This window comes from Oncorhynchus tshawytscha, linkage group LG05, assembly GCF_018296145.1.
Source record: "Oncorhynchus tshawytscha isolate Ot180627B linkage group LG05, Otsh_v2.0, whole genome shotgun sequence".
Taxonomy (NCBI): domain Eukaryota; kingdom Metazoa; phylum Chordata; class Actinopteri; order Salmoniformes; family Salmonidae; genus Oncorhynchus; species Oncorhynchus tshawytscha.
The window spans coordinates 45,485,860-45,549,487 of NC_056433.1; the positions used below are offsets into that span (position 1 = coordinate 45,485,860).

Genomic DNA, 63,628 nt, shown 5'->3' on the forward strand with positions numbered 1-63,628 from the left:
TCTTAGCCACAGGATCAGCTGCAGCCCCTAATGAAACGTCAGTCAGGTAATTGAGGCTTCGGTGACCGCCGGGTGGCCAGGCAGACAGACAGAGCCAGTATCCCAAATAGCACCATATTCCATATGTAGTTCACTACCTTTGACCAGAGTCCATACGGTTCTGGTCAAAAGTACAGCACTATATAGGGAACAGGGTGCCATTTGGGATGCAACCTGGGTGATGGCACAGGAACGCTAGCAAGACTAGCGAGACGCTACCTTAACAGTAGCAACTCCCAGCATTACCACCAATTCACAGGCTACTGACTCGGTAGGGTGGAAAACATTGCATTTAGGTTGAGGGGTCGCCATTTTGATAACAGTTCCTTTGCCTGCGTTCGTTAGAAATGTGACGGACAGGCAATTCAGGTGAATTTTGTTGAATTGTCCACCGTTCTTAAGCCACAAAAGTACCTGACAGGTAAAATCCTGCTGAGGCTGTCCTATTATGGACACCATAAATAGGAAAGGATGAAACAGACGGGGTTAAAGGTTACCATCCTCGCCGTGACACTGTTATTGCACCCTAGAGTGATGTCACTACGCCTGCCATGGCTCTGCCAGAGACGCGACCCGAGGAGCGCCCGGAATGAATTATGGGTAATGTTTAATTCCCTTCCGTGACAGCCGCCGAGCCACATGGTAAATTGGATTTTGGGGAATTGCGCTGAAGCAGGTAAAGAAGACGTGCCGTGTTGCCTCCCCTTTGTCAGGTATTGTTGAGAGCCTTCTCTATCTCTCTCTGACAAATCAAATCAGCTCTCTCTCTCTCTCTCTCAGTGTGCGGGCAGTTGATGGGACAGGGCAGTGGAGGTCTAACCTAATCTCATCTATGGTCAGGCTCCAATCAGGGCACTGCCTTAACGGGTCAGACTGGGATGCCCCCCCGTGACACTCTTCTTCTCTCAGCCTCTGGCAAACACACACAAGGAAGCATGCACACACATGCATGCAAGCATTAACGCACGCACGCCTGCAAACACACACACCTTCCACATTCAACGAGTGTATCAACCAAGTTTGGCTTGGACTATATCTGGACTCCTGTGTGTGAAAGTCGATCTTTTCATGACACTCCAAAGGTGACCCTATCAAAATGTCCGACACTCTATTCAGTCACAGGCTCCCTAGAGATAGAGTTCCAGGGGATGAGAAGTCTACTTTTAGAGTCACACACTCCTTCCTCTCTCCACACCATTCTCTCCTACCATGTACTTAGGGCACAAATGCAGGGAGACTGTTGAAAGTGGACAGAGGGGTTAATGCTTAGCTGTCAGCACTGCTCTTGACTGGTGATTGGGAATGTTTTGTGTACTCTAGCTTGAGCCTTATCCATGGGCTAAAAGCAGTGGAAATGACCTCTCATTCCAACTGTACGCCTTTGGGCGATTCTTGCGATTATGCCCGTCTAAGAATTCAACTACATCGCTGTAAAGTAGCTCATGAAATTAGTTGAACTTCAAACATATAAAAGCACAATTAAAAGTTTTTTCTCCCAGGTGACTCAGCTAGGAAGGGGTGGAAGTCGGAATGACATTGGACAGAGACATGGAGAAATGGGGAACGGCTATAGGACAGGGTAATACAGTATATACACTATAAAGCACCCATTGATGTAGCTTGGATATCAAATAGGATGAAATTCAATGTGCTTATCACACGTGGCCAAAGAGTTCCATTTTCATGTTCTCCAACAGATGGAAACACCTGGAGTTTGCTAAACATCATTGGCATTTGGATAGAGTGGTGTTTGTTAGATCATGAGACTTCCCGAAAATCGGTCTTCTCATGAAAACGTCTGTAGCATCCAAACGGTTTGTAGCGTCCGAACACTAACGTGTCACCTTTGTGGAAAGCGAAGACTCTCATGAACACGATGGTGTTCTCTGTTTTGCTCTAGGACACACACAAGCCTCACACAACTTATCTGAAGGTTCCCAATACCTGTTTAAAAAAATGAATGGAAGTACGGTATGTATGGAGATAGTTTAGTGACTAAAATAAGGGTAAAAATACATGTGAAAAACAATAAAAATAGATATAGGACTGACAATTCAGAACAAACTTCCTTTTGATTTGTTTTTGGACTATCTGTTGTTCCATGTAGTGAATCTGTTATTCAATGCCTTTCTATTGGCTATTAGCAGTAATGTGAAATTCAATGTTTTGTCCAATAATTTGTTTCTATATGTTTGTGATAGCTAAATAATCCTTTGTATATCAGAACTCAGAATAAAACCCAAATGCAGACAGTTCGATTCACAGAAGTTTATTTCCAAAACAGGGGGCAGACAAACAACAGGTCAAGTGCAGGAAGAACAGACAGAGGGCTGTGAGGTTTAATCCTTGACACATGAAAAGTGGGATGTATACGGAGGGTGCAGGGCAACAGAAGATGAACAGCAGAGGGGCTAAGAATCTTAGAGATGGGGAAAGGGCCAATAAAACCGGGGAGCCGGGGTCCGGTGGCGGTCCGCCTGTTTCCGATACCTGGAGGTGGTCTTGAGAAGAGCAGAACGGGCTCTCTTTCGGGTACAGAGACAGTGGGCCGAGGGTAAGCTGACCTCTTCCTCTTTCTCAGGGAAGAGTGGGGGCTGGTAACCTATCGGACACTCGAAAAGTGAGAGACCAGTGGCTGAGCAGGGGAGGATGTTGCGGGCGTATTCCACCCCACCACCTGGGCTCCAGGTGGTGGGGTTGGCGAAGACGATGCAGCAAAGAGTTGTCTCCAGGACCTGATTGGCTTGCTCCAACTGGCAGTTAGACTGGGGGTGAAACCCGGAGGACCCAATGAGTGTGCAGAACGCCTTCCAGAACCGGGACAAGAACTGAGGACCATGGTTGGAGACCATGTCCAACAGAAGTCCATGGATCCGGAAGACATGCTGCACCATGAGCTGGGCCGTCTCCTTGGCTGAGGGTAGCTTGGGGAGGGGAATGAAATGGGTGCCTTTGGAAAACCTGTCCAGCACTGTAAGGATAGTGGTGTTGCCATCAGACGGAGCGAGACCAGTGATGAAGTCCAGAGATATATGTGACCAGGGATGGTGAAGGGCAGGAAGTGGTTGAAGGAGGCCAGCCAGAGCTTGTAGAGGAATCTTATTCTGAGCACAGACAGTGCAGGCAGCGATGAACGCGGAGACGTCAGGGACCATGGTGGGCCACCAAAAGCATTGTCAAACAAAGGCCAGGGTCCGATGGGAGCCAGGGTGACAGGCAAGCCTGGAGGAATGAGCCCATTCCAGGACCGGGGAGCGGGCAACGTCTGGGACAAACATCCAGTTAGTTGGGTCCGGCTAGGAACGCTGTGCCTCACAGACCTGGTTCTCTATTCCCCAGATGAGTACAGCTGCCAGACACGAGGTAGGAAGTATGGTCTCTGGGTCCAAGGGTGAAGCAGCGGGGCTGTTGCAGCGGGAAAGCGCATCTGGCTTACATTCTTGGACCCTGGGCGGTAGGAGATGGTAAAGTTGAACCAAGTGAAAAGCAGGACCCATCGAGCTTGCCTGGAGTTGAGACGGTGCCGAGATAATCCAGGTTATTGTGATCCGTCCACACAATGAATGGATGTTCCTCCCACTCTAACCAGTGCCTCCAGTTCTCCAACACCATCTTCACCGCAAGTAGTTCTCGATTTCCCACATGATAATTCTTCTCTGTGACATTAAGACGATGGGAGAAGAAGGCACAGATCACTGGGACAGGACAGTCCCGACTCCGACGTCCGAAGCGTCGACCTCCACGACAAACTGACGGGACAAGTCCGGATGAATTAATATGGGAGCTGTGGTGAAGGGGTGTTTAACTTCTCTGGCGCAGGCATTCCGCTAGCGACCCACCTCGACAACATCCAGTGAAATTGCAGAGCGCCAAATTCAAAATACAGAAATACACATAATAAACATTCATAAAAGATACAAGTGTTATACATCGGCTTAAAGATTAAATTCTTGTTAATCCAGCCGCTGTGTCAGATTTCAAAAAGGCTTTACGGCGAAAGCATACCATGCGATTATCTCAGGACAGCGCCCAGCTTAAAAAAGCATACAAACATTTTCAAGCCAAGTAGAGGAGTCACGAAAGTCAGAAATAGCAAAAAATGTATCACTTACCTTTGATGACTTCATCTGGCTGCAGTCACAAGAGTCCCTGTTCCCCAATAAATGTTTGTTTTGTTCGACAAAGTTCCTCTTTATGTCCCAAAAACTCAGTTTTGTTGGCGCGTTTTGTTCAGTAATCCACTGGCTCAATAGCGGTCATAACATGCAGACGAATACATCCTAATAGTACTGGTAAAGTTCGTTGAAACATGTCAAACGATGTTTATAAATAATCCTCAGGTTGTCTATTGTCTAAATAATTTATAATATTTCAACCGGACAATAGCGTATTCAATACAAAGGAAAAAGGGTGCGCAATCGGTCACGCGCGCAAACCAGCTCTGGTTTATTCTATAATCCACTTACAAAATGGTCTCATTCTTCCTCATTTTTCAGAAAACAAGCCTGAAACAATGTCTAAAGACTGTTGACATCTAGTGGAAGCCATAGGAACTGCAATCTGGGTCCTAACCCAATACATACTGTATTGGCATTCAATTCAAACTACACACATCAAAAATATCCCAATTCCTGGATGGATTTTTCTCAGGTTTTCACCTGCCATATAAGTTCTGTTATACTCACAGACATTATTTTAACAGTTTTGGAAACTTTAGAGTGATTTCTATCCACATCGACCTATTATAGGTATATCCTAGCTTCTGGGCCTGAGAAACAAGCAGTTTACTTTGGGCACACTTCTCATCCATATTTCGAAATACTGCCCCCAAGCCATAACAAGTTTTAAGGTCCAGAAACGCCCAGTCAGCAGCTGGGGACAATGTGAACGGAACCTTGGGAGAGGTGAGGGCTGAAATGGGGGAAGCCAGGGTGCTGTAACCCCGGATAAAATGTTGATAGAAATGGTAAAATCGCAAGAAGCATTGCAGCTGCACTATGGACGTGGTTTGGGGCCAATCCACCACCGCTCTCACCTTTCCGGGATCCATCTGCACATTACCAGCAGCGATGATGTATCCAAGGAAGGAAAAGCTGGAGGATTTGTCGGATTTGGAGAACGTGTTCTTGAGCTGAGAGGGAAAAGACGAGGATGTCGTTGAGGTAGACGAACATCAACCGGTTCAACATGTCGCTGAGAACATTGTTAACCAGTGCCTGGAACACAGCAGGAGCGTTGGTCAGACTGAATGGCAACACCAGGTATTCGTAGTGTCCGCTAGCCATGTTGAAGGCTGCATTCCACTCGTCATCTTCCCGTATCTGCACCAGATGGTAGGCATTCCGCAGGTCCAACTTAGAGAAAATGGTGGCACCCTGAGCGGCTCAAAAGTCGAGGCTATGAGTGGTAGCAGGTAGTGGTTCTTAACCGTGATGTCATTGAGGCCCCGGTATGCTGGCGGGGAAAGCAGAAAGACGAATACACCCTGCAGCTAGGGAGTCCTCAATGTACGTTTCCATAGCCTTGGTCTCTATACCCAACAGTGAAAACAGTTGTCCCCATGGTGGTGTAGCGCCGAGGAGAAGGTCTATCACGCAGTCATAGGGTCGATGCGGAGGAAGCGAAGTGGCCCGGGCCTTACTGAAAACCTCCCAGAGGTCCTGGTACTCCGTGGGAGGGTGTGAGGCTTCTTCCGAACCCATAAGAAGGTGTCCCGGAGCTGTGCCTACTTCAGGCATTGAGAGTGGCAAAATGGGTTTCAGCCCATGATAGCACCAGCAGTCCAGTCGATGAGGGGATTGTGACGCTGGAGTCAAGAAAACCCCAATACCACGGGTACCTGAGGAGACTTGATGAGCATGAACTGCATAGTCTCATTGTGGTTCCCTGACACTCGCAGGTTGATGGGAGTGGTCTTATGGGTGACTGGCTGTAGAGCACCCATCCAGCGCTCTAATGTCCATGGGAATGGAGAGGGGCTGAGTGGGGTTCCCCAGCTCTGACACCAGGTGTCCATGACATTCTAATTGGCCCCAGAGTCAATCAGTAACCAGAGAGATTTATACTGGTTGCCCCACCTCAGGATTGCATGGGGATGGGTACGAGTAAGGGGAGAAGGAAAATTCTCCATATGGCCTACCAGAGTACACATACCTACTGATGTATTCTAATGGACAGGTAGACATGTAATGACTGGTAGTGCCGCAATACAGACAACTCTTGATGTTAGCTCTGCTGAGTTGCATCGGCTCCGGAAGAGGCGAGTCGGCAGACCTCGGAGACTCTCAGGGGAACTCGGATAACCTCGGATTCTCTGAAACGTAGACACCGGGGACTTCCATTTTTCCTCAGAGGCGAAGTGGTATCCCTGGGCGAGCGAGTTGGACCGGAATTAGATCTCTACCTCCTATGTTCCCCTTAGCCGCCCATCGATCCGGATGGTCAAGGCGATGAGTGAGTCGAGATCCGTAGGCAGCTCCCAGGCTGCGAGCTCGTCTTTAACCTCCTCCGATAATCTGTGGAGGAACGTGTCGAACAGGGATTCTGGGTTCCAGGCACTCTCGGCAGCCAACATACGAAAATCAACAGCATAGTCTGCCACACTGCGGGAGTCTTGACAAAGCTGGAGTAACTTCTGGGCAGCCTCTCTCCCGGACAACGGGAGAGTCCTCCAGACTGAAGCATACGGCAGATTGTTGTCCCCACACCACCGTAGCCCAAGTAAGGGCCCTCCCAGGCATCAGCATTATGAGGTATGGGGCTGCAGCTCGAAGATGAGGGAACACAGAGAGAGAAACACCCAACAGGTTTCTGACTCTCCAGCAAAGCATTTAGGAGGAGTTAAGCGAGTTAAGCCGGGGTTACTGAGGGGTTACTGCTGACAGCGGGGTTACTGAGGGGCTGGGAGGTTACTGTCGTGGCTGGCCACCTAACAAACAATCCACGGACGTCTGCTGGGGCAGTCATGGCAAGTTCGTACTCTCAGAACTCAGGATAAGACGCAGATAGTTTATTTCCAAAACAGTAGGCAGGCAAATGACAGGGCAGGCAGAGGTCAGTAATCCAGGGCAGTGTCAAAAGGTACAAAACGGCAGGCAGGCTCAGGGTCAGGGCTGGCAGAATGGACAAAACCAGAAGAACTAGAAAACAGGGACTAAAACGAGCAGTTGTATGGGAAAACACGCTGCTAGTCTTGATGAGACAAGACGAACTGGCAACAGACAAACAGAAAATACAGGTATAAATACACAGGGGATGATGGGGAAAATGGGCAACACTTGGAGGGGGTGGAGACAAGCACAAGACAGGTGAAACAGATCAGGGTGTAACATGGTATTTTTATTCCATATATTAGCTTGGAACCCCCAACAGTCATTTTTGCTCATCTTCATAAAATATTTCACGAATTTCATACTGTACATGACCACATTGTATAGGTATTTATCATGGTAGGAGACATGAGGTCAATAAACACTTTTGTCCATTCGTAGGTTAATTGAAGGGAAATAGGATGGAACAGAGCTTGACCACAGAGTTTTGTGTTGGGAAAAATGAGATTGAGAAAATGTAACACACCACCTACAAAACCTAATGTAACCAGCAGAGGAATCCACCATCGTCAGACAAGAACAGCCCTTCTATATCACCTCCTGTAATACCTGTCTGCATCCCAAATGGGACTCTATTCCCTTTATGATGCACTACTTTTTACCAGAGGCCGTTGGTCAAAAAATGGTGCACTATATAAAGACCATAGGGTGCCATTTGGGATGCAACCCTCTTCTGTCTATTTCTTTTACCAGACGTCTCTCCTCTTAACTCTGTGTTCAATCATGCCTCCTCGCTTCCCAGTCATAGCTTGTTCAGCCGGCACAGCCATGCAACAGTGACATATAGCTACGATTATCCAGGATACAGTTCAATTATGATAAACCCCCCTCACACCTCTTAGGCCCTGATTAAAGGCGCAGTCCACGGGGTTGATAAAGAGATCCCATCTGCCTCCCATCACCTAACAGCCATTGCTGTTCGATTATAAACCACTCTGCCATAGTGTTCTGCCTCATGCTTTTCACATCACCACCACACACGTGGACACACACACACACATACTGGAGCAGGGGAGAGCGTGGTGTAGCTTACAGCTGTCCAGATGGATTTGGTTGGGAGTCTTTACCATTCATACATGAGTAGCGAGTCATCCCACCTACCCATCTTCGACCTGTTTTTATTAATATATATTTTTTATTAATATCATGTCTGTGTATTTACTCTACACTCGCATGCGGGTGCACGCACACACCACACATGCATACGCACGCACACACACCTTCTAGATCTCAGAAGCAACGTCACTCTCATCGGAGCAGGTTTGATAAATGGATGAGCGGTGATGAAAAGAAGGTATCAAAAGAGCATGAAAGGAGAGAGAGGAAAGGAGAGCATTAATCCAACATGAGCCTAGCGCTCCACTGAATGCAGGGGGATGGAAAGAGAGGAGAGAGAGAGAGAGGGAGAGAGAGAGAGAGAGAGAGAGAGAGAGAGAGAAAATAAGAAGGATCGCTTCTCGTCTGTGTTCCGTCAAGGGAGAAATTACACATTTACGGAGGTTTTTTCAAGCGGCGAAGGGTTCCATAGATCAAAACCAGTGGATTTACGAGCCAATTTTCAACATGAAATATAGACACCAGGAATCCATTTAGCCATGTTTACCAGCCTCTCACCACCTCCCACGCTCAGGGATGAAGTTTCCACTAGGTACAGATCAAGGATCACCCCCCCCCCCCCACCCCCCACCCCCCACCCTAACCGTAACCATTAGTGGAGAAGATGCATAACTGACCCCAGATCAGCATCTCGGGGCAAATGTACACCTCCTTCCACCGAAAACAGCTTGTGAGTCCCTCAGATATGCTCTCTCCTGTCCAACTCCAGCAGGTTTCTCCAAATGAAAAGCATATGGCATGATTACAAACACACGCAACCACAGTTAGAAATAAACCATTCAGATGGTATTTACAGAGCCTTCAGAAAGTATTCATACCCCTTGACTTATCCCACATTTTTATGTGTTACAGCCTGAATTAAAAATCTTGCCATAGATTTTCAAGTCGATTTAAGTCAAAACTGTAACTAGGCCAACCAGGAAAATTCAGTGTCGTCTTGGTAAACAACTCCTTGTGTTTTAGGTTATTGTCCTGCTGAATGGTGAATTTGTCTCCCAGTGTCTGTTGGAAAGTAGACTGAACAAGGTTTTCCTCTAGGATTTTGCCTGGACTTGGCTCTTTTCCGTTTATTTTGATCCTAAAAGGACTCCCTAGTCCTTGCCGATGACAAGCATATCCATAACATGATGCAGCCTCCAACATGCTTGAAAATATGAAGAGTGGTACTCAGTGATGCATTGTGTTGGATTTGCCCCAAACATAACGCTTTGTATTCAGGACATAAAGTTATTTTTTTGCAGTTTTACTTTGTATTTGTATTTATCAAGGATCCCCATTAGTTCCTGCCAAGGCAGCAACTACTCTTCCTGAGGTCCAAACAAATGATGGGAAAAAACAAAAATTAAATTAAACAGTACATATAACATTATTACACCACTACATATCTAAAATACAACATTTATAATAGCACCATACATACACGTGTAGAGTGCATGCTCTGGCGTGTGTGTGTGGGTGCATGTGTGTGGGTCTCCTCAAGTCCGCATTGTTCCATAAGGCGTCGTTTTTTAAAATATGATTGGACTGCTTGCATGAGTTAATTGATGTGCAATAGAATTCCCTGTAGTCATGGCCCTTTGTAGTACTGTACTTTTTCCAGTCTGTTCTGGACTTGGGGACTGTGAAGAGACCCCTAGTGGCATGTCTTGTGGGGTATGCATGGGGTGTCTGAGTTGTGTGCGAGTCGTTTGAACAGACAGCTCTGTGCTTTCAACATGTCAATACCTCACACAAAGACAAGTAGTGATGCAGTCAATCTCTCCACCACTGTGAGCAAGGACAGATTAACATGCATCTTGTTGTTCTCTCCGTGAACATTTAAGCCCAGCCGTGCTGCTCTTTTCTGGGCAAACTGTAATTTGCCTATGTCCCTCTTTGTGGCACTTGATCATATAACTGGGCAGTAGTCCAGGTGTGACAAAACTAGGGGTCTGTAGGACTTGTTTTGTTGATGGCAATGTCAAGAATGCAGAGCAACGCTTTATTGCGGAGAGAACTCTCCTCATCTTAGCTACCGTTGCGGAAACTGCTCAATTTCCACATGATTAATTACAAGATTTAGTTGAGATATAGGGTTAAGTGAATGATTTGTCCCAAATGCAATGCTTTTAGTTTTGGAAAAATGTAGGACTAGTTTATTACTTGCCACCAAATCTAAAACTGACTGCAGCTCTTAAGTGTTGAAGGGATTTCACTTGCTGTGGAGGGCTGACGTGTATAGTGTTGAGTCATCAGCATACATAGACACACAGGCTTTATTCAGTGGCAGTGGCAGGTCATTAGTAAAAAATAAATAAATAAGAGGCCTAGACAGTTGCCCTGGGAAATGCCTGACTCTACCTGGATGATGTTGGAGAGGCGTCCATTAAAAAACACCATCTGTGTTCGGATAACTTTCGATCCATGCTATTGCAGGGGATGTAAAGCCATAAAACGTACGTTTTTGCAGTAGCCGATTATGATCGATAACGTCAAAAGCTGCAGTGAAGTCTAACAAAACAGCTCCACCTATCTTATTATTTTCTTTCAGCCAATCATAAGAGCCCTACATGTTGAGCGCACTTTCCTATAAGGGTGCTGAAAGTTGATTCTTCGTTTACTGGGAAATAGCATGGTATCTGGTCAAACACCATTTTTTTCCCAAAAAGTTTACTAAGGGTTGGTAGCAGGCTGATTGGTGGGCTGTTTGAGCCAGTAAAGGGTGCTTTGCTATTCCTGGGTAGCGGAATGACTTCCGTCCAGGCCTGAGGGCACACACTTTCCTGTAGGCTTAGATTGAATAGATGGCAAATAGGAGTGGCAATACAGTTCGCTATCATCCTCAGTCATTTTCCATCCAAGTTGTCAGACTCAGCTTGTCATTGTTGATAGACAACACTTTTTTTTAAAAAACCTCTTTTACACTCACTTTACAGCGTTCAAAATTACATTTGTCTTTCAGAATATTCTCAGTTATTCATGGATGTGTAGGTTCAGAATTTGTTGTTTGCATGTCATGCCTAAACTTGCTAATGTTGCCAATGATTTATTTTATTTTAGTAGTTGTAATGAACGAACCATCTGATTCAATGAATGATGGAGCTTTTGCCCAAAAATTCATTTAAGGTACTCCAAATCTTTTTACTATCACTCTTTGTGTAATTTGTTTCATAATACAATTTCTTATTTTAGTCGCATGATTTCTCAATTTTACAGTACATTTGCCGATCAGCTGTTGTAACGATCTGCGCTGAGAGTCGGGAACAAATTCAGGGAGTGAGTGTTTTAATAAACACAACATAATACAAAATAAGAAGCACGGACAGACATGTCACAGGAACAGAAACAATAACGCTTGGGGAAGGAACCAAAGGGAGTGACATATAGGGAAAGTAATCAGAGAAGTGATGGAGTCCAGGTGAGTCTGCTGACGTGTAGGTGCGTAACGATGGTGACAGGTGTGCGCCATAACGAACAGCCTGGTGACCTAGAGGGAGCACAAGTGACAGTGCCCCCTCCGACGTTTGATCTCGTTACCTGTATAAAAGACACCTGTCCACACACTCAATCAAACAGACTCCAACCTCTCCACAATGGCCAAGACCAGAGAGCTGTGTAAGGACATCAGGGATAGAATTGTAGACATGCACAAGGCTGGGATGGGCTACAGGACAATAGGCAAGCAGCTTGGTGAGAAGGCAACAACTGTTGGCGCAATTATTAGAAAATGGAAGAAGTGCAATCACCCTCGGCCTGGGGCTCCATGCAAGATCTCACCTCGTGGGGCATCAATTATTATGAGGAAGGTGAGGTATCAGCCCAGAACTACACGGCAGGACCTGGTCAATGACCTGAAGAGAGCTGGGACCACAGTCTCAAAGAAAACCATTAGTAACACACTACACCGTCATGGATTAAAATCCTGCAGCACACGCAAGGTCCCCCTGCTCAAGCCAGCGCATGTCCAGGCCCGTCTGAAGTTTGCCAATGATCGTCTGGATGATCCAGAGGAGGAATGGGAGAAGGTAATGTGGTCTGATGAGACAAAAATAGCTTTTTGGTCTAAACTCCACTCGCCGTGTTTAGAGGAAGAAGGATGAGTACAACCCCAAGAACACCATCCCAACCGTGAAGCATGGAGGTGGAAACATAATTATTTGGGGATGCTTTTCTGCAAAGTGGACAGGACGACTGCACCATATTGAGGGGAGGATGGATGGGGCCATGTATCGCGAGATCTTGGCCAACAACCTCCTTCCCTCAGTAAGAGCATTGAAGATGGGTCGTGGCTGGGTCTTCCAGCATGACAACGACCCGAAACACACAGCCAAGGCAACTAAGTAGTGGCTCCGTATGAAGCATCTCAAGGTCCTGGAGTGGCCTAGCCAGCCTCCATACCTGAACCCAACAGAAAATCTTTGGAGGGAGCTGAAAGTCCGTATTGCCCAGCGACAGCCCCGAAACCTGAAGGATCTGGAGAAGGTCTGTATGGAGGAGTGGGCCAAAATCCCTGCTGCAGTGTGTGCAAATCTGGTCAAGAACTACAGGAAACGTATGATCTCTGTAATTGCAAACAAAGGTTTCTGTACCAAATATTAAGTTCTGCTTTTCTGATGTTTCAAATACTTATGTCATGCAATAAAATGCCAATGAATTACTTAAAAATCATACAATGTGATTTTCTGGATTTTTGTTTTAGATTCAGTCTCTCACAGTTGAAGTGTACCTATGATAAAAATTACAGACCTCTACATGCTTTGTAAGTATCAAATACTTGTTCTCCCCACTGTATAGGGAAGGTAATCAGGGAAGTGATGGAGTACAGGTGAGTCTGATGACCTGCAGGTGCGCCTAACAATGGTGACAGGTGTGCGCCATAACGAGCAGCCTGGTGACCTAGAGGACGGAGAGGGAGCACAAGTGACAGCTGTGCAGCCAAACTAATTTGCCATTCCTTATGCCTGGTCCCTCTCAACCATACAAGTTTTTAACACAATTTTTTAATTCCTCATCAATCCATGGGGATTTAACAGTTTTTAAAGTACTTTTCTTAAGGAGTGCATGCTTATTAATAACTGGAATAAGCAATTTTATAAATGCGGAGAGGAAGACTTTAGTGCCTTTTGCAAACAGGATGCATGTTTTGGTAAATTTTTATTCTGTACAGGCTTCCTTCTTTTCAATCTGTCATTAATATTAGTCTTGTGGAGTAACTACAATGTTGTTGATCCATCCTCAGTTTTCTCTTATCACGGCCATTAAACTCTGTAACTGTTTTAAAGTCACCATTGGCCTCATGGTGAAATCCTTGAGCGGTTTCCTTCCTCTCCGGCAACTGAGTTAGGAAGGATGCCTGTATCTTTGTAGTGACTGGGTGTATTGATACACCATCCAAAGTGTAGTTAATAACTTCACCATGCTCAAAGAGATATTCAGTGTCAGCTTTTTTTATATTTTTACCCATCTACCAATAATTGCCCTTCTTTGTCAGGCATTGGGAAACCTCCCTGGTCTTTGTGGTTGAATCTGTGTTTGAAATTCACTGCTCTACTAAGGGACCATACAGATAATGGTACAGTGCCTTGCGAAAGTATTCGGCCCCCTTGAACTTTGCGACCTTTTGCCACATTTCAGGCTTCAAACATAAAGATATAAAACTGCATTTTTTTGTGAAGAATCAACAACAAGTGGGACACAATCATGAAGTGGAACGACATTTATTGGATATTTCAAACTTTTTTACCAGTTCAAAAACTGAAAAATTGGGCGTGCAAAATTATTCAGCCCCCTTAAGTTAATACTTTGTAGTGCCACCTTTTGCTGCGATTACAGCTGTAAGTCGCTTGGGGTATGTCTCTATCAGTTTTGCACATCGAGAGACCGACATTTTTTCCCATTCCTCCTTGCAAAACAGCTCGAGCTCAGTGAGGTTGGATGGAGAGCATTTGTGAACAGCAGTTTTCAGTTCTTTCCACAGATTCTCAATTGGATTCAGGTCTGGACTTTGACTTGGCCATTCTAACACCTGGATATGTTTATTTTTGAACCATTCCATTGTAGATTTTGCTTTATGTTTTGGATCATTGTCTTGTTGGAAGACAAATCTCCGTCCCAGTCTCAGGTCTTTTGCAGACTCCATCAGGTTTTCTTCCAGAATGGTCCTGTATTTGGCTCCATCCATCTTCCCATCAATTTTAACCATCTTCCCTGTCCCTGCTGAAGAAAAGCAGGCCCAAACCATGATGCTGCCACCACCATGTTTGACAGTGGGGATGGTGTGTTCAGGGTGATGAGCTGTGTTGCTTTTACGCCAAACATAACGTTTTGCATTGTTGCCAAAAAGTTCAATTTTGGTTTCATCTGACCAGAGCACCTTCTTCCACATATTTGGTGTCTCCCAGGTGGCTTGTGGCAAACTTTAAACGACACCTTTTATGGATATCTTTAAGAAATGGCTTTCTTCTTGCCACTCTTCCATAAAGGCCAGATTTGTGCAATATACGACTGATTGTTGTCCTATGGACAGAGTCTCCCACCTCAGCTGTAGATCTCTGCAGTTCATCCAGAGTGATCATGGGACTCTTGGCTGCATCTCTGATCAGTCTTCTCCTTGTATGAGCTGAAAGTTTAGAGGGACGGCCAGGTCTTGGTAGATTTGCAGTGGTCTGATACTCCTTCCATTTCAATATTATCGCTTGCACAGTGCTCCTTGGGATGTTTAAAGCTTGGGAAATCTTTTTGTATCCAAATCCGGCTTTAAACTTCTTCACAAAAGTATCTCAGACCTGCCTGGTGTGTTCCTTGTTCTTCATGATGCTCTCTGCGCTTTTAACGGACCTCTGAGACTATCACAGTGCAGGTGCATTTATACGGAGACTTGATTACACACAGGTGGATTGCATTTATCATCATTAGTCATTTAGGTCAACATTGGATCATTCAGAGATCCTCACTGAACTTCTGGAGAGAGTTTGCTGCACTGAAAGTAAAGGGGCTGAATAATTTTGCACACCCAATTTTTCAGTTTTTGATTTGTTAAAGTTTGAAATATCCAATAAATGTCGTTCCACCTCATGATTGTGTCCCACTTGTTGATTCTTCACAAAAAAATACAGTTTTATATCTTTATGTTTGAAGCCTGAAATGTGTCAAAAGGTCGCAAAGTTCAAGGGGGCCGAATACTTTTGCAAGGCACTGTATGTGTGGGGTACAGAGATGAGGTAGTCATTCAAAAATCATGTTAACACTATTATTGCACACACGGAACTTAGCCATGGAACTTGTGACTTGTTAAGCACATTTTTATTCCTGAACTTATTTAGGCTTGTCATTACAAAGGGGTTGAATACTTACTGACTCAAGACATTTCAACTTTTCAATTTTAATTAATTTGTAAACATTTCTAAAAAACTAAATTCCACTCTGATATTATGGGGTATTGTTTGCAGGCCAGTGACAAAACACATTTCAATTGAATCCATTTTAAATTCAGGTTGTAACACAACAAAATGTGGAAAAAGTCAAGGCGTGTGAACACTTTCTGAAAGCACTGTAAATACCATCTGAATTAACCAAAACCCCAACGTAAATCAGTCATTTAAATAACACACTCTAGATGAATGAGTAAAAAAAGCACCAATTGACACTGAAACAAACTCACTTTTTCACAAGCTCAAAGATAACCATGCGCTGTAAAAAAGCGAATAAAATATAGAATCATTAACGTAAATCCATTTATTTCAGCAATCAAGTGCATTTTGGAAGCTAATTTATTTCATGCGTCTGGATGCTTGGGTGGACATATCATCCTCATATATCCCATCCTGGGGATCAACACATCTATATTCCTTTCGGGGAAGTAATATGACACATAAGTTATTAAATATGTTGTCTTACTATACCTGGTAGAGATTCATTCCTATAAGTGGCCCTTATGCCAGTGTAATTGAGGAATTATCTATTGGCCTAATTGTTAAGATGGTGGTTTCTCACGCAGTAGACCAGGGTTCAGATCCCACCTGTGACACCATCAGTTCATGATGTTTTAGACTAATCAAATGCACAGACACAGCAACCCTACAATGCTACACTTCTCTGGTTGTCATGATTTTAAAAATGAATAAAAACACAAGAATGACTGTATGTATGCTAATGAAAATATTAATTGTATATAAAAATGATAAGATACTGCAATCCTCAAGAGTCATCCTTTTTTTGTGTGTGCCTGTGAGCCTGTGTGTATTTGTTCCGGGGTTGGTGTCAATTCCTTTAAAATTCAGAAAGTAAACTGAACTTCCAATTGCAATTTCTATTTTCCTCAAAGCCTTTACTGATGTGTGCATATGAATGAGTGAATATCAGCAGATAAGCTCCCTCCTCTTTCCTACTGAGGAAGCGTTTGGGCGAGCTGAGGTCTCCAAATTACCAGTTGTCGTCTTTCTGGAGCCAGACTCCCTCCATCAGCACATTGCCGTGCTCCTCTGAGAATTGCCAGTTGGCTTTGTAGCGCTGGTCCCCTGTGCCCTCCCCGAGGTCCCAAAGCTCTATAGACAGTCTCTCCTCGGGCATGTCCAAGAAGTCCATTAGGTCAGAGGTCATGCCCATTATCTGGAGGTCAAAGGTCCTCGGTGTGACAGTGGAGGCTAAGTACTGGGCCAGGGAGGGGCTGAGACGGTTGGCTCGTGGAGTCGGCTGAGGCTGGCCTTGCCCAGTGCTGCCCCACAGACCTGTCAGGTTCTTCATAACCTCCAGACGACGAGGTTCTTCAGCTCTATAGGATACAAACACAGCCTCACATAACACCTTGTTCCTGGCCTGGTTCCATACTGTACTGGCATGTGTTGTCGCCAACTCTTCTATCATTGTACAGTATTGAACCTACCTTGTTTGTAGTCTTCGAGGGAAATCAGAGTTATTGAATTCTATTGGGTCATTAAATTAACAAAATCATACAAATTCCATAATACAGTATTAGCTGTAATGATATTTACCCAGTGTCTGTATTGTTCCAGGCGTCTCCTGTGGACTGACCAGGCTTGAGCTGGGCCAGATCTCCAGAGATGTCCTTCTTGGCTGCTCTCGTGCACCCCCTGCTGCCATACACCTTATCGGCTGACCTCTTCCTCTGTTGCTGCTGCTTCTGTCGTAGTGGGCTGGGGTCCTTGGGGGCCCTGATGCTGGGGACCAGTTTAGGCCTCTTGGGCTGGCTCACCTTCTTCTGTTTCGCAATAAAATCCTTCAGCCTCTTCCAAGAAAGGTACGAGGATACCTGACTGGCTTTGGCACCGGCCTCCACATGCTGCACAGCACCCTGGGACAGCTGGGTCAACTTGGGGCATGACAGTTTAGGTCTCTTGAGCTGGCTCACTTCCTGATTGACAGTAGGACTATCCTTCAACCAAGGAATGTAAAGATTTCTTGCCTTCAACAGCTCCACTGTCAGGGGGCAGGGAAGGTCATGACTGGCATTGGCCTCCACATGGTGTACAGCACTCTGGGACAGCTGGGTCAGCACAGGACTCCACACAGCCTTCTGAGATGAGCCTGGAAAACCAACCCTTCTCAGGATCATCCTGATTGCTGAGGGATTTGTGGGGTGGACACACAGGTTGGACTCCCAAATCTGAAAAGTGTGTTATGAGTTAACAATTGGAATTTCTAAATACATGGACATCATGATTTGAAAGGCTCTGGGAATCTTTTCTACACTAGTTAGGATGGCTTTTTTTAAGCTTACAGGCCAAACCTGTCGAATTGTTTATTAAAAAATGTATTATTAGGGTTACCTCAAAACAGTAAACCTGTCAACAACTGAAAAACGAGCAAGTACATTTGCCTACTCACGTTTCCCATTTTTGAATTCCTTTGTTGAGAAGTTTGGATAAATCTTAGTTTGCGCTGAATGGAAGTCTGCGATGAAAGATCTTGTTTGTAATGTCATCCAAGTGATAGCCTATCGAATTTATTTGTTGGAATTCATCTACCTACAGATTCTGGAATGAAACGTCATAAAAGAGCGCATGGAATAGTGGCGTTGCCTCCATTTCAATGCGCAACCTTATAAACGTTATCGGTCTCAGCTTTTGCACTGAGTTTTCTAATATGTCCAGCTATGCAGTTATCCCTGTGTGATATCGTTCAAATCTTCCCTAAGCAAATCATTCAAATCTTCCCCAAATATATATATATATATTAAATATCGATAATTCTCATTCAAAGAAACGTGCATACTTCACCAGCCAACCCCTTTTACGTGATGTTTGCATACAAATTCCTGCCCAAATGAGCTCAATAGCATCATTGACATGCAATTAGAAATATTATGAGAACTCTAATGCTGTTCCAGTGGCCAGCGTAGACAAAAAATTAACATGGTCTAATTAACATATTAATGAACTAATTTGTAATTTCACTGGAATGGCAGGCAAGGCCAACATGTCATGATCTTACAGCTATTTTCAACATTAATTGTTTCGGAATAAATCTTACATCACTGCTGCAGAGCATGATTTACATTTAGACCGATTAGCACTTTGGGATGCTCCCTGGTAAAGCGACGGGTCTATGAGCACAACACGTTGAAAATACGTCTTTTTTGTTGTTGTTGCTGTAAAGACATTGAAAAGCAGCTTTTCAACTCCTCTCCGTCACACTGTTCGGCGCTGTCTTCTCAATCTCGTTCCACGCCGGATCCATGCCGGATCTTCTGGTGTTAGCTTCAAGCTCGTGCCTTTAGATGTTTTATGTGCTGATTACAGACCGATTATACTACACCGATTCTAGCATGACTTCAATACGGGAACTATGCTACAAATGAGATATCAGAACACACCATATCAGAACACACCAAGACCATTTAAAAAAAAAAAAAGGTTTATTGATTTGGTCAATCTTGTAGGTTGCTTTCAACTCTTTTCGGATTCAGCGAGGACAGCAGCCCATTTGAGCTTGATCAAAAACTCTCCCACAAGCCAAGATAAGCAAAAACCTTTTGACTTATCTGAAATGGCACTTTCCATGGCTGTTGCTTTTAATGCAATGACAGGGGGTGCCTCCACTAAGAGGGAACACAAAACCACATAAACCAGGTAACAAAACAGCATGATGAAACAACTGTGGTCAGAGATTGCCCTTATTTATGGGCCTTGGCCCGGGTTTCCCAAAAGCATATTTAGGCTAAATTAAATTGTTAGAATTTAGCCTTAAAATGTTTTGGGAAACCAGGCCCAATCTCAAACAGACAGTAGGCTCATCTCTCCGCCATGGCTCTATTAGCTCGGTCTGGCTATTTACAGTTTATCTGGCCTCATATCAGCCTTCACAAAGGAGGGAGAGGAGGAGTAATGAAAAGGAATGTCAGGGGAGAATGCTGTAAAGGGGAGAGTGGATGTTGGGCCTGGGGTGGTGGTGGGGGGGGTTATTGTACAGGAGCATCAGTCACATTTAGGGGCGCTTGGTTATTTGTTATTTGTCTGGGGGGGGTGATGGATGACAAACCCTCCCCTTTCTCTTTCTCCAGCCCTCCGCTCTACAGGCCACTCCACTGAGGCCAGGGTGGGATGTGACCTCATCCTCTCTCCTCTCCTCCTCAGTCACATAAAACCCCAGGGCTCATTTTCCACGTCAAAGCTTCTTCACCTACTTGATGGACGAGGAACTGGAGGCGGACTCTCTGCGTTTATGCTGGAATGACAAAGAATGCACCGAACGCTGTCAGCCATTGGTCCAGAACATATCTGCATAATTTCACATGCAACTATGACAGTGCCCATTGGAACACTGCCTAAATGTATTCTCTTTGACAAGTTCTATTTAGCCAACTCCTGTTAGACAGCCAGGCTGTATTCATTAGGGTACACTATATCAAAACATATAGCGGCAGACAACGAAAACAGGCATTCCTCATAGGACAAGCTCCGGTCGTCCCTCGTTTTATATCCGTTTTATTCCATATGGTGCCTAATGAAAACAACCAAGGTTTGTGTGCGTGGGGTGGGTTAAAAGACTTGAGTTGGGGGTGAGTGGGGCTCCCACCACATCAATGATCTGCTCCTTGGCCTCCCCATTGATGTCATCGGGGCCGGGCACCTACAGACCACCCAGTCCTCCTCCCCCTGGGGGCCTGACAGGGCCCACCCCTCCTCCAGTCTTCAGCAGCAAGGCCTTGAAGAAGTGGCAGAGCATCTGTTGTTCGTACTCAGATACCTGAGCCTGCTTCAGCTCCTAGACCAGCACCATGCCAATGAGCAGCTCGTTGGACATCTGGACTATGTCCTCTGTGGGCATGGGGTTCAGGTCTACACAGAGAGAACAGAGTAGGGAAAGATGGAGTTAGAAACACGCAGGACGTATCCCGCGTACCACTTTGAGGCCCTGATTTAGGTTGTGTGAAACCGCAATGCATTGTCAGTAACCAAATTGTTTGCCTGGTTTTACTATTCCTACATGGATATGCAAACTCAATCAAGGCGTAGTCACTCCACTACCTGGTAAGAGTGCGTTGGTATTTTTGGGATGGTCTCTCTGACAGGTTGAGCCAATTTTTTTGTCAATACATTCTGAGGTCTGTTTTCTCTATTCAGGTTGGTGTGGTAGATGTGATTTCTATCACTTGTGTGAGATAGTGCCTTGGATTGCTTTCCGTATCATTTAGTCCTAGGATACGGTGGTGGTAGGTGGTATGGCTAGCTGCGCACTCACCCACTTCCCGCTCCGTCACAAACTCCTCAATGGCCTTGATCTTCTTCTGGCCTACCGAGCTCGGCAGTTTCATCTGTAACACACACACACACACACACACACACACACACAATAAGTCGGGGATGTCAGGAATATGGGGATAAACTGACAGATTATCCGAGGAGAACTCCACTCCTTTAGCCCTAATGCATTTTGCATAGAGAGTAACGTCTCCCCATCAGTCTTTCAGACGAATAAGCTCCCTCTGCTGCTATGTCTTACAGATATTAGTGCGCCACTAGCGGCATAAATCATGATTTTTGCTAATGAGAGCTAGGACTGTGTCCCGCCTCCCAAATGGCACCCTGTTCCCTATAAAGTGCACCGCTTTTGACCAGAATCCTATGGGCCCTGGTCAAACGTAGTGCACTACATAGGAAATAGGGTACCATTTGGGACTTAGAGCCAGGCCTAACATGCTCCAGCCACTCTCAGCATACATCACAAGCTATGAGACCACGCATGCTAGACCGGTGACTTAAAGTAAAATAAATGGATCTTTTGGACCCTTGTAAAAATGGAACGTTGGTGGAGAGTTTTCCAAAACCATCTCAAATTGATTGTTTCAGACGAGTGCTTTATATTGGCCTTTTGTAAAGTTGAGGTCCTAGGATTATATTTTTGGAGGGGAACAATCTAAGCAAAACCCATATGCTGTTCCTATATACAAATCATATGCAGCTGATCGTTTTAGTGAATGGCCATGCTTACCCTCTGACTGCGCAGTGAGACTCCAGCTGATTTGAAGTCGGGGAATATGATGCCTGCTATCTCAGGAACAGCTTGTTGTGGTCAGACGGAGACAGTAGAGAGGTGAGCAAGACAGACTTAGTCACTTTTTTTTAAAGCAGGGTGGCATCAGGGTCCTTTTAAATGCAAAACACACTTGAAATCGTAACCACACAAAAAAAATATTGATAGGAGTTGAGAATTGCACATGGCCTATTGGAGGGCAAGGCGGAGCCCTTCACCATATTTCTCACAACTATCAAGATACTCTCAGATCTCTACAAAACCATGGGGTGGGGGTGATGGTTGATTTACCAGTTTCTCTGTCTCTCGTTTCAGTGGGAGCTTCTTCTTGCTGGCCTTGCGCTATGCACGTCTCATCTGTGTTGGTGTCGGCGGCAGTGATGAGCTCCTGCAGGACCTGGGCTTTCTTCTCACGCTCCTTTTTCCTGCTCTCAATCATCCGCAGCTCCTGCATAAGATACTCCTCTTCTTCCACCTGCAGGGCAAAACGGGGAAGTGCAACGTGAGTGCTGGGTCATGTTCATCAGGACAAAAATGAACTGAAACAGGGAGGTACTATCTGAACTTGTCCACTCAGAAAGCTTATTTGGGTTTTCCGTTGCAAAACGTTTTGCCCTAATGAATACAACCCTGGACTATAACACAGCATGAAATGTTGGATCCAAACTGGGGAATAAGCTACGTTTTGCCCTAATGAATACAACCCTGGACTATAACACAGCATGAAATGTTGGATCCAAACTGGGGAATAAGCTGCCCCTTCAAAACACTAACAGTGGAATTGTCTTAATCATAATATATTTATTTTGAATAGCGCTTTTCATACAGAAACTCACAAAAAAATATCATTAAAAACAAAATCTGCCAGCCAGATGGCAGTTCATGGGATATGGTCCTCCACAGCTGGATGCTGATGCAGTTCATTAAAGGAGTAGATTAAGTGGAGGTGGTGTCGAGGGTCCAGCCAGGGAGGGAAAATATGTCAGACTTGAGCATATCCTTAGGCACCCCTGTCTCTAAAGTTGTATCAATCACATTGATTTATAAAGCCCTTTTTTACATCAGCCGATGTCACAAAGGGCCGTACAGAAACCCAGCCTAAAACCCCAAACAGCAAGCAATGCAGATGTAGAAGCACGGTCGCTAGGAAAAACTCCCTAGAAAGGCCCGAACCTAGGAAGAAACCTAGGCTCTGAGGTGTGGCCAGTCCTCTTCTGGCTGTGCCGGGTGGAAATTACAACAGAACATGGCCAAGATGTTCAAACGTTCATACATGACCAGCAGGGTCAGATAATAATAGTCAATGGTTGTAGAGGGTGCAACAGGTCAGCACCTCAGGAGTAAATGTCAGGTGGCTTTTCATAGACGATCATTCAGATTTAGAGACAGCAGGTGCGGTAGAGAGAGAGTCCAAAACAGAAGGTCCGGGACAAGGTAGCACGTCCAGTTCACAGCTACTCCTACTGCGGTTTCCTGCAACTCTCGTGACGCGCAACAAATATGTAGATCTTGGGCTCTGTCCATGTTGCAGCCCGGACCTTGTTCAGCGTGCACAAATGTAGTAGTAACGCTCCTTCAGGTAATCCGTTGAACCTTTCTGAAAGCACAAATTCAAGGAATGTTTACGGGATGTCTATTATAATGGAAAGACATTGTATTTCATGAAGTATCACTTGCTTTTAAAAATGCCAATATTCAAATTGAAATGACTCCTGACTTCCTGACTGCAATGTGATTTGTGGATTCAAATGAAGTATTTAAAGTGTGTGTGTAGGAACGGTTGTGGACGACGATGAAACGCAGGTCTGTCTCTGCTTTGGTACAGCCGTCGTCATGGAAATACATCTGATACTCCTGCTCCGGGTACACTGGCACCTGCACTGCTTAGAGATGGGGAGGGGGAGAAACAGGGGAAAGCGGGAGAGAGACAGACACAGGGGAGAAGAAAAGAGAGAGACGGGGGAGACAGGTGTGTGCCTTTCCAAATCATGTCCAATCAATTGAATTTCAAGGATGATCAATGGAAACAGAATGCACCTGACCTTAATTTTGAGTCTCATAGCAAAGGGTGTTTTTTGCAAATATTTTTAAAAACCTGTTTTAGCATTGTCATATTGTGGTATTGTGTGTAGATTGATGAGGAAAATGTGTTATTTAATCAATTTTAGAATAAGGCTTATACTGTAACAAAATGTGGAAAAAGTCAAGGGGTCTGGATACTTTCTGAATATACTGTGTGTTACATTTCATATGGTATGTATTCATTTGCCCATCATCCATTTTGTATGATATGATATGTTCTGTAGAGCTACAGTGCTTTCTCCTTTTGTTCTTTTGACACACATCCCACTGGCCACAAACAACATTGTTTCCACGTCACTTCATTGAAATTACGTTAAATCAACGTGGAATAGATGTTGAATTGACACCTGTGCCCTGTGGGATGAAATCAAAATCATACTACTCCTGGTCACTCTGACTCCACTTCTCCCAATGGGTCCTTCACCATCTTTGTGACCGCAAAAACAAGTTTCCCCAAAAAACATTCTTGCTCATGAATCACACTCCAACAGGGAATGAGGCATTAACACACTGAGGATTATCTTGATTTACAACTTTAGCCCTTTCTAGCACCATTATTAGGTGTTACAGTATTACACACATTTTCTCCAGCCGCACTCGCGCCGACAGAATCAAACAGTCCTTCTGCCATTGGTCCGACCTAATTAGCGTTGTCAGGGCGGAGGTAGGACCATCTCATCCTTGTATACAGTATCTGTGAACAAGCTTCCATTCAGTATTCTTCTTTTCCATATAACACATTAGATCTGGTAAAAGATAATACAAACAAAAACATGCTTTTTTCCCCCATCATCTTTGAAATACAAGAGAAAGGCCAGACTTTCATATAGGAGTCTAGGTGTCACTTAGATTTTGGCCACTAGATGGCAGCAGTGTGTCTAAAGTTTCAGACTGATCCAGTGAAGAATGACATTACTGCCCAAATTGTTGTTTACACAATCCAGGAATGTCATACATGATGGATCATTAGCTTATACACTAACTTTCACACAGCTAGATGGGTGGGTGTGGAGCCAGAGTCAGCAGTGGGGTCAAACTATAGACCCCAGTTCCTACATTTGAACATTAAAATTGATTATATCAAACTAAACTATGCTACATTGTATCTCTGGGACCCACAGGATGACAAATCAGAGCAAGATTAAAGTATATTATTTACCTTCAGAGGTGACTGTATCAAACCAGTTACCGTGATAAAAGTTTTTTGTTGTTGTGTACTCTCCTCAAACAATAGCATGTTTTTTTCTCACTGTAATAGCTACTGTTAATTGGATACTGCAGTTAGATTAACACGTATTTAAGCTTTCTGCCAATATAAGACATCTCTATGTCCCAGAAAGTTGGCTGTTGTAAACAACGTCATTCTAGTCATATTAGCGTACGTTAGCAACAACCGTTTCAGTTTAGGGACACCCATGCCGTAGAGGATAATGCACCGCCCCATGCAGGAAGAATCTGTACACAATTCCTGGAAGCTTGGGCAAGTTGCTGCGGGGGGGTGCAGAGCTGTTGGCCGGGGTAGGGGTAGCCAGGTGGAAAGCATGGCCAGCCGTAGAAAAATGCTTATTGAAATTCTCGACTATCGTAGATTTATCGATGGTGACCGTGTTTCTTATCCTCAGCGCAGTGGGCAGCTGGGAGGAGGTGCTCTTATTCTCCGGAATTTGTGCTACAGGATGCAAATTTCTGTTTGAAAAAAAATAGCATTTGCTTTCCTAACTGACTGTATATATTGTTTCCTAACTGCCCTGAAAAGTTGCATATCGTGGGGGCTATTCGATGCTAATGCAGTACGTCACAGGATGTTTTTGTGCTGGACAAGGCAGTCAAGTCTGGAGTGAACCAAGGGCAATATCTGTTCTTAGTTCTACATGCTTATTTAAGATGGTGAGGAATGAGCAAGTTTAAGAATAACCAGGCATCCTCTACTGACGGGATGAGATCAATATCCTTCCAGGATACCCGGGCCAGGTCGATTAGAAAGGCCTGCTCGCTGAAGTGTTTTAGGGAGTGTTTGACAGTGATGAGGGGTGGTCGTTTGACACATTACAGAAGCAGGCAATGAGGCAGTGATCGCTGAGATCCTGGTTGAAGACATCAGAGGTGTATTTAGAGGGCAGGTTGGTCAGGATGATATCTATGATGGTGCCCGTGTATACGGATATAAGGTTGTATTTGGTAGGTTCCTTGATAATTTGTGTGAGATTGAGAGCATCTAGCTTAGATTGTAGGACGGCCGGGATGTTAAGCATATCCCAGTTCAGGTCACCTAACAGTGCGAACTCTGAAGACAAATGGGGGGCAATCAATTCACATATGGTGTCCAGGGCATGGTTGGGGGCTGAGGGGGGTCTATAACAAGCGGCAACAGTGAAAGACTTATTTCTGGAAAGGTGGATTTTTAAAAGTAGAAGCTCGAACTGTTTGGGCACAGACCTGGATTGCATTACAGAACTCTGCAGACTATGTATGCAGTAGATTGCAACTCTGCCCCTTTGGCAGTTCTATCTTGGTGGAAAATGTTGTAGTTGGGGATGGAAATTTCAGAATTTTTGGTGGCCTTCCTAAGCCAGGATTCAGACACGGCTAGGACGTCAGGGTTGGTGGAGTGTGCTAAAGCAGTGAATAAAACAAACTTAGGAGGGAGGCTTCTGATATTAACATGCATGAAACCAATGCGTTTATGGTTACAGAAGTCAACAAATGAGAGCACCTGAGGAATAGGTGTGGTACTTGGGGCTACAGGGCCTGGGTTAACCTCTACATCACCAGAGGAACAGAGGAGGAGTAGGATAAGGGTACAGCTAAAGGCTATAAGAACTGGTCATCTAGTGCATTGGGAACAGAGAATAAAAGGAGCAGATTTCTGGGCGTGGTAGAATAGATTCAGGACATAATGTACAGACAAGGGTATGGTAGGATGTGAGTACAGCGAAGATAATCCTTGGCGTTGAGTGACGATGAGAGGTTTAGTCTCTGGAGGCACCAGTTAAGCCAGGTGAGGTCTCCACATGTGTGTGGGGTGGGACAAAAGAGCTATCTAAGGCAAGTTGAGCAGGACTGAGGGCTCTACAGTGAAAAAAGAAGAAGAAGAACTAGCCGAGGCAGCAGTAGACGAGGCATGTTGACATATTGACAATGTTAAGACTGCACAAGAGTTAAGTAACCATCTGTCTTATGTAACCATACGAAACACAACATATCTTACTAATTTCTGTGTCAGTTACGTTTACTATGTTACGTCTAGTCTATGAGACCAGAATGTCCTGGAACATTGTTAACATTGTGGGAGGCAACCAGTGATGTACCAAATATTATAATTAACCCCATTCATCTGTGTATATACATCATTGTAGGCAATGACGTATGCCTAGGGAGACTGACAATAACATCCTTTTTGGTCTGTAGGTGCCCAACATAACATGTGGTGGTGGGTTGGACACAGCCACTCACATAGATATCGAGTTCTATAGAGCCTGTCTGCAGTCCTGATTTCTGTAACTGTGAGCTAATCTGTGTAATATTGGCTTAAACTAAGAACCAATTGCTTTGCAACACACTGATTAAATCAACGATGTATCCAAGTCTTTTAAATGAAATGACTTTGAACCAACATGGAATAGACATTGAATTGATGTCTGTGCCCAGTGAGATGGTCCTGTTTAATCATAGAGAACAAAGAGACGTATTAACTTCACTAAAACTTTTATTAAAAACAACCATACATAGAAAGTTATTTGTCGTGAACATATGATCATGACCCACATTTTTCAAAGTAACATTAAACAGACATTAGAACGATCAGTGGTGACCTTGCCTGTTTTGCATGTTATTTTGGCATTAATACACATCACGTATCAGTTTGCAAACAATGTAAAAAAAAAAATATATAATATATATATATATATATGTTATTGAGTTAATAAAGCTGCATACAAACATGGTTTCTTTTTTGTTTTCTTGAGTAAGGCAGCTCCAAAAAGCAGGTGTTTCAGCCTAGCTCAGTGCTTTCTGTGGTGGTGGGGCAAGCCAGCAGAAAATACGGAGCGTTGCACCATGATTGGCTCAGTGTTCTGTCACTCATGGGGACACTATGTTACATTAGAAGTGCCCATACAAGAAGGATCAATGTCATTGGCCACCCATAAAATTACATCAATTTACAGTATATGTACAGTAGCTTTGATTGGACTGCTTTCAAAATCTTAGCTAGCAGTCATCACCATGAATCAAGTCGACAATCTACTGTCAAATCTTTTTAATCCTTGTCATATGAAGAGAAATAATGAAGAGAAATTATAGATAAAATGTATCAGTGCTCATCGGCCATTGGATATAAACATCACACAACTAGTTTGAAATCGCAAATTCAACCATGAGTGGTTTGGAAGGAATCAGTGACAGTCAGTGGCTGTGTGGTCCCAAATCTGGGATAAAGGGGCTCTTTTCCACGTTTAAAATGAAAACATTCAACATTGGCCATGCTCTCAATGAAGCATGATTTATGCCGCGCTCAAAACAACCGTTAACTCGGAACTGCGAAAACTTGACTTCTTTGAGTACAAGACAACTGGGAAATACGGAAAAAACGAGCTCCGACTGGGAAATACGTTTTGAACGGACATCCAACTCCGAATTGTAAATCGGGCACTCTGGCCTCTTTCTAGAGCTACGACCTGAAGATCACTGAAGTCATCATGATTCAACCAGTTCCCAGTTGTCTTGAAAGCACCATAAATCTAGAGACTTTGATCACAAAAGCCCACAAAGGACCACCGTGCCACCTTCCTGTTCAAGTGAGCACAGCACAACAAGGTGAGTCCAAAAATGTCTTGTATGCTGCTGCATAAATGATGTAATATGCCAGGGAGATATATATACTGTATCTAAGAAAGTAATACTAAGTGTATGTTGTGTAGTAAGCTGTTAGTAGCCCATGTGCCTCACCCGTGCTGCTACATTGCTTGCTGTTTGGGGGTTTTAGGCTGGGTTTCTGTGTAGCACTTTGTGACATCAGCTGATGTAAAAATGGCTTTTTAATACATTTGATTGATTGATCATTTGGTCTATTTACCCCTCTTAATTTCGCCTACTGTTCTGACTTGGTGATGCACATGTAGCCTATAACCTGTTTTAGAGAAATGTAATCATCAAATTTTGGAAGAGCTTTCATTGTCTGCTTAGATGCCCCCTTTATTTATCCTACGTTTGACTTGGTGTACAGGGAGAACACTGTAAAAACGGCCCATGTTCTGAATTCTGTCGCTGTACATTATAAAAGTGGTAAACAAATAGTTATATTGACTATATCCGTCCTAGCTCGCTCATTAACGTCTTAATCGAAATTACGGATTGCCTCTTATCCTCCCCTTATTCCATAGTTTGTACATCTCAATTGTCAGTTAGAAACTACATTTGTTTAAGCAAGTCAGCCATATCAGCTGTTTTTGTTAAAGACAAAGACGCTCATAGCCATGTGTTGCAGTGGTAAGGTGTTGGGACTGCTGTTGGGACTCTGCTGTTAGGACAGCTTTAAGTTGACACTAACAGTTTGTGGGCACTGTTTGTCACCGTTATAGTGCAATTAATGTATTGTTTAGTGTTGTGGCTTTGCTGGCATGCATCCCATTTATTTGTTTTTTTGCCACACCAAGATTTACATGCTAAAATCGCCACTGAGAATGATAATGCAGTGTTGCCTGGAAGTGACATTCAGAAGATATTGGATGGGTTAAACAAAACACTTAGGATTACATACATTGACGTTGCTAAAATTGCTTTGTTAAACCTGGATAATTGAAAAAGAACTACTAACTACCAAGTGATCTTCGTTCACTTTATCTCCTCATATTCCTGTCCCTCTACTTCCTGCTAATTCTCCTTGATCTCAGTGGTGTACACAGGCTGAACCACCACACGGTAGGAGAACTGGTCTGAGTGGCACGGATAGGCCTGGCCCGCAGAGATGTTTGCTGGAATCTGGGCCTGATTGCCGCCATTGCCTATCGTGGATGCAAAATCCTGGACATGGAATACAAACTCCCCTTCACACATCAGGACAACCTTGTTGAGGTAGCGGATGCTGTCCTGATACTCTTGGGGCAACTCCCTGTTATTCTGGGCAGTTAGCGAGACCATCGGCAGCGACGGACAGCGGATGCCGCTGTTTGAGCATTCATGGTTGTGGATAAAGACCCTGGTGTTCCAGTTGAGCTTTTTGAACAGGGAAAAAAAGGCACTGTTGTGCACAGGGCTGTCAAAGTTGGCACTGAGGCTGTTGAGGTTCTGGCCTGAGTGGGAATAGTGTCCGACGTATCGGAACGTGTTGAGATCCTTTGAGCTGAAAGTGAAGCTCCATGGCTTGCCAGTGTAGATCCTGGGTGTGTATTCCACCTTTTTAAGGAGGAGGCCCCCAGCTAGCGTCTGGAAGGGTAGTGCATTGAACTGAAAGCCCTGCAACATGCCGGCATTATAACGCTCTTGTTGGTCCATGTACAGTTCAGACTTGGCTTTGAGGTTGAACAAATCTTCAGCAGCGATCATGGGAAAACGGATGTGGTTCAAAATGGCGACCTGGTCTTCGTGGGTGGACGAGTTACCCTGTTCCAACACCCAGTCCTCCAAACCCTTTAGGAGGAAGGCCTCATCTGGCACTACCACGTCTGACCGGGCTAGAAGGGCCTTTACTGTGCCCAGGGCAAGACCAGTCCAGGCTGGGGAACGGATCAGTGACTCACAGTTCCAGGCAAGGTAGCGCAGACAGGTTTCCTGCAGAACTGTGTCGCCTGTGTGGACTGAGTACTCGTACAGAGAGGTCTGGGTCTGGAAGGAGGCATCATCGGGGAGCAGCCAGGTGAAAAGCCTCCCTGCCGCCTCCTGAAGCTGCTTCAGACCCCAGTCGGACGCCATCTTGTGGATGCACTGGGCAGAGGACATGGTCACATTAATCTGCCGCGTGTACAGATACCTGAGGAAGATAAAAAGATTACAAAAATACATGGATTCTCTGCCACGGCAAAGCTTTGCTTTGCAGAACAATATTGTTGATGTAACAGTAACTAGATTAAGGTTTGCTAGCAGGTTGGTGCCGCCTTACCTCAGGAAGTCGGTGACATGTGGCCGGCAGTTGAGGCTGACGTCTAGGTTGAGGTTACTGAGGTTCTCCTCTTGTGTGGTGTTTAAGATGGAGGCATTTGGGTCCAGAGTGACAATCAGCTTGTGAACACAGATGGTTTCCACAGCGCTGTTTGCAACCCGCACCATGATGTCAAAGTCACAGTCGCGTCCACTGTCAAACAGCTCCCCCATGTGGTTACTGAGGCCTGTGTTGTGGTCCAGAGTGTAGACGCGACTGCTATTCTGAGACGATTCTGATCAAACAGAACAAATATTGATTAAGCACATCATATGCTGAATAGCACAAACAGTTTATCAACAAAATATCAGAAATGTATCAAATATTTTCTTCAAATCCAACAGCCATTCATTGTAAACATCTTTGAACATGTAACAGTTGTAACATCTCTATTAGCATCGCAAAGTGAGCCAGTAACTTCTGCTACTGGATACTTCAATTCTGTCTTTGTGCCTTTCAATTACACTGTGTCTGGTTTCTAGGGCTTCGTGTATCAGTCACTGTGGTCACTGTAGACCTGGGTTCAAATATTATTTAGGGTATTTCAATAACTTTCAAAGACAAGGAGTTGAATATTGGAATGCATTTGGAAATACACTTGGAAAGTATTGGTATGAATTTGAAAATACTCATATACACTGACTCAAATACACCCATACATTTCATCAGTTTGGTATTTGAAATCATGTATTTGGAAATAAGTATTTGAAAATACCTTAAAAATAATAGGCTATTTATAGGAAACTATTTGAAAATACTTTCCAATACTTACAATAGAAGTTGATTCCAGCCACATTACTTGAACATACTAAAATAAGTATTTAAATATCAAATAATCAAATACACATGTACCTCTTTCACAGACCACACCAGCATCCTCAGCATGTTGACAGTCAGTAACCCCCCAGCCTTTGAAGAGACAGTGGGACAAGTCTTTCTCTGTCCCCTCACAGTTTAGATCATCCATCCAGATAGGACCAGATCCTAAGGCCAGAATACAAACGTGTCACGGGTCAATGCAAACAAACAGTGCAGACCTCCATTGTATGCTATACACTGAATGTGCAAAACATTAGGAACACGTGCTCTTTCCATTACATAGACTGACCAGGTGAGTCCAGGTGAACGCTATGATCCCTTATTGATATCACTTCAATCAATGTAGATGAAGGGGAGAAGACAGGTTGAAGAAGGATTTTTAAGCCTTGAGACAATTAAGACTGTGTATGTGTGCCATTCAGAAGGTGAACGGGCAAGACAAAAAATATGGTAGGGGTATGGTAGGTGCCTGGCACACCGGTTTGAGTGTGTCAAGAACTGCAACGCTGCTGGGTTTTTCAAGGTCAACAGTTCACGTGTGTATCAACAATGGTCCACCACTCAACTTGACACAACTGTGGGAAGCATTAGGGTCAACATGGGCCAGCATCCCTGTGGAACGCTTTCGACACATTGTAGAGTCCATGTCACAATGAATTGAGGCTGTTCTGAGGGCAAAAGGAGGTGCTAGTCAGTATTAGGAAGGTGTTCAAATGTTTTGTACACTCAAGTGTATATGGTTCTGAATGGTGAGATCATACAGATCTAACCTACCTTGTCCGTAGGTCCCGCCCACCACAGCAGTGAGAGCACCAGGGTAGTTGAGATAGCGACACACCACCTGTGCCTCAGTAATGTCCCAGTTGTCGTCACACACGGTCCCCCACTGTCCATTATAGTAGATCTCCACACGGCCCTCCAGGGCCAGCTCTCCCCCCACCAGCCTCATGTTCCCATTCTGTAACCCTGAATGGAAGCATTCGAATACAGTAAGTCAGTCAAATAGTCCCCCAAAAGCACTGATAAATCTGGACAGTGGAAAATCTCCATTGAAATAGCTTTTCAGTCCAAGCCTAGGCTTAACCTGTCTCCGGGAAATGAATTGCACTTGGAAAACCAGTTTTAAGGGTTTACAGCTGCAGAGGATGACCACTGCATGAACTCACCCACAGACAAGCTGACCATGAGCAGAAGGACACAGGAAATTAGGCAATACTCCCCTGACATGTTTCTAGCCAGGCTCCAGGTGATAAGTATCTGAAAAACATGGGTAAGGAAGAATGTTGAGATATAAAAGTGATTAGAATACAGAATATAAAATAATAAAATACAATTTTATTGCCCATCATTAAGACCAGAAATGTGTCTTTTGACTTTCCCTAAGCCCCCCTGAGATTCAGACGCACAAACTACGGATGTTAACGGTTAACCTAGCTGTCGAAAATACATCATGCTATCAATCTATGGGCATCTTATTTATCACACGCGCAGAGCATACAGAGCCTAGTTTGAAGAGTAGAATATCCTATCACCTGCCAGAGAGAGTAGGTCCTCAATGGAGTGAAAGGTGCTTTTGTAAACCCAGTCGTTGCGCAATAAATAACAACTCTAAATACAATCCCGTGTTAAAAACTTTGACGGCCACGATTAAAATGAACTATTTTTATTTCTCAACCTCAACTTGTACTTAAAGCGCGCCTCCCATTTGCCATTCCAGTGCATAGGCTATAGTCAACCATAGGCAGGCTATCAGCGCGTCACCCACCTCTTGGCAATGTGAGCTTGAGTCAGGAATTGTCTGAAAGCTTCACTTAAAATAATGAGGCATGTCTTACCTTGCTTTAAAGTAGCCTTGAAAAAATCCAACCATAGAAACGAGGCGGCAATTATTTTATAAAGACTTCCTGGTGCCATTAAACAGCATTTCTCTCCTGTTCTATTAGTTTTCATATCAACTTTCTTCATTGTTCAGAAGCCGAAGGCACAATCCTAGTTATATTAGCAACCAATCCTAGTTGTTGTTATAGATTCCCCCTCTTTATAAGTTTCTAACAGAGATTTCCATCTGTCACATATGGAACCGCTCGCATTAGGTGCGCTGTTTTGAACTGAGTTGCATGTTCAATAATAGGCTATAGCATTTTGACTGTAAGGCGATAGGCTTGCTATTGTTGCATGTTTCCATTAAGCTCTTAATGAAAAATGTCCGGTCCTTATATGCATTTATTAACTGGGTGCATCGAGCCCTGAATGCCGATTGACTGACAGCCATGGTATATAAGACCGTATACCACGGGTATGACAAAACATGTATTTTTACTGTTCTAATTACATTGGTAAACAGTTTATAATAGCAATAAGGCACCTCTGGGTTTTGTGATTTATGGCCAATATTCCACGGCTAAGGCCTGTGTCAAGGCACTCCGCGTTGTGTCGTGCAGAAGAACAGCCCTTAGCTGTGGTATATTGGCCATATACCACACCTCCTCAGGCCTTATTTAAGTGATAATGCTCTCAAAGCCGGTGTTTGGAGGATATATTGGCACGGGTGTTGTTAGGCCCGAAACGAAGTCGAGGGCAGGCAAACCGTGCCAATATATCCTCCAAACACCGGCTTCGAGGGCATTATCACTTTTATACAACGGATTACCAACATATTCAAATAATGATTGACATATTTTAATTCAATGTTATTTTGATGAATTTATTTATACTATTTCATCCTTCCACAAGATATAGTCCCAAAACAAATCGAGTGTTGCTACCCAAGCCAGCTGGTCGTTCTTTCTACTGGTTAGGTTGCCAGAGATGGGACCCAGTTGTTCAGTCTTTTTGTTCTGTATCTTTGGACGTTTTATTCTGCATCTTTGGACGCGACCCAGTCATTCGTTCTAAATGTTCCGTTGCCATACTGGCTGGCAACGTTCTTATCCCTTGCTTGCTAGCTAGCCAACTACGGCTAACTTACAATCACGTCAAACAGTGCAGACAGAATAACAACAGTACCTGCATTTGTTTAAGCTGTTTTCTAGTGACATTTGGATACATCCATAACAATGGCCTAATGAGGCACGATTTCACCTGGCATAGAAAATGTACTCTCTCGTTATGGACACTGTTGCTCAGAGGAGCTAGCTATCAACACAGCTAACAGAATAACCTCAAACTGAAACTAGCTGCCCTTCATTCCTTTCACCGTTTTTCAATTGACATTTCTTTGTATATATTGATAAAAATGATGCCAGCTGATTCATGATTTCGACTGTCTGAGAAACGCTGCCTGCCTCTCTCGTCTCGACTCCCGACCCCTACACGTTCATTACTATGGGCCAGCTGGAGATCGAATTTGAATATTGAAACAATGTTGCATATGTCGGAGACAGACAGTTTATACTGTTTATACAAATCTTTATACAAGGTTTATACAAATCTCCACTGTTGAAAACTAAATGTTAGTCTAAAATAAATGTGAGATCATGTATAGATGCTTTTTATAGTGGAGATCAAGTTTATAACTTCCCTGCCTAGGCTGATGAGACAGTGGATTGTGCAGTCAGATGGAACAGAGTAACAGGAATATTAACGTCATAGATTTACCCAGTGGTAACTTGTGGAATAGACATCAACAGCATCCTCCCAGACCCACTCAAATTCGCATTCCGCCCAATAGATCCACGGATGACACAATCTCAATCACACTCCACACTGCCTTTTGCCACCTGTACAAAAGGAACACCTGTGTGGGAATGCTGTTCATTGACTACAGCTCAGCGTTCAACACCATAGTGCCCACAAAGCTCATCATTAAGCTAAGGACTCTGGGACTAAACACCTCCTTCTGCAACTGGATCCTGGACTTCCTGACGGGCCACTCCCAGCTGGTAAGAGTATGCAACAACACATCTGCCACGCTGAGCCTTAACTCTGGGGCCCCTCAGGGGTGTGTACTTAGTCCCCTCCTGTACTCCCTGTTCACCCATGACAGCGTGGCCAAACACGACTCCAACACCATCATTAAGTTTGCTGACGACACAACAGGGGTAGGCCTGATCATCAACAATGATGAGAAGGTCTATAGGGAGGTCAGAGAATTGGCAGTGCGGTGCCAGGACAACAACCTCTCCCTCAACATGAGCAAGACAAGGGAGCTGATCTTGGACTACAGGAAAAGACTGGCCGAACATGCCCCCATTAGCATCGACGGGGCTGTAGTGGAAAGGGTCAAGAGTTTTAAGTTTCTTGGTGTCCACATCACCAACGAACTATCATGATCCAAACATACCAAGACAGTCGTGATGAGGGCATGACAAAACCTTTTCCCCCCTCAGGAGACTGAAAAGATTTGGCATGGGTCCCCAGATCTTCAAAAGGTTCTACAGCTGCACCATCGAGAGCATCCTGACCGGTTGCATCACCGCCTGGTATTTCAACTGCTCGGCACCTGACCTTAAGGCGCTACAAAGGGTAGTGCGTTCGGCCCAGTACATTGCTGGAGCCAAACTTCCTGCCATCCAGGGCCTATATAATAGCTGGTGTCAGAGGAAAGCCCATAAAATTGTTAGAGACTCCAGTCACCCAAGTTATAGCCTGTTTTCTCTGCTACCGCACAGAAGCGGTACCAGAGTGCCAAGTCTAGGACCAAAAGGCTCCTCAACAGCTTCTACCCTCAAGCCACAAGACTGCTGAACAATTAATAAAATCGCCACTGGACAATTTACATTGATTCCCCCCGCTCCTCCTCCTTTTGTACATTGCTGCTACTTGTTGTTTATTATCTATGCATAGTCACTTCACCCCTGCCTACATGTACAAAATACCTCAACTAACATGTACCCCCGCACACTGACTCTGTACCTGTACCCCTTGTATATAGCCTTGTTATTGTTATTCTTATTGTGTTACTTTTTATCTTTTGAACTGCACTGTTGGTTCAGGGCTTGTAAGTAAAGCATTTCACTGTAAGGTCTACACTTGTATTCGGCGCCAGTGACAAATAAAGTTTGATTTTATTTGACTTTTAACCAATCAGCATTCGGGATTAGACCGCCCCGTAGTATAACGCTTAAACATTGTATCAGAGAGGAAGAGGCAAAGCGAGAGGTTTCGCTCTCGCCAAAATCTGTCCTGAACAAGCCCAATGCGTTTCTATGTCTCCTGCCTTCCAGTGGTGGGACGACTACCATTGTTCGGGCAGAGAAATACGTATCTCGTCATTATATACAGATCTCTGATAGTATTTTCTGTTGGTAACATAATTTTACTGTTTGGAAAAAAAGTAACCATTTGTTAACCGGTAAATGTTTTATATTTGTTTTACCTTTATTTAACTAGGCAAGTCAGTTAAGAACAAATTCTTATTTTCAATGACGGCCGAGGAACAGTGGGTTGACTGCCTTGTTCAGGGGCAGAACGAAAGATTTTTACCTTGACGATCTTGCAACCTTTCGGTTACTAGTCCAACGCTCTAACCACTAGGCTACCTGCCGCCCGTTGGCAGGTAGCCTAGCTGGCACCAAAATTGACCGAAATGTGCATTCCTAAACACACACTAAAGGAACATATTGTGCAACATTTCCAAAAACATCCAGCAATCAAATAAATTACAGACTGAAATGCACACTAAAAACATAATAAAGCCATTGCAGAGGTATACCTTACTTCTCATATAAAATCAGAACTACTACTACAATCTTAAAGACAAGACAATTTACACTGTAGATTGTTACGATAGTTAACCACTGAGAGCAACCTATTGTGTCCGTCTCTCTTCATCATTGATTTTGCTTGATCACTTATTTTAATTGTTCCCTCCAGTATTATTAGCTTTTTGTATTTCAGTCACATTAAATCATTGTACATTCAAATGTTAAAAATAATAATACTTTACCAATTGCTTCGCAGTTAAGATTCTGGTACCTCTAAATATGGAGTTGATAATCACTCTTTCTCCATAATCCCCTCCCTGCTCGAAACTCGAGGGCTGGCCAAATCCATGAGTTTCGTTTCTTCAGAATGCTCAAATGACATTGGTTAGGATATGCATGCATTGCTAGTCCTAGACTCCTACATGGGACGACGCAACGCATTCAATATGCAGCGTCCTATGTAGGTCAAACTGGCTATGATTATGCCATGTGTTTCGCAAATGTGTTCATGACCAAGCACGCTGGATTCCCAAAATTGCATTGCCACGAACGCTGGGTTTTAAACGTGTTATTACATTGTTTTTACATATCCCGTACATTACTGTGTGGGAATGGGAAGATCCCCCCCCCCCATTCCGGATTAGCTAGCTAAACAGTTGAATCAAACAATTTGAAAAGCTGTGGCCACCTTATATCATCTAATTTACTCATGTTAGCTAGCTGCCTGGCTAGCTACATATCCACATCAGAACTCCTTTGCCCTTGCTGTTCGACGATGTGGAAAGCAGTAATAATGTCCACAAGCAAGGAACAAAACAGCTATCAGTAAAGTGATGAGTTTTCTTCAAGAGTGGGATCATGGCAACAAGCCGGTGAGCAGCCGCATGCTGACCATTTTCTACTCAAAACGCTTGCCAGTCTCTTCGTGGCTCGGTTCACTACCTGGATGGTAGTGATTTGTAGTTCGCGAACGATTAGTTCGTTTTAAACGACATTTTTTACTGACTCGAGTGTCGTGATTCGTCTTTCTGAGTGACTCGTTCATTTGACCTGTTATTAGTGCTAGCCGCAATGAGTCATATAGCAGGATTAATTGTCCGGACCAGTGGTCGCGTCATCATAATAACCATAAAGCCTAGCAGTCAAACACGAAAATGGTTCAAATCGTTTTTTCACCGTTCATTTTTCACATCATAGATTTTACAAAAACTTCAAACTAAGTATGTGTTTAGTGTAGGTTTACTTTGGCGTGACGTTTTGATCACTGTGTAATTCGCTAAGTGACAAATGTAGTTTTATCAATACATTTGCCCGGGGGTGAAAGTAGATTTAATTTCTTCCCGTTACAGCATATCTATGGGATCAAAATCATGACAAATGTAATTCACAAATGTAAATCACCAATCCACAAATGTAAATCACTTTCCACAAATGTACATCGCTATCCACAAATCCAATTCACTATCCACAAACAAACACCCTTTGATTTGTATTTGTACATTTTTTTAAATAATTGCAGATATGCATGTTATTTGCAAGTAAAATGACTACCATAAAGATGTGCACATAGCAGAGATATGTGCAAACATGACAGAAATGGCAAACTTGGAACTTCATATTTGGAGGCGCTTAGGTCACCTGTCTTTAAGCAGCGATTTGACAAGAAAAATACAAAAAGTTCTCACGCCTAGAAAAAAAGTTCTCACCGTAAAAAGCCATTTGAATTCATAGAAAAAAAAATTGTTCCCATAGTAAGACATTTCTACAAATCACTGGCAGACTCTCACTCAGCAAAAAAGAGAGACATTTTTCAGGACCCTGTCTCTCAAAGATCATTCGTAAAAATCCAAATAACTGCACAGATCTTCATTCTAAAGGGTTTAATCACTGTTTCCCTTGTTTGTTCAATGAACCATGAACAATTGATGAACACGCACCTGTGGAACGGTCGTTAAGAGACTAACAGCATACAAACTGTAGGCAATTAATTAAGGTCACAGTTATGAAAACTTAGGACACTAAAAAGAGGCCTTTCTACTGACTCTGAAAAACACCAAACGAAAGATGCCCAGGGTCACTGCTCATCTGCGTGAACGTGCCTTAGGCATGCTGCAAGGAGGCAGGAGGACTACAGGTGTGGCCAGGGCAATAAATTGCAATGTCCGTACTGTGAGACGCCCAAGACAGAACTACAGGGAGACAGGATGGACAGCTGATTGTCCTCGCCGTGGCAGACCACGTGTAACAACACCTGTACAGGATCGGTACATCCGAACAACACACCTGGACAGGTACAGGATGGCAACAAAAACTGCTCGAGCTACACCAGGAACGCACAATCTCTTCATCAGTGCTCAGACTGTCTGCAATAGGCTGAGAGAGGCTGGACTGAGGGCATGTAGGCCTGTTGTAAGGCAGGTACTCACCAGACATCACCAGCAACAACGTCGCCTATGAGCACAAACCCACCGTCGCTGGACCAGACAGGACTGGCAAAAAGTAGTCTTCACTGACGAGTCACGGTTTTGTCTCACCAGGTGTGATGGTCAGATTCGCGTTTATCATCAAAGGAATGAGCGTTACACCGAGGCCTGTACTCTGGAGCGGTATTGATTTGGAGGTGGAGGGTCCATCATGGTCTGGGGAGGTGTGTCACAGCATCATCGGAATGAGCTTGTTGTCATTGCAGGCAATGTCAATGCCAATGCTGTGCGTTACAGGGAAGACGTCCTCCTCCCTCATGTGGTACCCTTCCTGCAGGCTCATCCTGACATGACCCTCCAGCATGACAATGCCACCAGCCATACTGCTCGTTCTGTGCGTGATTTCCTGCAATCAGGAATGTCAGTGTTCTGCCATGGCCAGCGAAGAGCCCGGATCTCAATCCCATTGAGCACGTCTGGGACCTGTTGGATCTAGGGCCATTCCCTAGATTGGGCTAGGGCCATTCCCGACAGAAATGTCCGGGAACTTGCAGGTGCCTTGGCGGAAGAGTGGGGTAATCTCACAGCAAGAACTGGAACATCTGGTGCAGTACATGAGGAGGAGATGCACTACAGTACTTAATGCAGCTGGTGGCCACACCAGATACTGACTGTTACTTTTGATTTTGACCCCCCCGTTTTTGTTCAGGGACACATTATTCACGTCTGTGGAACTTGTTCAGTTTATGTCTCAGTTGTTGAATCTTGTTATGTTCATACAAATATTTACACGTTAAGTTGCTGAAAATAAAAGCAGGTGACAGTGAGAGGACATTTCTTTTTTTGCTGAGTTTAGTATGGTAACCATAATATGTTAACCATATGAGTAACCATAGTATGTCCAATGTAAATAATCGAAGTCCTGGCCTTAGATTTCTCTAAATTTGGAACACTATTGCGTTGAACACCCATTCATGACCCAAATAGTTGAATTAGCTGTGTGATAGCACCACTAAATGGGAAGGATATGTCATACATTGTAAGTGATTATAATCCATCCCCTGTCTCATGTTGCACAGAGGATGAGCATTAAGGAGACATAAGTATTCCTGAGGCCTCTAACCATTTCCCCAGGAGAGGCATGCAAAAGATAGAAGGGAGGGGTAGGATGTGGGATCAGACTTTGTAACAGTATCGCTTCCGTCCCTCTCCTCGCCCCACCCCAACACAACCCTGGTTTGAACCAGAGACCCTCTGCACACATCGACATACCTATCGTCCACAAAAGCCACGGTCCTTGCAGAGCAGGGGAAAAACTAGTTCTTGTTCTCAAAGCGAGTTACCTCACCGATTGAAGCGCTATTAGCGAGCACCGCTAACTAGCTAGCCATTTCATACTGGTTACACTCAACCCCTTTGACCTCCTTTTCCGCAGCAACCAGTGATCCGGGTCAACAGCATCAATGGAATCAACTTTTATGGGATCAACCTTTTTCTACGACTACAAATCTCTTTCTACACATGACAACTTTTTTGTCTTTATGGCAGTCATTTTACTTAAGGCCTTTGGAAATTACCTGAATATCTGCAGTTATAAAAAATTCTAATGCAATATATCGATTTACAAATACAAATCAAAAGGTGTTTGTTTGTGGATAGTGGATTGCATTCGTGGATAGTGATTTACTTTTGTGGATTGGTGATTTACATTTGTGGATTTGTGATTTACACATGTGGATTTGTGATTTACATTTGTGGAAAGTGATATACATTTGTGGATTGGTGATTTACATTTGTAAATACATTTGGCATTATATTGATCCCATAGTATGACCCTCCACTCACATACACCAAAAAAAAAATGTAGGCGAGACAAAAAAAATGGCCACCCTCCTATCCCAGCTCAACTAAAATAGGCAAGTGTACAGCAGGGGTCAGCAATAGGTTCGCCTCGCAATTTTTTTTCTCAGCTAATAGTCAGCAGAACAGAATATATTATTGGCCTAATTCATAGGCTAATTAAACATGATTTTTTACACATCTGGAAAGCAGGCTATATAATCAGTTCAATGTCACTAACATATCCTAATATGTTCGATCTGATTACACTGACCAAATAACCAATATCTCTATTCAATGAGTTTTACATTTCTTTGTGCATTGATTGTGGAAAAACAGATTGTAATCAACAGATGTTCTATCAAAATGTCTCAAAAGAAAGGTGGACAATGAAAATAGAAGTTTCGGGAAGAATGGACAGAGAAACAGGCATTCTTACCATATTTCTCCAATGTCAAACCAGAGTTTCTTGTTTACAACAAACCACTGCTGTTTGCAAATAATTAAATAGCAAAGTTCATGTTTTGTCTCCTCCAATATTGAAGGCCGCAGCACAGCTTCAGAATGTCATAGTGAGGGATCAATATATCCCCATATGCATCAGAGTCACGTCTTTTGTGGGCATTTTAAAGCTTTGTTTCTAGCAATTAATGCATCATGGAGTTAAGCATTGTTATAGAACGCTTTATATAATCTGCATACTTTTTATTAAGTTATTTCAAAATATAAAGCTAACAATAGGTATCATTTTGCCCTTTTCTTTATCAAAGGGTATGGCATACCCTCACTCAATTTGAGCCCTGGTTTTAACCAAACACACCAAGCCCTTCCCAGACACGGAGGTATTTAAGGAGTGCATGGTGACAGTATTGGAGAATTTGGCTACCAACAAATCTATTGATAGCATAATTGTGTCTGTCAAACAGGTAGGCCTACCTCTTTTTTTTTTATATATAGGACAGTATAGGCTCCAACAAAGCCCTCTTGTTGTTAGTGAAGTCAAATGAAAATGCCTCATGCCACTGGGTGAGAGAAGTTATCATTTAGGCAGAATAATGTGAGGTGTTATGTGTTGCTGGGGGTGCGTCTTGGTCAGTTTAACTCAGAAATGGCCGCCCTCGTCAAACTGCCGCTCTAGGCAGCTACCTAATCATAGAATTATATAAAGGGACGGTTTCACAGGCAGGGCTTAGATTAAGCCAGGAGTAGGCGTTAATGTGTACTAGTTAAACTAGGACATTTAAGTAGCTTGCATGAATGTGGCTTAAATTTGGCTTAGTTAGTCGGAGACTATGGAGTCCTGGAATAAGGTAAGTAGGCCTAAATGAGAACACCTGGGTTAAGCATTAGGTTAAGTATGAGCACATGCTGTTGGTCTAATGGTGCTCATAAAAACTCGGAAAGGAATTGAAAACACCATCACTGGTGTGAATCTTGAGACAAAACAATGGCAGAGGCGCAAATAATTTGTTCAAAAAACTTTAGTGAGTATGAAAAAGTGCTACTAAAATAAGTTTTGTCAAACCATCCAGTTATTGAAATTAAAAACCATACTACTGCTACTGAGCAAAAGAAAGAGTGGTTGGGCTGCAAATTGCGGTAAATTCAATGCAAATTAAAATGTAACCACAAGAGTACAACAACCTCAGGTGAGATCATTATTATCAGTATTTCACATTCATATTTTGGTGACCTCACTTTTATTGAATGATGTCTGCCTTTGTAGACTCTGTGGAAGAACCTTAAACTAGCTTTAAAAATAGAGAATGCAGAGGTCGGAAGAGAGCGATTTACTACTGCTGGTGGACCACCAAAAAAGACTGAGGAATTGAGTGACTTGCTGTCTGGAATAATAGAGCACCAGCAACCTCTGGATGGTATACCAGACGATGACCAACCTCTGGATGGTATACCAGACGATGACCATTTGGACAGTTCAGATGAAACTGAGCACAAATGCTACATATACCTAAGAAAGTAAATTGGTTACTTCCTTTGGTAAATATATTCTACTGTCTGTGTCAATCTTTATTCTTCTTTCATTCTAAGGAGCATATGAGTTTATTTGTGCTTCTGTGTTCTTTTTCCAGAGGAAAGGAATGTGAACAGGTTGGAAGAGCCAGTGCACAGTGAGTGTGTACCCTCCACATCTGCAATAGCATCCCTGAGAGATGCTGCCACCACCTTTCATGAAAAGTTAGCCAGAGAATTTCATGAGCATAAAATGAAATATCTGAAGGAAGAACATGAAATGAAAATTCTACAGGTTGAATTGTATATGTTGGAAGAGAGTTATGATCCAAAAAAAGATACAGTAATGAGAATTGTGATTACCAGCCATGGTGAACAATGATATGAACAAATACATGTTGTCATTTGGATATTCATGAGTGAGAGTATTTTAATCACCACAAACTACATTTTAATCCAGCCTTGGTTTAGTCACTTGTTTAATTTTGCTGCACACTATTTGAATTCTGTACAGAACAAACATTATCAAAGCAAAAATCCATAATGAATACATTCCATATTTAAATGCATCTCATCTAGTTGAAGTGCTGCAATGTGAAAGCAACTCTGTGTGCAAGTCCTTGTTGGTCATTGCCTGCCTCAGCCATGGGCACATCTGCTTGATATCAAGAGTACATCCCTGGTCATCCCTAATGAGTCAATTTCTGTTAAGGTATCTTTACTTTTGCTTAAGTATGAGAATTGGGTACTTTTTCCACCACTGGTAGCTATTAAGTTAAGTTTGAGGATTTTAGCAATACAATGTGTTCTAAAGTGCTGTCAACATTTGACAAGGTAAGAACCAGTTAATCAATTATCATAATTAAGCAGATTACCACAGATACCAGACTTAGATGAGTTATAAATCAGTTCTAGAATGTTGTCATTGAGAATGAATCTAAAAATCTATTGACATTCAGAATTGACTTTGTTTAGACATCCAGCCTGTATTGTAGGTCCTCAGATCAGTTGTTGGATGGGGTGTTGTCTGTAAAGTGGGGCACATAACAAAGAGGAGGGCATCAAGTCATTCAAAATGTCTATAGGGATGGATGTGCAGGAGTCAGGGCTTTGGGTCATGCGGTCTCGGATCCTGGGTGCCTCACCAGATAGTCTTGGGGGCACCACAGCAGTGGTGGAGGTCAAGTGTCGCTATGGTTATCATGTACACAGTAGGAATTTATATCTGTGGTTTTAAAATAATTTCATACCCCCAGTGTCTTACTTGCTCAAGACCCCAGTAATTCCTGCTTGTACCTGACATGGTTGAAAAACAAGTGAACAATTATTAAAGACTATACACAAACAATAGATTCCTAGAATAGGTTAAATTCCATTCAAGTTTTCCTCAAAGCAGCCAACTAAAGTAATGTAGTTAACGTAAGTTCAATCACATATTTTATGCGTTACTGACCTGTCTGTCCACAGGCTCATTGTGCTGTAGTCTCCACAACTGGACGCTTGCGCTCAGATCACACTAGCATAGGATGTCTTTCCACCGGATGGTCTGAGGGATGCACTCCTGTTGAACTGGAAAACAAACCCTATTACAGGGGCTGAGTCACTGGCTTACTGGTGCTCTTCCATGCCGTCCCTAGGAGGGGTGCGTCACTTGAGTGGGTTGAGTCACTGACGTGGTCTTCCTGTCTGGGTTCTTCCTCTTCCTCTTCTTCCTCTGTCAACCATGGTTACCTGCAAGGAAACACGTGCCATCATCATTGCTTTGCATAACAAGGGCTTCCTATGCAAGGATATTTCTGGCAGTAAGATTGCACCTAAATCAACCATTTATCGGATCATCAAGAACTTCAAGGAGAGCAGTTCAATTGTTGTGAAGTAGGCTTCAGGGCACCCAAGAAAGTCCAGCAAGCGCCAGGACCGTCTCCTAAAGTTGATTCAGCTTTGGGATCGGGGCACCACCAGTACAGAGCTTGCTCAGGAATGGCAGCAGGCAGGTGTGAGTGCATCTGCACACACAGTGAGGCAAAGACTTTTAGAGGATGGCCTGGTGTCAAGAAGGGCAGCAAAGAAGCCACTTCTCTCAAGGAAAAACATCATGGACAGGCTGATATTCTGCAAAAGGTACAGGGATTGGACTGCTGAGGACTGTGGTAAAGTCATTTTATCTGATGAATCCTCTTTCCGATTTTTTGGGGCATCCGGAAAAAAGCTTGTCCGGAGAAGACAAGGTGAGCGCTGCCATCTGTCCTGTGTCATGCCAACAGTAAAGCATCCTGAGACCATTCATGTGTGGGGTTGTTTCTCAGCCAAGGGAGTGGCTCACTCACAATTTTGCCTAAGAACACAGCCATGAATAAAGAATGGTACCAACACATCCTCCGAGAGAAACTTCTCCCAACCATCCAGGAACAGTTTGGTAACGAACAAGGCCTTTTCCAGCATGATGGAGCACCTTGCCATAAGGCAAAAATGAATACTAAGAGGCACGGGGAACAAAACATCGATATTTTGGGTCCATGCCCAGGAAACTCCCCAGACCTTAATCCCATTGAGAACTTGTGGTCAATCCTCAAGAGGCAGGTGGACAAACAAAAACCTACACATTCTGACAAACTCCAAGCATTGATTATGCAAGAATAGGCTGCCATCAGTCAGGATGTGGCCCAGAAGTTAATTGACAGCATGCCAGGGTGGAATGCAGAGGTCTTGAAAAAGAATGATCAACCCTGCAAATATTGACTTTTTGCATCAACTTCATGTAATTGTCAATAAAAGCCTTTGACACTTGTGAAATGCTTGTAATTATACAGTGGGGCAAAAAAGTATTTAGTCAGCCACCAATTGTGCAAGTTCTCCCACTTAAAAAGATGAGAGAGGCCTGTAATTTTCATCATAGGTACACTTCAACTATGACAGACAAAATGAGGAAAAAAATTCAGAAAATCACATTGTAGGATTTTTTATGAATTTATTTGCAAATTATGGTTTAATTTATACCTAAATCAACAATAAATCCACCGTAAAGGCTATGCACCTTTAAATATAGCGGAGGCGTCTTAGTGGAAGTGTTTTAGCTAGTAGCGGATTGGACAAACGGCATCCGTCCCCTCCGATAGTAAGTGACATAAGTCGCTATAGTGGCGGGAGATGTCATGTGCGCTGTCTATAGGTAAACAAACAACTTGATCGGAGTATTGCGTGAACATCAATAGTGAACATTGTTGTTGATTGTGGATAATATATCCACTAGTAGCTAGTTTAACGTGCCAACTATACGGACCAAAGCGGGGAGAGAGTTTGTTATGAGCAGGCTTCGATCAGCGATGCAGAAGAGGAAGAGAGTTGCGCTGGACAAAACTGAGTCGTCGTCAGCAAAACCATTGCGGAAAAGAGCGAATGCAACTGTGCAACAAGGTAGGCCTACACGATGGGACTTTTGTCTCACTAGTCAAAAAAGTCACAAAAAAATTGTTGAACAGAGTAGAATATCAGCAACATCTTTGAATACGTTAGGACAACGGTGGAGACTCCCGGCACAAGTTATGCAACATGCCTCTCCCCCTCTCCCAATCTTTCTCTGTGCATTCACTCTTTATTTCGAGATCTGTGTCTCAGTCATTTCTCTCAATCTTTGTCTCCTAGTCTCTCTTTCTCTCTGCCCTGAGTCTCTATTGACTATTGATGGATTTGAGTGATTGCCACAACCAAACATGTGATTTCACAATGGCATGCTGTAACGTCTTCCCTCCCCTCAGAGCCCGATGAGACTGCAGCGTCTACATACCATTCATTCCATGATCCTGCTGACATTACACTCTTTAGGACACGCATCCTTTACTGGTATGACCAGGGGAAGAGAGAGTTACCCTGGAGAACTGTGGTAAAGATAATTATATAATATATTTTCCCATTACGGTTTCATTGATGCCTTACACGCACAATAATGCATGACCATGATGATTGAGTGTGTACGAATGTACTCCCTTATACCATTGGAACGTCTGTTAGAATATTAATTAGATATTTTGCAGGATGAAATCTCTTGAGATGCACCATCTCATTTTCGATAGTGTCCAAATATTATCATGACTCATGAATATAATCCATAATTTGACATATGGTATATGACATTTACATCGGTGGGCTATTTTAGCAGTATTAGTTTCCTCCCTCTCAACTCGGGGTAAAGTGGCCGTACCACGGCTCGAACCCGGGGCCCTCTGCCTCACTAACACACGTAACCGCCCTCCCTGACAACTTAACCACCTGTTGGCTCCAATTTGACAGGACGGTTGATGGCATTTCAAGCTAGCTGTGGAATGAGTTCTTATTTCCATTACATATGGAACTGCTTAGCTGGAATAAATGTTACTTTTCACTTAATGTTTCCTTAATAGGCTCTGACAGAACCGGACATCAACATCAGGACATATGCAGGTAAGACGCTGCATGCTCAACTCTCGTATAATAATAATAACTAGTGGGCCTTTTGTGTTATCCTAAATTGACCTGGTTTCCTCTCTAGTTTGGGTCTCAGAAATCATGCTACAGCAGACCCAGGTTGCCACTGTGATCGACTACTACAATAAGTGGATGAAGGTGGGCCAGTCTGTCGGGTCTCGTATGAAGTCTGAACTTGATTTAAGCAGACTTGGTAATCACAGAAACAATGCATTTGGTTTCATCTCTTCTCCTTGCGTTTTTTTTCCCCCTCATTCTTTTCCAGCGGTGGCCAACAGTACAGGGTCTTGCAGCGGCTACGTTGGAGGTGATTACAATGAATGCAAATGAGGGTCTGTGAGGTTGAAAATGCCTGTGTGCTCTGACCACCTTGTCATCAATTATCTTTTTTTTTTTATCCGCACAGGAAGTCAATCAGATGTGGGCTGGGCTTGGGTACTACTCCCGGGGAAAGAGACTTCAGGAAGGAGCTCAGAAGGTCTGTGTCTATGGCATATATTATTTACAGTATGTCCTGGCTCAAGCGAGGCTTACCACCACACCGACGGGACACGTCTATGACAAGTGGAGAGCTGTCTTTGGTTTATGTTGTCGACTGCCTCTGCCTCTCTCAAAAACAGGATTTTATCTTTGATGTTAGGTCCTTACCTGTCTGTTGAGTTGGGGACATGGGTGGGAAATGTACTTTTTTGGTGGCTGGTGGATGCCCAAATTTTTACCAGCCACTATTTTGAATGAAGACAAATCTCAGAAAACGCATGCACATGTTTTGTAATGTTAAAACAACACACAAACACGCTGTTGATTTCTTGGATGTGAGGTTTGGATTGAACTGGGTGACCATCTGCCAATGTGACTGGTAAGAGTAGACATTGTTCTAGCCAATGCCAAAATCGACAAGCTGGTGACATGTACTGTGTTGCTTGAACTATTGAGCGCCTGTTCTCTGTCTATAGTGACTTCTGAGTGTGTTGTTTTTGTCGTCCTGTCTGGCTGTGATTTGTACTACAGGTGGTAGCAGAGCTGGGGGGAGAGATGCCCAGGACGGTTGAGGCTCTGCTGAAGCAGCTGCCTGGAGTGGGCCGCTACACCGCCGCAGCTGTGGGCTCCATTGCGCTGGGCCAGGTCAGAGCTCTCTCTATACGCGTACATGCTCACACACACCTTAAAGTGATTTTTTTTTTTAAACCCCTCCCTCTTTGGCATCATCGTTCACTGACATGACCTGTGACCTCTGTTGCCCAGGTGACGGGAGCTGTTGATGGGAATGTGATCCGGGTCCTGTGTCGGGTGCGGGCTATAGGGGCCGACAGTACAAGCCCAGCGGTGACTGAAGCTCTATGGTGAGGTTGAACTCATAGTTGAAGTGAGGAAGAAAAAAAAAAAAGGTTTTCTAATGGTGATTCTTCAGTGGATATTTAACATCTGTCCAGTGCACTGTAGGTTGATGGCACCTTAATTGGGGAGAACGGGCTTGTGGTAGTGACAGGAGCGGAATCAGTGGAATGGTATCAAGTACATTAAACACACGGTTTCCAGGTGTTTGATGCCATTCCATTTGTTCCGTTCAGTCCATTATTATGAGCTGTCCTCCCCTCTGCAGCCTCCACTGGTCCAGTGGGGGTCATCTATGTTTAATACAAGCTGTTACAATGAAGACATAGTTGACCAATCCCAACACCTAAATCATCGTACTCAGTCTCTTGTTGACTTGATGCATATTCTTACCTGGTTAGATACTGTATGGTTCCCTTGGTAATTGTTTTTAAGGATTCATTGTTCCTCTGTGTGTATTCTAGGAGCACCGCCAACACGTTGGTGTCCCAAGAGAGACCAGGGGACTTTAACCAGGCCATGATGGAGCTGGGGGCGAGGGTGTGCACCCCTAAAGGCCCCCAGTGCAACCAGTGTCCCATAAAGACTCTCTGCCACTCCTACAGGAAGGTACCGCACCGAAGTCATCAACCTTAATAACAAGACCAATAGGCATTGGCCTATTCCAGACCAGTGGTGATGAGTCTCCAGTGCATATGTCGCTACTGTGTTAGTGTCTCTCTCTCTCTGTGCAGGTTAGCGTCAAACGAGAGGAGAACTCAACAAAGCTTCTGGGTAAATTGAACAGGGTACCTGCATCTCTGCCAGATGTAGAGGATTGTGGTAAGTGTTTATTTAATTTTTTTCCTTTTTGTTGTTTCAAAGGTTGGCGCATATAAGGATGGTAGTCATATACCTGGTATTTTGAATATGGTTATTAAAGCATATTTGATAGAAATATCTATTGTTGTCTACAAGTCTTTGTAACAGATAGATACTCTAGCTCCCGGTATGTGTGTGCCTCCCTGACGTCGCCAAATAATTATCGCGCAACGTGTAAACACTTCCTGACTCCTCCCCTAACTTTGTCCTCCTAACTTTGACCCCCCCCCCTCCCTCCAGTGACCTCAGGAACATGTAACCTGTGCCCCACGGAACCCTGGGACAGCCAACTGGGCGTTCTGAACTTCCCCAGGAAGCCGGTGAAGAAAGCTCCTCGTGTGGAGCGCACACTCACCTGTGTGGTGTCCCGGCCAGGAGCAGGAGGAGATGGGGAGTACCTGCTCACCCAAAGGCCGAGCAAAGGTTAGCTTCCCTTTAATATAGGCTGTGTCTTAAATGGCACCCTAGTCCCTATCAGGGCTCTAAAGAGTGAACATTTTTGGCTGCATATGCTCCTAAATATTTTGCAGTGCGACTTGGAATTTCTATTTGGGAGCACCGGTGCCCCTAGAAGAAAAAAAACAAACTTCTAGATAATAATTAATTGTTGTATTGATTAGGCTTCGCTGGACCTGTTGTTTCCGAGTGCCCTAGAGAAAGAAGTGCAGATGTGTTAGTGCCATGGTGGCCCCATTTACTACAGAGGAAACATCTAGTTTCTAGATTTAAAAAAAGGATCATGGGGCCTCATTTCTAAATGTTTCTTATGCACATTATCTGCCTCAAATCATGCGTGCGCCAGTTAACGCAAAGTTGCCACTTAGAAAAATTGAACTTGCCGTGAGAATATGCTTGTCCTCCCGCAAACTTTAGACCATTGCGTACGCACAGTTTCTAGTGGCTGAAGTCTGAAGCATTGCAAGAAGCCAAAAGTAGCTTAGTAGTAGCCTTGTGGAAATGGGGAATATATGATAAAGGTCTTATTCATATCAAAAGAACAGGTAGGTCTAGCTAAATATAATGACAAGATGCAATCATTAGCCGTTAGTGAGACGAGATCTATTTATCTTTGCATTCTAAAATAATTAGAAATAGGCCTGTAAATTCTTTCTTTGCTAAATAACTTCCTCACCTTTTCTGACTGATGGTTTCATAGACGACTCGTGAAATAGCCTGTAGGCCAAAAACAAGTTAGGACAGTCTCCTATTCATCCCATTTCTCTTTTATTTGGTCCCACTTTACAGTAGTAAATAAATGAGCTATTTCAAGCAGCCTATTTTGCTCTATGCGATCAGAAGCGCAGTTTAACGGTAGAATATGGGGTTCACCTTTTCCGTTGGCGTTTGTAGGCTACGTCTGAATACTGTAAAGTGCCATTTCTTGTGTAGACTATTTAATTTATGAACATAATACAGATATCATAACCATTCCTCACCTTTTCTGGCCATGACGAGTTCATATTCGCGAAGTAGCCATCAATATTGTAGTACCCGAGACCACATATTGGGTGTCTTGTCTCTGTGAGATATCAGCGGAGTAAAAATACAATTTTAAAAAACTCAATCAGCTTCCATTCAGTCAGGGCATAAAACCGCTTTGCCAGGCCAAATATATACACTCCTTCCTTGAAACCATGAATGTCTTAACAGCCTATTGAAACCAGGGCTTCCTACTTTACTCGTTACTGTCCTTTTTACTTTTGTAGAAAAATATCCTTCATCTTTGTCAGTATTTCCTTGACCCCCTTGGTGGGGAAGAGTGGGGGAACTTGTTGGAAAGTTGTCCACTCACTATTAGTACAGTGGAGCCCGGAGGAAATTGTTAGTCTTTATATCTATTATAAACATGTTAGTACAGTGGCAAACCTATTGGACCCAGGCCTTCAGTGTGTGACAGGTTAGTACAGTGGGAAACCTATTGGACCTAGGCCTTCAGTGTATGACAGGTTAGTACAGTGGCAAACCTATTGGACCTAGGCCTTCAGTGTGTGACAGGTTAGTACAATGGCAAACCTATTGGACCTAGGCCTTCAGTGTATGACAGGTTAGTACAGTGGCAAACCTATTGGACCTAGGCCTTCAGTGTATGACAGGTTAGTACAGTGGGAAACCTATTGGACCTAGTTCTTCAGTGTGTGACAGGTTAGTACAGTGGGAAACCTATTGGACCTAGGCCTTCAGTGTATGACAGGTTAGTACAGTGGGAAACCTAATGGACCTAGGCCTTCAGTGTGTGACAGGTTAGTACAGTGGGAAACCTATTGGACCTAGGCCTTCAGTGTGTGACAGGTTAGTACAGTGGGAAACCTATTGGACCTAGGCCTTCAGTGTGTGACAGGTTAGTACAGTGGCAAACCTATTGGACCTAGGCCTTCAGTGTGTGACAGGTTAGTACAGTGGGAAACCTATTGGACCTAGGCCTTCAGTGTGTGACAGGTTAGTACAGTGGGAAACCTAATGGACCTAGGCCTTCAGTGTGTGACAGGTTAGTACAGTGGGAAACCTATTGGACCTAGGCCTTCAGTGTATGACAGGTTAGTACAGTGGGAAACCTATTGGACCTAGGCCTTCAGTGTATGACAGGCTCGTGATGCTGAAAGAACAACAACCATAATACCAGCGCACTCACGTAGGAGAGTTCACTTTTTGTCAAACACAAAGGGCCAGTGGTGTATTGGAGGCTATACGCAGGCCGTATACCTAGTTTTTTTTTTCAGTGGGCTTTGCTTCTACTCACTTCTTAATCCCCTCTGATCCACATCAAAGCAGCGTGGTGGAGGTATAGGACGTATCAATTATGTAGTACAATAGAGAAATCAAGAGCACACAGCTCTCAACTGGTTGTCTCACGGAGCAGCTCACAGAAGAATGACATCAGTAGCCATTAGGGTAGGTAGGAAAGACGTTTCAACTTATGATATTTTCCAGTAAATGCTAACTAAGTCTTGGTTAGCAGACTAATTTATGAACACGCTGTTTGCATGAACATTTTCTAAAAGCTTTCCCAAAAAAACTTCCCAGTTAAACTTTGACTGAAAAGTAGGTCGACCCGACATAATGGTGTCATGCTAATTTGTATCAATGAGGAGGGCATTTATTTTTGCTCAATTGAATTAAAGGGCAACTTCACCCTCCAAAAATATATTTTGGGGGATTTTTACAAGACCTCAAAAAATGGTCTCCTGAATGCATCTTGTGAAAATATGAAAGATCTACAGGAAAACCTGTTTAAAAAACCATAGGAAAATATAGGATTTTTCACACAGGGCACCTTTCCTTCACCGGGCAGTATACCCAGACCAGAGTCACACACAACATGATTTTAAAGGATAAGCAGGCCCTTCACTCAGACATGATTATCCAGTAGGTCCCAATCATAAGAATACCAAGACACAACCATTAGGCCAAGCATTTGCCAATCGAAATGTACAACTATTACTTCCCATTGCAAACAAAAAAAAACTTTTCACGCTTAGCGCACAAAGTAACTGGTGATCCAAAATGTTAAATGCAACAATGTTTCACACACAAGTTCTTTTCAAAGAGATGGCAGGCAACAGCGAGTGAGCTGCAATAAAAAACACAGTTCCACCTACCAGATGATGATAATTTGAAACTTAACTTCTTGTTGAAAGTTATTCTTGAAAAGAATAAGAGAAGCTAACAAATGAGCAACAACATCTTCGGTTGCAGCTGCTGCAAACTAGCCTACAAAAAAAGCTAGCTAGCTAGACCGTCGGAAAACTACTGCTCGCTATTGCGCAATAACTTTAAAGTTGGGAGCACCAGTGCTACCAATGAAAATGGTTAGTTTAGAGCCCTGGTCCTTACATTCACTATATCGTGAATAGGGTACCATTTGGGACAGGGCTCTAGTATAGCACTAAAACACACCTTCCAAGCATTTTAATTTCGCACCATTCCTGTTGTTTTCTGCATGATGTTTGTGCCGTTGTACAGCTCCAAGGTGGGTGTATTTACTGTATCTTTACCATTGTTTTCACTAACATATTTATCAAAGGTAACCTTTTATTATCAGTTGGGAATTTTGAGCACACTCATTAACTGTCTTGTCTGCTTGCCTTTTTCCTTCCTTCTTTACTTCCTTGTAGGACTTTTGGCTGGTATGTGGGAGTTCCCTAGCCTGCTCCTGGAGGGGGAGAATTCTGAGATGAAACAGAGGGGGGCGCTGTGTGCTGGGGTGGGGAGATTGTTGGGAGTTCGGCTGGACAACGGGCTGCTCCAGTATGTGGGGGAGGTATGTACAGGAGAACAGGGCCTACTGTTATGTTTTGCCTATCAGGGACATTAAAGAATATGTCCCAAATTGCACCCTATTGTCCCATAGTTCCTATGAGTATTATTATACATTTCCCTGTCAAAATTCTGAATAAATGACTTGTTATTCGGACTCGTGTCATTCTAAGTTTGTATTAGTATGCTAAGCTAGGCTTCTCCCTAAGTCATTGCAATTGACTGTTGGTGTTTTTCTACTGTACAGGTGGTTCATATCTTCTCCCACATCCACCAGACATATGTTGTGTACAGCCTGTGTTTGAATGTCTCTGGAGAGGGAGGGAAAGCCCAGAATACTACACGCTGGCTCACTAGACCTTCCCTGCAGGAAGCTGCTGTATCCACTGGAGTGAAGAAGGTTAGTAATCGTAACTTGCTATGATCTACTGTGTGTTTGTGTGTGCGCTAACCCTAACACTAATAGTGGTTAACATGATCTTTTACCACTAAGATTGTACCCCACACATACAATTATCTGAAAGGTCCCTCAGTCGAGTAGTGAAGTTCAAGCACAGGTTCAACCAGAAAGACCAGGGAGTTTTTCCAATGCCTCGCAAGAAGCCCCTACAATGAAAAAATATCAGTTTAGAAGCTTCAGTAAAACTGCATTAACTGCGGTATTTGGGATGCAGTAATTGCAGAATAACTGCAGTTATACTGCACTGTAACTGCCGTTACACTGCAACATTTCTACAGTACATTTTTTATTTATTTTGGATGCAGTTTTTGCAGCAAACTGCAGTTATACTGCTCTCTGATTGCAATCTTTTTTCGTAAGGGAGGGCACTGATTGTTAGTAAACAAAGTAGATAATGAATATCCCTTTGAGCATGGAGAAGTTATTAATTACACTTTTGGATGGTGTATCAATACACCCAGTCACTACAAAGATACAGGCATCCTCCCTAACTCAGTTGCCAGAGAGGAAGGGATCCGCTTAGCGATTTCACCATGAGGCCAATGGTGATTTTTAAAACTGTTAGAGTTTATTGGTTGTGATAGGTAGTAAACTGAGGATGGATCAACAAAATTGTAGTTACTCCACAATACTCACCTAAATTACAGAGTGAAAAGAAGGAAGCCTTTACAGAATACAAATATTCCAAAACATGCATCCTGTTTGCAACAAGACACTAAAGTAGTTCTGCAAAAATAAATGTGGTAAAGAAACTATATTTATGTCCTGAATACAAAGAATGTTTGAGGCAAATCCAACACAACACATGACTGAGTACCACACTTGATATTTTCAAGCATGGTGGTGGCTGCATCACGTTATGGGTATGCTTGTCATCGGCAAGGACTGCAGAGTTTTTCAGAATAAAAATAAACAGAATGGAGCTAAGCACAGGCAAAATCCTAGAGGAAAACCTGGTTCAGTCTATTTTCCAACAGACACTGGGAGACATTTGCCTTTTAGCAGAACAATATCCTAAAACACAAGGCCAAATCTACACTGCTTTGATTACCAAGACGACATTGCATGTTCCTAAATGGCGTAGTTACAGTTTTTACTTACATCTGCTTGAAAATCAACCTGGTCTCAGAGCATTTTGAATTATTCTGTATGTAAATCCAAGACACTGCATTTAGTATGATATGTCGTATGGTATGTATTAATTTGTGGATGTCCATCACCTATTTCGTATGATATGTTACGAATGACAATTTTTTTATTATATGTTAGGTATTTGCAAACGTAGAATATGTTATGGATTTGCAAAAAATGTACTATATGTTACGAATTTGCTGAACCTATGATATGTTACGAATTGTAGCTAGCTGGCAAATGTTAGCTAGGTTAGGGGAAGGGTTAGCTAAAAGGGTTAGCTAACATCCTAAGTAGTTGCAAAGTAGCTAAAAAGTAGTAAGTAGTTAAAGTTGCTAATTAATTAAAATGCTGATGTTGTCTGTGATGAGATTCAAACTCGCAACCTTCGGGTTGCTAGACGTTCGCTTTATATGCCCTCCCATTATTTTTCATTAATTCTTTAAAAAAAACATATTTTTTTAAATCTTCCACTTTTGACGTTCAAGTATTTTGTGTAGATCGTCGACAAAAAAATGACATCCATCTTAATTCCACTTTGTAACTCAACAAAATCAAGGGGTGTGAGTACTTTTGGAAGGCATTGTTGGTTCACATTTCACAAATGGAGTGAAATATGTTGTGCAATTAATATAGCCATATGTCTACTGCACATATGAGTTAGCTTTTCTATTGCATGTACTTTGATCCATAAACCACTCCTTATCTGAAAATATAATTTAACTCAAGACTCACTCACCTTCACTCTATGACACAACATTGAACTTGGTCTCTGCCTCTATGCCCCGGTCTCTACTTCTTAAAGGCCCAATTCAGCCATTTTATATCAAATCATTTCTGCACCTTTATTTCCATTAATTTCTCAAGCCAGAATTTAGCTCGTACTGTCTGGAAGTGGTCTGAGTGAGGAGGGGAAAACTGAAAATTAGCGGTTTAGAACTTTGTTATTTGTCTATTAACTAATTCACTACATGGTGATGTAACCATGGAAAGCCGAAACTCCCGGCCAATGCAAACCTGCTGATTAGAAGGTCCTGTGTAGATTGTATTTTCAACCAGCAACTATAAGCAAATATCACTGATACATTTAAAAAAATATATATATGTTTACAGTGTTTGTTTCATCAGCTGTTTTACAATATGATATAAAACACAGCAAAGACAGCATTTTGAGTGCGCCGAGTCTAACGTTCAGAAAGAAATTAGAACTAATTTTAAATCTGTAGCTGCTAATATTTCAGATGATAGAGACCTTCACCCCAGGGCCTGCTCGGAAGGAAAAATAACATGTTGGCTGAATTAGTGGAGAAACTGAAGAAGACAGGACTCCAAGCTGCTCTTCTTGCTCACTGTTAGCTGGACATAAACAAAACAAGTCACACAATAAAGTAACAATAATAATGAGGATATATACAGGTGGTACCGGTACTGAGTCAATTAAAAAAATATATATTTAACCTATATTTAACCAGGTCTGCAAGTTGGGAACAAGTTCTCATTTGCAACTGCGACCTGGCCAAGATAAAGCAAAGCAGTTCACAACAACAACAAGAACAACAAAGAGTTACACATGGAATAAACAAACAGAGTCAATAATACAGTTGAAAAAGTCTAATATACAGCATGTGCAAATGAGGTAAGATAAGGGAGGTAAAAGCAATAAATAGGCCATGGTGGCAAAGTAATTACAATACACCAATTAAACACTGGAATGGTAGATGTGCAGAAGATGAATGTGCAAGTAGAGATACTGGGGTGCAAAGGAGCAAGATAAATAAATACAGTATGGGGATGAGGTAGTTGTATGGGCTATATTACAGATGGGCTATGTACAGGTGCAGTGATCTGTGAGCTGCTCTGACAGCTGGTGCTTAAAGCTAGTGAGGGAGATAAGAGTCTCCAGCTTCAGTGATTTTTGCAGTTCGTTCCAGTCACTGGCAGCAGGGAACTGGAAGGAAAGGCGGTCAAAGGAAGAATTGCCTTTGGGGGATGACCAATGAGATATACCTGCTGGAGCGCGTGCTACAGGTGGGTGCTGCTATGGTGACCAGTGAGCCGAGATAAGGCGGGGCTTTACCTAGCAGATACTTGTAGATGACCTGGAGCCAGTGGGTTTGGTGACGAGTATGAAGCGAGGGCCAGCCAACGAGAGCGTACAGGTCGCAGTGGTTGGTAGTATATGGGACTGTGGTGACAAAACGGATGGAAATGTGATAGACTGCATCCAATTTGTTGTGTAGAGTGTTGGAGGCTATTTTATAAATCACATCACCGAAGTCGAGGATCAGTAGGATGGTCAGTTTTACGAGGGTATGTTTGGCAGCATGAGTGAAGGATGCTGTGTTGCGAAATAGGAAGCCAATTCTAGATTTAATTTTGGATTGGAGAAGCTTAATGTGAGTTTGGAAGGGGATGTGCGGGGATACAGGTTTTCGAGGTAATTTGTGCATGTAGGTAGGGGTAAAGTGACTATTGCTGCTCCAGTTTCAACTGTTCTGCCTTCGGCTATGGAACCCTGACCTGTTCACCGGACGTGCTACCTGTCCCAGACCTGCTGTTTTCAACTCTCTAGAGACAGCAGGAGCGGTAGAGATACTCATAATGATCAGCTATGAAAAGTCAACTGACATTTACTCCTGAGGTGCTGACTTGCTGCACCCTCGACAACTACTGTGATTATTATTATTTGACCATGCTGGTCATCTATGAACATTTGAACATCTTGGCCATGTTCTGTTATAATCTCCACCCGGCACAGCCAGAAGAGGACTGGCCACCCCTCATAGCCTGGTTCCTCTCTAGGTTTCTTCCTAGGTTCGGGCCTTTCTAGGGAGTTTTTCCTAGCCACCGTGCTTCTACACCTGCATTGCTTGCTGTTTGGGGTTTTAGGCTGGGTTTCTGTACAGCACTTTGTGACATCAGCTGATGTAAGAAGGGCTATATAAATACATTTGATTTGATATTGCGTAGATAATAAACAGCGAGTACCAGCAGTGTAAAAACAAAGGGGGAGGGGGGTGTCAATACAAATAGTCCGGTTGGCCGTTTAATTAATTGTTCAGCAGTCTTATTGCTTGGGGGTAGAAGCTAAGGAGCCTTTTGGACCTAGACTTGTCACTGTGGTACCACTTGCCATGTGGTAGCAGAGAGAACAGTCTATGACTTCGGTGACTGGAGTCTTTGACAATTCTTTGAACTTTCCTCTGACACCGCCTAGTATATAGGCCCTGGAGGCAGGAATCTTGGCCCCAGTGATGTACTGGGCTGTGCGCACTACCCTCTGTAGCGCCTTGCGGTCGGATGCCGAGCATTTGCCAAACTAGGCGGTGATTTAACCGGTCAGGATGCTCTCGATGGTGTAGCTGTAGAACTTTTTGAGGATCTGGGGAACCATGCCAAATATTTTCAGTCTCCTGAGGGGGGTAATGTGTTATCATGCACTATTCACGACTGTCTTGGTGTGTTTGGGCCATGATAGTTTTTTGGTGATGTGGACACCAAGGAACTTGAAATTCTCGATCCCGCTCCACTACAGCCCCGTCGATGTGAATGGGTGCGTGTTCAGCCCACCTTCTCCTGTAGTCTACGATCATCTCCTTGGTCTTGCTCACGTTGAGGGAGAGGTTGTTGTCCTGGCACCACACTGCCAGGTCTCTGATCTCCTCCCTATAGGCTGTCTCATCGTTGTTGGTGATCAGGCCTGCTACCGTTATCGTCAGTAAACTAAATGATGGTGTTGGAGTCGTGCTTGGCCACGCAGTCGTGGGTGAACAGGGAGTACAGGAAAGGATTAAGCACGCACCCCTGAGGGGCCCAAGTGTTAAGGATCGACGTGGCAGACGTGTTGTTGCCTACTCTTACCACCTGGGGAGTGGCCCGTCAGGAAGTCCAGGATCCAGTTGCAGAGGGAGGTATTTTGTCCCAGGGTCCTTAGCTTAGTGATGAGCTTTGTGGGCACTGGTGTTGAACCCTGAGCTGTAGTCAATGAACAGCATTCTCACTGTGACCCTCCTGTGTTTCACCTCGCACCACCATTAACAGTTGTTGTAGTCTTGGGAAAGCAAAGAGTTCTGTCTGTCGGAACTGAAGCAGCAGGCAGAGAGCTATTGTAAGAAGGGAGTGGGGGTAATAACCTGTGAAATCTGTCCAAAAGGAATTGCATTAGTAGAATATTGTGAAGAAAATTTGACTCTTGAGTACTAATCAACAGTTTATGTTGCATTTTACTTTCACAGTTGGCTGAACTCGCATTTGATTTGTCTACAGCTGGCTTCTTTTCAGTATTATATTTGTACCACCAGTTATCCATTAACCGGTGTGTGTAACTCCTCCCTTAATTAACACATGTCTATGTAGGCCTACTCTGTTGGTTTAACTAGTTTCTGAGTGTTTATTTCATTCAGCATCCTTTTTGGATTTGTAAAGATTGTATTCAAATTAAACATGCACTCAGTGAACAAAACATTAAGAACACCTTCCTACTGTTGAGTTTGCACCCCTCCTTCCCCTTTTTGCCCTCAGAACAGCCTCGGTTCATCGAGTCATGGACTCTACAAGGTGTTAAAAGTGTTCCACATGGATGCTGGCCCATGTGGACTTTAAATGATTCCCAGAGATGTGTCAAATTGGCTGGATGTCCTTTGGGTGGTGGACCATTTCTTGATACACATGGGATACTGTTGTGGGAAAAACCCAGCAGCGTTGCAGTTCTTGACACAAACCAGTTCCCCTTCTGAATGGCACACATACACAATCCATGTCTCTATTGCCTCAAGACTTAAACATACTTTTACCTGTCTCCTCCCCTTCCTCTACACTGATTTTGAAGTGGATTTAACAAGTGACATTAATAAGGGATCACCTGGATTCACCTGCTCAGTCTTTCATGGAAAGAGCATGTTCATAATGTTTTGTACACTGTATTATTTTTATTATGACATAGTAGTACAAAATAAAAACATTTTAAATAAATGAAACCATTTTAATTTAAAATTAATAAAATTGTCAGACTTCAGTCACTGATTTATAGACTGATTTCTTTGCTCCCACACGGCAAGCGATACCCGGAGCTCCAAGTCTAGGACCAAAAGGCTCCGCAACAGCTTCTACCCTCAAGCCACAAGACTGCTGAACAATTAATAAAATCGCCACCGGACAATTTACATTGACACCCCCCTTTGTACACTTCTGCTACTCACTGTTTATTATCTATGCATAGTCACTTCACCTCCACCTACATGTACAAATTACCTCAACTAACCTGTACCCCCGCACACTGACTCGGTACCGGTGCCCCCTGTACATAGCCTCGTTATTCTTATTGTATCACTTTTTATTTTAGTCTACTTGGTAAATATTTTGTTAACTCTTCTTGAAGAGTTAAGGGCTTGTAAGTAAGCATTTCACGGTAAAGTCTACAGTTGTTGTATTTGGCGTATATGACAAAGTTTGATTTGAATTTGCCATTGTATCATATTTTCTGATATTTACAATAAGGATTTGTTATTTTGACAACAACAAAATGACTGCGTAACTTTAGAAGTCCATAACGGTTCCTAAGTGAGACATGTTCCTCTTGTCTCATTTTCTTCAACTAAATTTGGAATAAAACAGTGCACCCACTGAATCGATAGGGAAACTCAGGAGAACATCGTTTCCTCTGTACTCTGGATTTGAACTAACTAGCGCCCATGCAGTCTTTTCAATTTTATTTTCAAATCATCACTGTATGTCTAATAAATCATTGTGCTGATTTCATGAAAACAACTCGCAACGTATTTATTTGTATTTCCCTTAGCCTCCTTTTGCCATTGAAATTCTGTTGGATCGTGTTGGCATGATGCTACAAACGTTCATATATTTACATGCATATCCCTGATTGATGGATGTATCCTCTTCAAAGTGGAGACATATGCAAATAAACGTTTTTCGTCATTGGTCAGAATAACCAAATCAGATTTGATGTCATGCTGTGGGCCAAAAACTCCGTCCCACCTGAAATAAACTATAATAAATCAAAAATAAATGTACACTTAAAAGGGCATTATCATAATTTTCTAAATTTCAGAGCGTTATGGAAATATCTAAGAAAAACAGGAAATACATTTTTTGGGAGTTCACTGCCCTTTTAAAATGACAAAAAAATACATCTAAACTGTGTAGAAATTATAACGGACCCTACATTTAGCTCACTAATAATCACAAATTAAAGCTAGACAGTCAGAGTATCTAAAATAGCAGAAAAGATGGATAGAGGACTATCAGCGAGGAAATATAACACTCTTTTGGGGGCGCCCTCCGGACCTCGTTGAAGACCGACTGAGGCCCCAGGTACAACATTTTGATTGACACCCTTGATCTAGTGTGTGCGTACGTGTGTGCACGCAGTGTTTTCTGATTTAGCACTGTTAAGGTGAGCAAGAATAGTCATGCGTCATTTATCTCTTGCAGATCATGAAGCTGTACGACACTATGGAGGATCAAGAGGGACAAGCTACCAAGGTATTTCACTACATCACATTCATTAGCAGGACACCCTTATCCAGAGCGAATATGATTATACTGTCTGCTATACAGTACTTTCTGAATTTATACCTGAAATCCTTCTGCATTGACACCTAGACTAAATGACCCATTGATAACCCATACTGATGCCAGTGGTAACTCTTCTCTGTTCTTGTCTCTGTCCGGATGGGAAACAGAAGAAGGCTACTAACACTAAGAGTGATGGACAGCACAAGTCTAGAAAGCTCAAAGACAATTCAACAAACAGCGGGACCAGACAGCTGTCACTCAGTTCCTTCTTCAAGAGCCCAAAACAAGAAACTTGATCAATTTATACTTACAATGAATAACAATGTCGTTTTAAATTTTATTTAAAGCTGATCAAGTACCATACAAGGACTACTACTGTGCCTTGCTGTCTGGATAACTGCCACAAGGTGTTTATCCCATGAGTGGAATACTTTAAGAGCAAAAAGTGTGTCATTGAGTTGAATGCTGAATACAATTTTAAACAATTTTTTTTTTAAATAACAAATTGCAACAGTGGCCTCCTATACAGTTGAAGTCGGAAGTTTAAATACAACTCAGCCAAGTATATTTAAACTCAGTTTTGAACAATTCCTGACATTTAATCCTAGAAAACAAATCCCTGTTTTAGGTCAGTTAGGATCACCACTTTATTTTAAGAATGCGAAATGTCAGAATAATAGTAGAGAGAGGGATTTATTTCAGCTTTTATTTCTTTCATCACATTCCCAGTGGGTCAGAATTTTACATACCCTCAATTAGTATTTGGTAGCAATGTCTTTAAATAATTGAATCTTGGGTCAAGCGTTTCAGGTAGCCTTCAACAAGTTTCCAATAAGATGGGTGAATCTTGGCCCATTCCTCCTGACAGACATGGTGTAACTGAGTCAGGTTTGTAGTCCTCCTTGCTCGCACACGCCTTTTCAGCCCACAAATGGTCTATTGGA

The 63,628-nt window shown here is 43.3% G+C and overlaps 3 protein-coding genes and 1 pseudogene across 4 annotated transcripts; 1 reads left to right on the forward strand and 3 right to left on the reverse strand.

Annotated features, from left to right (window-relative positions):
• Positions 1-15,714: 15,714 nt before the first annotated feature.
• LOC112251779 lies at positions 15,715-18,988 on the reverse strand. The gene is made up of 3 exons (XM_024422719.2): positions 18,087-18,988; positions 17,234-17,865; positions 15,715-17,013 (listed from the first exon to the last, which is right to left on the reverse strand). Exons 1-3 carry the CDS (start codon positions 18,093-18,095, stop codon positions 16,665-16,667), a joined length of 990 nt encoding a protein of 329 aa, XP_024278487.1. The 5' UTR covers positions 18,096-18,988; the 3' UTR covers positions 15,715-16,664.
• An 877-nt stretch (positions 18,989-19,865) lies between these two features.
• On the reverse strand, positions 19,866-24,773 carry LOC112251537 (annotated as a pseudogene).
• A 4,388-nt stretch (positions 24,774-29,161) lies between these two features.
• Positions 29,162-37,797, reverse strand: LOC112250641 (galectin-3-binding protein B). 2 transcript variants are annotated; one of them, XM_042321966.1, is made up of 7 exons: positions 37,658-37,767; positions 35,368-35,489; positions 32,937-33,027; positions 32,545-32,736; positions 31,804-31,935; positions 30,913-31,186; positions 29,162-30,783 (listed from the first exon to the last, which is right to left on the reverse strand). In XM_042321966.1, exons 3-7 carry the CDS (start codon positions 32,995-32,997, stop codon positions 29,688-29,690), a joined length of 1,755 nt encoding a protein of 584 aa, XP_042177900.1. In that variant the 5' UTR covers positions 32,998-33,027; positions 35,368-35,489; positions 37,658-37,767; the 3' UTR covers positions 29,162-29,687. The 2 variants fall into 2 exon arrangements, with proteins under 2 accessions (XP_042177900.1, XP_024276730.1); XM_024420962.2 differs by lacking the exon at positions 35,368-35,489 and having other exon boundaries at positions 37,658-37,797.
• An 8,959-nt stretch (positions 37,798-46,756) lies between these two features.
• Positions 46,757-63,281, forward strand: mutyh (mutY DNA glycosylase). The gene is made up of 15 exons (XM_024420964.2): positions 46,757-47,062; positions 47,404-47,528; positions 48,046-48,085; positions 48,174-48,247; positions 48,375-48,416; positions 48,516-48,587; positions 49,121-49,234; positions 49,355-49,452; positions 49,909-50,053; positions 50,179-50,266; positions 50,546-50,728; positions 54,418-54,563; positions 54,807-54,959; positions 62,601-62,651; positions 62,852-63,281. Exons 1-15 carry the CDS (start codon positions 46,951-46,953, stop codon positions 62,978-62,980), a joined length of 1,572 nt encoding a protein of 523 aa, XP_024276732.1. The 5' UTR covers positions 46,757-46,950; the 3' UTR covers positions 62,981-63,281.
• Positions 63,282-63,628: the final 347 nt, after the last annotated feature.

What these genes read in the sequence shown, in the direction of transcription:
- LOC112251779 (XM_024422719.2), bottom strand. An exon ending in TGGAACAATACAGACACTGG is followed by an intron (nt 17,014 to 17,233) that starts GTAAATATCATT and finishes TGTATCCTATAG; the next exon opens with AGCTGAAGAACCTCGTCGTC.
- LOC112250641 (XM_024420962.2), bottom strand. Translation starts at nt 32,997, where the DNA reads ATGTCAGGGGAGTATTGCCTAATTTCCTGTGTCCTTCTGCTCATGGTC. An exon ending in GGGCGGGACCTACGGACAAG is followed by an intron (nt 31,936 to 32,544) that starts GTAGGTTAGATC and finishes TTCTGGCCTTAG; the next exon opens with GATCTGGTCCTATCTGGATG. An exon ending in CATGTCACCGACTTCCTGAG is followed by an intron (nt 30,784 to 30,912) that starts GTAAGGCGGCAC and finishes TATCTTCCTCAG; the next exon opens with GTATCTGTACACGCGGCAGA.
- mutyh (XM_024420964.2), top strand. Translation starts at nt 46,951, where the DNA reads ATGAGCAGGCTTCGATCAGCGATGCAGAAGAGGAAGAGAGTTGCGCTG. An exon ending in GCCAGATGTAGAGGATTGTG is followed by an intron (nt 50,267 to 50,545) that starts GTAAGTGTTTAT and finishes CCCTCCCTCCAG; the next exon opens with TGACCTCAGGAACATGTAAC. An exon ending in CACCCAAAGGCCGAGCAAAG is followed by an intron (nt 50,729 to 54,417) that starts GTTAGCTTCCCT and finishes ACTTCCTTGTAG; the next exon opens with GACTTTTGGCTGGTATGTGG.